Here is a 72089-nt window from a genome sequence, read left to right on the forward strand (position 1 = left end):
TGTTCTTCACAATGGTTGTTGCCACTGCAGTCCTTATTACTGCTGCCCTTTTCCCACAAGTGTTTCTTCTACTTCTGTAATAACAGTTCCAAGGGGGAGAGCAGGGAGTCTAAGTAGATGTTTAAAGATGCTTTTTGAAAGCTGTAACCCACATGAACATGTTTAATCTGTACACAAATAACAAAGTACAGTACTGAAATCTCATGTGGAGGTATGCTGCAACTTTCAAGATTCAATCCATCATTCCGAGACCCAGGGGGCCTAGATTTGATGCTCTGCCTAGAAACCTTCCTTCAGATTGGTTGGAACTATGCCATCTTATGTTCAGGTCAAAGGAACAGCAGCAATTTGTCTGGCTAGCACTTTAACCATGCATTGCATAGCATGAAGACCACTTCTAATAAGAAACTTAAAAGCAAAATTGTAGCCATTCATTTCATTTGCTAATTCAGATTAGATCCTCATCATCTTTAGTGTTTTTAAAGAGCAATCAAATTTCGACAGAGTCTTTCAGATGAATGCAAGGGTTTGTTTTCTGAAGCAGGATTTTTTTTCTGATAATGTCTACTGCATAAGATGTGAAATACATTTCACAGTTGGGTCATTTTTATACGTGATTGCTACAATAAATAGAAATATATCTATTTTGTTCACAACTGATTATAATGTGTCATGTGCAGCAGTTGAAATTCAGCTTTACTAACCTTCCTGGTTTTTCCTAATTGTGTTTATCAACTGGTCTGTGTGCCCATATACCCAGGTAAAGAATTCTATTTATTTATTTAATTATTTAAAACATTGATAGGGTGCTTCTCTGTGTGCCCTAAGTCAGTGTTTTTCAACCTTTTTTGGGCAACGGCACACTTGTTTCATGAAAAAAATCACGAGGCACACCACCATTAGAAAATGTTAAAAATTTTAACTCTGTGCCTATATTGACTATATATAAAGCAATTCTCTTGAATTTTTCAATTTTTCCCACGGCACACCAGGCAACATCTCGCGGCACACTAGTGTGCCGCGGAACAGTGGTTGAAAAACACTGCCCTAAGTGACTTACAAAAAGTATAAAAGTCTAGCACATAAAATGATAAATTCCAAACAAAACAAAGTCAGATTTTTTAAAAAGAAAGAAAACTGGTGTCAGCTAAAAATATAACAGAACACCATCTTTTAATAATTACCAAACAGAAAGACCATAAGATCACTGAAATTTTCAGAAGCCATGTAGGCCTGGCTGCAATTAGCCAAGCAGCCGCAAGATTGTCCAGAAATGTCATGGCTGCTTATGGCAAGGACTGGTCCCAAAGACAGAAAAGGGTTTAAAGATTAATGTCAGCACATTAACTTGTACTCTGTTGTTGTTGTTGTTGTTGTTGGGCAACCAGTGCAACTGGCACAAAACAAGCTGAACAGGTTGGTGCCTCCAAAATTTTGTTAGGAGGCATGCCACAACATATGAACCAACATCTGAGGCCCTTCTTTGTTTGCCCCCTCCGCAAGAGTTCTGGAGGGTGGCAACACAAGCGTGGGCCTTTTCTGCAGCAGTTCTCCATTTGTAGAATATATAACCAGGCCTTTTAGAAGTGAGTGGGATATTTTTAACATATTTTTATTTCCTCTTGGTTTTAATGTACACCTGGGGGTTATTTTCTGTTAGTTTGGTTGTAAATTGCTTTGAGATCCTGAAGCTGAGGCTCCAATACTTTGGCCACCTCATGAGAAGAGAAGACTCCCTGGAAAAAGACCCTGATGGGAAAGATTGAGGGCACAAGGAGAAGATATTTGTGCCTATGTTAATTTCTTTTCAGTTTTGCAGTTGTCATCCCTTGGAAATGAATGTAAACCAAGCAAAAATAATTGTAAATCTTTTCCTAAAGAAAGAATTATGTGATGATAAATTTGGCAGACAAAGCTACAGATCATATCAGGATAATTCCTTTTAAGATAAATTTTGGAATCACTGGATTGCTTTGGGTAAAGTTGTTTATCTTGTATCCTCAGAAAATATTCCACCTCCCTTACCCCACCTCATGATAGTTAAAAGCTATCATGGGTTCTAGATTTTTTTGGGGGGGAATCTATTTTTTTTTGTTCTTTATCCTTTTACTCTATTTCAGTTCCAGAAAATGACAGTGTATTGTTCAATATTTACATTCTCTTAGTCTTTAAATGCATCTAGACGCAATGCAAAGCTAGTACATATAATCCTTGTCATAGTGAACTCACCAAGTGGGTGCCAACAGATTTGTAGCCATAATGGACCCACTAAGAACCAAGAGGGAGGTATTGGCATGCTTGTGGGGGAAGCCTGAGTTTTTCAAAAGTACAAAACAAGATGCAAAATGTTGACTCTAATTTGGAAAAGAAAGACAAAAGATGGGGAAAAGAAAATGGAAGGTCCTGCTGGAGGAGGGTATAGCAGGCTGACTTGAATCCTGAAGAGGACTAATCCTATTCAGAGGTAAGACTGAGACTACATTGCAACATTTTATTGGAGGTTCCTCTTCTTTTGTCTTGAATTAGACCTTTTAAAGCAACCTTATACTTTGGGTTGGATCCAGATGTACCTTTCTGCAAGTGGCCTGTGTTGCATGAAGTCTTCAACTAGCTCTTGTCCAATAATGTGTGGAACAGGGCTACTACCAAAATTTCTTGTCCTTGTGCATCTCTAGATCAGTTCCATTGTTTCAGGTTTAAATGAAAAGCATTACATGGAGCCATGGTAGATGCATGTTTTCCATAGTGTTTCTGATATAGATGTGCACCTATCAAGGGAGCTAGGGTGTGCAGTGAATGCCTTGGGTTGTACGTACTTCAGTGAACATGTTACTGAGCAAAGAGTAAAATTGCCCATAGTGTAGCAATGTGAGCTTTATACCAGATGCAAAGGCAGCCCACAGAGGCAACAATTATGCTGCCCAGATTAATGTATTCTGAACTATTCTGAATCTAGGCTATGATTCCCTATATATAATTGTATGTTTGTGAGTGCTACTAGTCTTGCAAGCCTGTACCTGTGTCTTCTATGTAGAACTTGTCAACTTGTAGTTTACTAGTCAGCATGCTACCTGTCCTCCTTGCTTATTCATTTTGGACATTTTAAATGCAATATTACTGTCAAATTAAAAATGGACTAACTGTGTAAGATCTGACTGAATACATTGTCTCTAAAACATGACATTGCAAACGGATTGCATTTCTACCTTGATGAGATCCTCAAGTAAGGTGATGTATGTGTGCTCAAAGTTTTAAATGTCAGTACATTGAATCCTCAGCTTCATCTGTTTCTGCACAGAGACCCATTCGGTTCAGCTGAGGTATGGAAAGAAAATACCTACTGACTGCAGGATGAGACACTTTTATCATACATGGCAGTTATTCATTTCTATGTACAAAGTGATTTAGCAGCCAACAACCGTCAGCCACAGCCATGTCTCCCTGCTATGCGATTTGTGGCTCCACAGAATACAAAATGTGCTCAATTCTGAAATTTGCTTGGTACAACTCCCTTTCCGTACAGCTTTGGCAAGATAAGATCTGGGCCAGATGTGAAGAACCCATACTGCAGCTCTTCCTTATCCCAGATCTGTCTTTCCCAGAAAGCTGGTTTGGGGAGCAGCATTGCAGACATCTCCCTTGCCACTTGCACTGTCTTACCTTTCCTTGGTGGTGTGCTGCAATTGCTTCTGTGCTGCCTACATAAAGAAGGGCCCAGCTAAACAGACATAAGTGTTTAGAGTTGTGCTAAATCTCTTTTGTTGCAGAGGCATTCACATAATACATGGCAACAGTACTACGAGGACAAGTATTCCATAGTTTCAGAATAAGAAAGTACCGAGAACTTTTTTCCATAGTTTCATATACCTTGCTACGTAATATATCAAGAATGATTTTTACCCCCAGACCACCCATAGAATAAAACCTGGGCTAGAAATTCAAACCAAGCTCAAAATAATATTCTAGCCAAAAAAATTGTTCACTTGCCTAATAAATATCACAACCGCCAAATCAAAACTGAAATGTAAATCATGAAGAAATGCATTCTTTAATTGGCTTAGGACCTCTTTCAACAATTTATGTTTCCCATTGTAGTACTAAGATTTTTAAAACTTTATGGACATGGGGGGGGAATGCTTTTGTGTGATCAGTTGTATTATAGCTGCTTGAGTAAATCACTTGGGAGGGATATAAAGCATACCTCTGTTAAGGGCAAGGTGGTTAAAATATTTTCCATCTGTTTGTAAAACTCGTTATTTGAAATCACCCACGGCTATAATATGTTTAAGAAACTAAATTACATATCATTGTGTGCCAACTCTCTCTGTTTAGAGACTAAAATGTGTGTATTCAGCCAAAAGATTTATCCACAAAGAATCTCTAATAGCTTTTATCCTGAGAGTTCCTTCAGTTGTTATGTAGGAGAGAGGAAAGTGGGCTTCTGCTTTTTTTCCTCTCTATGGGAATGTGTGAAGTAGGACTTGCAGATCTAGCAAGAGGAGCTGATTGTCTGGGACTAATCCTTCAGCCCCATTTTGCACATCATTGCTGAAGCAGGAAAAACAGAAGCACAACTGAAGTATTTGTCACTGCTCCCTTCATAGTGTGTGTATATGTGTGTGTCACACACACAGAGAGAGTGGTTTGGCTGTCAGTGCTACTGTGTATGTGTGATGGGAGCCCATTGAATGTTTGGTTTTGTTCCAGACCACTTAAGTTCTTCAGATGCCCTATATCAGCAACTGAACCATATTTATGTAACAAAATATGTTTGAGAAATTCATTCTTTGAGAATTCTGGTACAAACTTACCTTCCAAATTCAGTTGCTCCAGAGCTTTCCTCGTGAAAACCTGCTCATTAATACTGAAAACCAGAACTGACATTTGCTCCGATTGGATGATAAAGAGTGCGTTTTCACAAGGAAAGCCCGGGGTGGGGGGTGGGGATTGCTTGGACACAGAGCTTTTAAGTGCGCACCTGTGTCTGGAAAGAGTGGGGCAAAAAACAAATGTGGATAAGCCCTTAATTATGGTTTGTTTGTTTTTTTAAAGTTTGTTTCACTGTTTTGAATTTTTGATCACTAATCTCCTTAGATGTTTCTTAAAGCAGAAAAGCAGGGTAAAACTGGATAGTAGACCACTACATAGTTCCATCATTATAAAGCACATATTATTTTCAGGTGCTTGGGGGATGATTTCTTAGAAGCCCACCTATGCGATTCTGCAGTTCTTTGCGGTTTGCCGATTGATATAATCTGCAAGAGTCCCCATCATGAAGAGCAGCTGCCATTAATTCAAAAGCAAGGGAAGCCAAGGTTGGACCTCATGACCACCCAGTTTTCAGAAAAAAATATATATGAGGAAATATTGCATTTATTTGTTTGAAATAATTCTCACTTTCCATCAAAGAGTTCAGGGTTGCAGGCTGCATGATACCCCTATGAAGTAGATTAGACTTACAGACTAAGACTGTTTGCCCCAAACTCCTTGCTGTATGTTTAATGAACGTGTAGTGAACATTAATGAACTAACATCACATTTCAACTCAAGTAGCACCAATAGCATTCCAAGGTACAGACAAGAAACTATAGAGCTACTAATTCTAATACTGTACCCTATTGCTGAATATTCATGTTCAAATAACCTATTGCTGAATTTTACTACCATTTTTTTGTCTTTCACTTATCACCTCCTGAACACAACCAGTTTTGATGTGGGTTTGTGCACACATGTGTGCATGTGTGAGTAGCAATATCTAGCAAACTGTAGACGAACAGAATTATTAGTAGCTTAAGCAGCATGCAAATGAAAGGCCATCACCAGCTGATATTTGAAGATTCACCTTTGTTCCTAATACAAGATGGAATACTTATTCCATGTAAAAATATTTGTACAAAATTATATTTTTATGGATGAATGCACTGAAAGCATTGAAAAGTGCATATTTTATGTTTTTAACCTTTGTATTTACATAGGCAGTATGTACAAAATTCATACAGTTTAAATGTGAACTTTTCATGTGTATGACGGCTAGTGAGGCTGAAACAGAAATGAACTAGTTGCTCAGTCCATAGGATGAAATGATGAAGGCTGCAGTCCTACACACAATTTAATTCTCATTCATTTCAAGGGTATATGAGCTGCCATGTGCAGACTTTTAGCCCATCCCCCCACCGAAGTCATAAACTTAGGGATTGCTTTGTCTTTATTGGAAATTAAACTTAGATATTTCTGTATGATGCAATGTTTTGCATAAAGTTTTAAGAAAATTTAGAAACATATGTCTTATATTAAGGCTATCAAATGGCAAATATAACATTCCAAATAAAAACTTCCCATATTGGAAAATTATGCTTCTTTCTTTGGCAGAGAGATTGCTTTGCATTTGTTTAATTCCCTTATACTATTCAGGTTCTTTGCTGTAATCTGCCTCTTCAATAAAAATAAACTCCTGTGTTAAATATGCAATTAGTTATTGCGTATATAAGAAACAAAGCCTCTGCACACATCTTTTTCAAACCTGTGTTTATGGTAGCTGTGAGTCATTCACCTTGGCAAATAGAGAGCAAGTTTTCATAGCCTTTCAGAATGTGGTAATTATTCTGCATCTACTTAATATTTAGAGTTAATTACATTTTGAACAATGATTTTTCTTCTTTTTAATCCAGCCATTGGAATCTTACCAAAATGTTCTAATGCTTTACTTCTAAAAATATTGGCTCAGTAATTTTCAAAGAAATACTTCTTATCACAAAAAGGGTTATTAAATCAAATATGGACTTTAAATACTTAACAGATTTACAGGATGCCCTGTTTGTGGAATACACGTGAAATTCATATGAGTTGAAAGAATTAATATTCTGCACCTCCGAACTTTTGATGTAGCTCAGTAGAAGCTGAATGTTTGGAGATATAGAGCAATACTTCCTCATGCAGTACTTAGTCAAACTATGGAACTTGCTCCCCCAGGAGAAACTTGGGTGGCTTAAGACAAATTCATGTAGTAGAGGGTATCAATAGCTTGTAGCCATGATGCCTAGGCTCTGCCTCCACAGTTGAAGGCAGCAGTGCTTCTGAGTGCCAGTTGCTGGAAACCGAGGAGGGGAGAATGCTCTTGTACTCATGTTCTAGTCCCTGGTTTTCCACAGGCATCTGGTTGACCACTGGGGAAACTGGATTCTGAACTAGATGGGCCCTTGGCCTGAGCCAGCAGGATAATCTTACGTTCTTGTCTTCCCAGCTAACCCAATGGGACACTATTCCTTAGGGATTTAAAGGAAGTGGTTTCTGTTCCAACCTGTGTTTGTATCGTGCATCGCTGTTTCCATTCTGCTGCAATTCTGCATCCGACAAGAGCAATGTTATTTGCCTCTCTGTCAACTGTGGTGGAATTCTAGGAAACTGATTTTATTATCATTACATTGTTCCAACGCAAAGAAAACACTATCCACAGTGAGTGGGGGAAACATCAATTATGTATTGTTTGCAGACTGAAAACAACAAGAGCAACAAATACCAGTCACGGGATTGATTTCTGTTCCAGACCTGGGAAGAATAAGCAAACAATGGCAATTCTGGTTCTATTTTAATTTCTGTCAGAATTGGAAGAGAAATGAGACAATTTCTGTGGAACCCTTCCACCCTGTGCCTTATGCTCTATAACTGGTGTTGGGTTGTGGAACAGTGTGAGATGCAATGGACCACTGCAAGAAAAGGGGTCATTGAAATTTGCCCTTTGCTCATGGAAGCTTCCACCATATCAAAGCCAATATTAGAAAGAAAGAAAAAGAAAGAAAGAAAATGCTTTAATTAGAATAAATATTGTTCAATAGCATTTCTGAGATGCATTTTTCCATGGAAAAATAAAACAAATTTCAGCCATAGTTGGTGAAGCTTTGGCACACATGTCACAAGCAGCAGGGATTAGATGCACTCTAGAGAGAAGGACATGAGCCAGACACGGCTAAGACATAGAGTAGGGAGTGCCAATGTGGTGCTCTTTATGTTGTTGAACTACAACTGCCTTTATTCCTGACCATCAACCATGCTGGCTGGGGTTTATGGGAATTGGAGTTCAACAACATCTGCCAGGCACCATTTTGGCTTTCCGTGTCATAGTGCTAGACCATGCTGTGCTGCTCCCATCCTCAGCAGGCCACACAGGCACTACGGACTGTGTTTAGCATGCTCAGTAGTAGATGGTGTGTTTTATTCTGGACTAGTAACAACAAGAAGGCAGGCTATCTGCGGTTGCAGACTGACTGGAGGTGGGCAGGGAACAGCCAGCTTTTCCGCTTCTAGACCAATATTTATTTATTTTAAAAATACGTGTAAAGGGGGGAAATTTGAGAGTGCTTGCCAGAATATGGCCAGTTTACCACTTTAGGGAAAGAAGGATCAGTGCACCCTAACAGTTTTAAAAGAAACTCTCCCAAAGGACAAAATATGGACAGTGATTTCCTAGGGACAGGTATCCCTGCTTACTTACCCCTACTTTCTACTAGCTTTCATCCTTGCACATGCCTCTGGGTGGTGTTGAGTTGGTACAAATAAAATAACCATGCCAAAAGTACAATGAAAATAAAGGCAGCATAAATTTTTTGTTTACAATGCATGTCTGAGCTTGTATCACACGCCTGCATACAAAGGAGCCAGGTTGTTGAACTCAGCCCCAGAATGCCATTCCACATTCTTCTGCATGCTTCCTCCACAGCTCATCCTCTTCTTTTTTGCTAGGGGAAGTCAAGTGGGTGATATTAGCCAGTGGATTGGCTGGTTTTAAAAATAAAATAAAATACTCCCATTGAATGGAACTTCCAGTATGACTTACAAAGCAAGAGAAAGGACAACAGAAAACATAGCAACAAAAATCTCAGATGGTGGGGAGCCCATCAAGAGAGCCCCCCAAAATCACCTCAGTGCTTTGGTGGGTTAGTATGATGGCAGGCTTTCTTTCAGGTACCTGTGCCCTAAACTATATACCCACATTCCCCTCACAGAGCTACAGCTCTGAGAGTGCTGTGACAACCAGACAACCAATCCTCCTTGAGAATTGTAGTTCTGTGAGGGTAATAGGGGTCTCCCAACAACTCTCAGCACACTTAAGAAACTACAGCTCCCAGAATTATTTGGAGGAAGCCATGCCTTTTCCAAGTGGTATAGCCTTGTTGTGCTTCATTTGTTGTAATTAGTTAATTACCAAGTGAGGGCCTACAGAACTTTCTGCAACTGCCACACAACACTATGGAGAGATGTAGGAGAGGACAGTGTTGAAATATCTGCCTTTTGCATTGCTGAAATGTAGCAGTGCACAAAGTTAAGAGCCACATCCATTGCTCTGGCCACTTTTGTCTTTGGCCACCTTTGGCATGTGGCCCCTGAAAGGTTTTCCATGACAAAATACACCCTTGGGCTGAAAAAACTTTTCCATCTCTGGATATTTGTAAGCAATGCATGAGAATGCCCTGTTATCTCTCACCCCCTACTTCCTTTATCCTTTAGCCCCTGAATCTTTGCAACTGCTGGCAAATAAAAAGCAACCATATATTTTACTGCTGAGAGATACTCAATAAACTACTTTTCAGAATTAAGCCACTTCAAGTACTGATGGGGAAAAGCTTCATTTTGTATAAGCAATAAGCTGATAGCTTTGATATATAAACAATCTGCGGACTGAGAAGCCACTAAAAATAATCAGACACAAGTTGGATAGATAAGTATGTTTTTCTTTCTTAAGAGCATGCTGAAGAGGCCATTTTAACAAAGAATAAAAACGTTATTCTGCTAGTTTTAGGATTTACAGTATTACTAATTTGGAACAGGAAAGAATAACTTAACATCATGACAGTTTTAAACATCTGAGGACAACTGGGAATATTGCTATTGAAAACGCAAACAGAATGAGAGAGAACATGAGAACGCCTCTTGTGTATGTACAAACTTACAGAGGAAGTAATTGTGGCTTCGTAGCTAAGATGGAGTCTGAAACTGGCTCGTCTCATGTTCCATAAAGACATAATTCAGTCACATCCTTTGCAGGATTTATAGTCAATGTGAGCTTTTTGGAAAATGTGTATAAAACTTGTTCACAGCAAACAGTCAGATAAAGGCATGGAGAACCTGCACATAAACAAGGAATCATGTACAATCCATAGTTTCCAAGTAGCAAATATGCACAACTTCAAAATATGCACAAAGTATTGTATATATTTCCCATGAAATGTAAAGTTGTCTTGAAACTTTGCATGTTGCCTGGCCAGTATATGAAATCAAGTGGATAGTTTGTATTTTTAATGTATGTATGTGACCAATAGCCAACACAACTCTCATCAGTTCACATCTACAATAATGACCTGTCAGCCTGTACTCATTTACTACGATTTATGAACATTCAGCTGCCAAATCATACCAACATAATTTCCTCTGTTTACAGTGTCCTGGTGGGGTGGGGGTGGAATGCCATCACTTTTGTAGCTAAACGGCACCATCCATACACAAAACAGAGGGGTCAGCAGATTCAGAAAAATGCATGCATATTTTATTTTAAAAAGAAAGGAAAGGGACCTCAAAAGTCCAGAGAATAGGTGAATTCAGGCTGTGCATGCATGCTTTCTCACATGCAGATGGGGAAAGGGAGAAGGAGCATTCCAAGGTCATTAAGCTGCCCCCCAGCCAGCATGCCCCCCGCTTCCCCCCAGTGCCCCAGTATTCCCGTCATAGCTCTCAGCTGAGACACCATACAGCCCTTGAAAATGAGGATCAGGCCACACACCAGAGTCAGTTGAGTCCATGCCTTCAAAACATGTGTTTTCATGTGATGAGTCTTTCTTCTTCTGGGAAGCCTTCCCACCAGAGAAAAGGGAGCCCCTCCCACACCCCCATGTAACATTTCGTTGTAGGGCCCAACTGCATATTTTGTGTTTCTCATTTTTGTTTTATAGTGCATACTCTGGTCTTTGACAGCATGTACTTCAAAGCACATTTAGAACTTAGTAAAGTGCGTGAACGTTCAGTAAAGTGGGGTGGGGTGGGGTGGACCTATGTGCATGTCTGCGTGCCTAAAATGGACTGGTTGGGGCAACTATATACAGCCATTATAGTTGAAATTTGCTGAATATTTTCTGCAACCACACACACCTTCACAGGGCAGCTCACTCAAAGTCTTAGGGAAAGGCATGATCAAGAAAAAGCTCTATGGGAACCAAGGGACTTGCACATGGAAGTAAACAGAAATCCATGCACATGCAAATTATTCCATTTACTTGAATAAGTTGGTTCCTTAAAATGAAATAGAAAACCAATTGAAGCAAACACAATTTTTGCTAAAAAAAAACAAAACCATTGCTTTGAGAGAATAAGTTTTCCATAATAAAGAAATACAGTGTAACATTTTTATTGATTTTAGGTGAGTTGAATATAAGTTACATATACAGTGGTGCCTCGCAAGATGAAATTAATTCGTTCTGCGAGTGCTGTCGTATAGCGAATTTTTCGTCTTGCAAAGCACCAACGGGGGAATAGCGGTTTGACGGGGGGGGGAACGGAATTTTTTTTGTCTTGCGAGGCAAGCCCATTGAAAAATTCGTCTTGCGAGACAGCTTTTCGCTAGCGAATGCCTTTCGTCTAGCGAGTTTTTCGTCTAGCGAGGCATTCGTCTAGTGGGGTACCACTGTACTGCCAAATAGAACTTTTATTATTACTTGCATGCAATGGATAAAATGCATACAAGATATTGTAGCTGTTTAGCTATATAAGGCAGTGCAACCATGGCCACATTTACCAGTATGGGAACAATGACAATATTGGTATAAAAGGACCTCCATTCCTCCTGTCACTAGGCCCTGACCTTGATCATTTATTCCTGGTCAGCTGGGTTGATAGCATGAAGAAAAGCATCAGGAACCATTGTTGAGCATCCTACATACCTCTCATGGTCCTCCATAGTTTTTAATCACACATTCTAATTACAGCGTTACATTATATGTCATACTTTGTCCAGATCTTGGTGTCAAATATGAAGTGAAATCATCTCAAGCGCAAAAGAATTGCCTAGTAATTTCTCAGTGGCACTTATAGAATTCCTCAGTAATGTAAATTGTTTATCATATTAAAACATATTTCATATTAAGACCATGCACCGATTATATGAGAGGGAGAGAAAGAGAAAGAGTGTGGTGAGATTGTGCCTAAGGCTATAAACTTATTTAAAATTCCATCCCTAATTTTGTTTTACGGTACTTGGGACCAAGATCAATTGATTTCAGTAGTATTTCCAAATGGTATTTTTAATATTATAGCTTTACTTTACAATTTTACTTTTCCCACAATTTAAGCTTATCATTAAGCTATCACGATGTGCTTATTTCACATTTCTTTGGGGCTTGTACACTTGCACATATTTAGACAAATGCCTACACTCACGCTTCTTTTCTATGAAGAGGAGCAGCTATCACAGTGCCATTGTCACAAGCGTTTTACAATAGGTTGGATCTAAAGGTTTCCTTCTTCCAATGGAAGGAGCTTCTTATGAAATAAGGCTCCTTTCATGAGAGGAAACTCCTCTGTCAGAGGAAGGATACCTATGCCTCCAGCCCAATAAAGACCCGACCATTTTAGAACATCAAAGTTTCCATGGTGGTTTATGATATTGGAGCTATTATAAACTCCAAACAGGCTTCAGTGTACTCACTGAGTTGGTTCACATGTAATTCCCAACCATGGTTTGGTATTGCATGAATGAGACTCACGTTCATCCACTCCCTTCTCTTCCCATCTCCTCTTCCTTCTACTATTGCATGTTTTGCTTACCACCCTGGCTTCTTAACTTGCAGCAAATGATAGTTTGTGATTATATCCAGTTGAGTGAACTGTGGTTTTTACATAGCTAGCCTGTAGACCAGAACTAGAAGCCATATTTGAATGTACTAGAGTACAAGATAAAAGTTAAGAATCAGGTTTGTGGGATTTCAGTGGTGGGAGGGTGAAAGCCGCTCTGCCCCACATAAACACACAAACACTCCCAGCCATCCTTGGGACCCTGTGGTGACCACCTCTGAAAGATAAATTTTCCACTTAAGGGAGAGACACATGATTAGCATCAAGGGTAGTTTGGCCCTGAGTCCTATTGGTAGGGTTTATGATAACTGTCTTGAGTACTGCATGTGAATTTTTGAAAATATGTTAACTTTTTTAATCTCACAGAAATTGCATTAGGGCATAATAATTATCTCTTTAGAATTCTTCAAATTTTGAACGCAAAACCAAAAGTTATTGATTGGCCCCCAGTGCTCACACCAGATTCAACCAGCTGGCCTTGCAAGTGGAAGACCAAATAAGGACTTCTGCTAGCACAGTGGGGCTCTCCTCTCCTTGTATGCCCTCCACAACCCAAATTGGCTGAGGGTTGGGGCGGAAGAACCCCCCAGCACAGTTCACAGAGGGAGAAGAGGGGAGATGGTTCTGCTGGGCAAGCAGGTTGAACGTTTGTAACAGTGTGACACTGAATTCCTCCCACGGTGTCCAATTTTTTGATAGGAAAAAGGCAGAGCACCTTCCAGTGGAGTGTACAGAGTATAGAAAGGAATAGTGGGGATTTTATACACTACCAGTTTTTACATGCTGGACTGGATACTACTGTTTAGAATGTGGGCAGTCGCCCACAGACTAGGGAGATTAAAAAATAATAATACACAGGTATTTAGGTTAAATGTAATCCAGAAAGCATCATACATCTTAATTTGGGTGGGAAGAAATTCTGCATTTCAGTGGTGTGGTGGGGGAAAGCACTTTAAAAACAGTAGATAAATGGATGTTAATACTTAAACCATTATTCTGCATGGTGCAGGAGTGGGGAACGTGTGACTCCCCACATGTTGCTGAATTACAAGTTTCATCATCACTGAAACCATTGGTCATGCTTGCTGTGGCTGATGGGAGGCCAACAACTTCTGGAAGTGTACCCCTGAACATGATTCTAAATATATATATATATTTACAAAATGCCTGTTTGTAAATAGCAACAAGTTGTGTGGTTTCAGAGTAAGAATAAGTACCCGGTTTTCAATGCATTTGTTGACACGTAGTTTGAGTGTGGCTTAGGAATTGGAAAACAGGGCTAAGATGAAGCCATTCATACTGTGGAAACACAAGTGGCTTTTTTGGCAGACTGCTTTGAAGACGATTACAGCGATATTGCAATCTCAGTGTTGATTGTGGCATGGTCGTGCACATCTATAATTTTTGCCTAGATCTAATCAGAAGCTAATAAAGAAAGTGGGGAGGAGGGAGTAGCTAGAATAAATATGCAGTATACCAGGAAGGAAAATATTTAGGGAATGTTGCATTCAGGAAAACAAAACAAGCAAGCACTGCATTAAATTAGGAAATGTGCATTAAGGGGGAAAATATTTCAGTTCTGGGTGTATTTGGGTGTGCTACAGAATACATTTTCAGAGTAAGCATGTCTATCAGGGCTTTAATTGCTACACTTAGAAGAATGTCCTCTCTTCTCTACCCGCCCCCCCTCCTCAACCCGACAAGAAGCCAGAGTTAGCTGCGCAAATGAACAGGCTTCACAAGAATCAGATTCTCTTTGGACGACTCTTCACATTCCCAGTCATCATTACATTTAGGCAGCACAATTCCGCCTCTGGTTGATGGGCAGAGAAAGTGGGCAGCTTGCCAGGTAGACGTTACCATGACTCCCAACCCCCAAAGGTGATGCATTTTTCAGCTAATTCAATGAAGAGTGGGCTGAACTTTGGGTATAAACTAGACAATAGCTGCCTTCGCAGTATCAGCAGAATGGTTTATGGGAATGCACTCCACATTTGGCTGAAAAAAAATCATGTGACCTTACGGCTGAGATTTTGCAATGGTGCCAACGGAGACTTGGAAAGATGCAACCCCTGGCTTCTCTTCCCTCGTTCCTTATGTGCCTCAGAAAATGGTGGATCTTAATACTTGACTTTAACCAGACTCAGCAAGCAATAGAGCCTTGAAGCACAACTTTGCCTTTCTTCTTCTTTTCCCTTTTTTGGCAGGCCACCAAGAGGCTGCCCCTTTCACGCCTGATACAGTCTGTTGCTTATCTGTCTCCTGATAGATGTGAGGGAAAGAGGAGGAAATCCTAAACAGAGTATTTTGGGTTAAAAAGAGAAAGAGAGCTGCATTTGAAAAGGACAAATTCAAGAGACAGTCATCGTTTTGTTTGAAAGGTGGCATGGCAGCATTTTTGGGGTAGTTTACGACAAGCCTTTTGGGCGTCTGGAGAATAAAAGTTTCAAGTGTTTGGATGTGCTGGCGTTGGAGCTGGGCAAACCCGACAACAGCATTGAACATGAGATCATTGCAAGTATAGTGTAAGCCACTGGCACTCTGCCGCTCTGCCCCTTGGCTTCGGCAGATTTATGCAAGCATCATTTATGAAATCAGCACAGGAGTTCAGTGGATTTTTTTCCTCCTCTCCCCCCTGGCTTGCCCTGCTTCTGGTCCTGCACAGGCGGCCGTCGCAAGGATTGGTGCAGATTTTGCGCAGTGCCGTGTGCCTGGAATTCTGAGAAGAACGAAAAAGACGGCAGACACCCCGTTCCTCACTCCTGGATCTAGACGGTGCCAAGGAAGCTACAAAGTCTGAGTTTGGAAAGAAAGTCAACTGACCTGTTCACAAAAAATAATAAACACTGGCATGTTTAACTACAGGAGCTTCAAGATGTCTTAGGGCTTCTTAGGACATAACTAAATCAGCTGATATGTTCGATTCATTTAAAAATGTGTTTTTGCTGCATAAATAGGTTGCAATGAGTGATAAAGCACCTTTTGAAACAGGTATAGCAGATATTGTTAATTTGTTTTCCTTTCCTTTTGAAGCTAAAATCCTTGTCTTATTCACTTTAACGTTCTTGACCAATCACACTGCTGAAAAGATCTTTTTGTTTCAGTCATGTCTGAGTACTGTACTGCTAAAAATACAAAAGTAAACAGAGGCTCGAGAATGTTATGATTAACTTTGGGCCATGTTTAATCTTAGCTAAGTGCTGAAGTAGTGCAAAGTCATCTTGTCTTATGGCTATTCAGGATAAATGTTGACTATAATCTCTATATGCCTTCAGGTATATAGACTGCTGCTACTAAAGAACGCAGGCTAATTTTTTTATTCCTGCTTCACAAAACTGGTAGAATGGGTCAGCCCTCTCGTCAGTGCTTTGAAACAATAATGTAATTTTTCTAATGCCTATGAAAATTTATCACTATTTCTGTCTAACTGCATTATGAAGAATTCAGTGTCATAAGGACAGAAATGAAAAACGTGTTATTATAACTTTCATGTTACTAGTCTGGTCTTCAGTTAGTAACAATGTCTATTTTTGGATGTTTGGTAATGGAGCACTTGTCCAAAAATAGTTAGGTGGACTAAAATGCGAGGCCACACATTCAATATTTGTTTACAAAGAAGCTATGCACAGTTACTCATGGTATTAAAGGATAATGCCGCCTCAGCAAATCAGTTTCCTTTAAACTGTTCCGTTGCTGTACAGCTTTCATGTTTCTAATCAGAAATAATTTAAGTTGGAACACTGGAAAATAATTGTGCACATCAGTGGGCAATGTTTGTAACCCTTTCCATGCTTCTAAGTTTTGTTTTGTGTCTTTAAAAAAAGCAGCTCCAACTATCAATTATAACTTAGATTAAATATTTTGAAATTATTTGTGTAAAAGTGGTTGTTGTCTGTTGTGCAGGTTACACATGCTAGGGACATGAAGGGTAAATATTTCTATCAGTTTGTGGCATGATGTCAAATGTGGATTCTAACATCGTGTTTTGAACTTTGGAAAGAGTAGAAACAAAACAAAGAACAGTGAGAAACTGCCAAGGGAGGATAATTCACATTTGACAAATATAAGTCCTTAACTAGGATTTACACAGAAGCATTAATTAGCTAGATTATATATTTTCCCCCTAGCTGTTAAAGTAGAAGAATTGCATATTGGAATTAAAATAAATATGCCAATAGATCTCTGTGCTGTAATGGAAAAGTAATTCTTGTGTAGACTAAGAAGTTATTGCTTATATGAACAGATAAATCACTGTATTTAAAAGTTTTATAGTTTTAAGCTGCAATCCTATGCAACTTTCATGAAAGTAAGAGTAAACATGCTTAGGGTTGCACTTTTATCTTCCTACTCAAGTAGCACTTTTTCATTTTATTAAACATGCAAATCTATTTTGTCCCTCTTTGCTTGTTTGTATCAGACAAGCCACTATATATTTATATATTTTAAATAAGAGTTTTTTTCTTACTTTTGTCTAATAAATTAACTTTATATGGTCTCAACAGGAGCACACATTTCTTTGTGCATAGTATCATGATCAAGAGACCTTCTAAAATGGATCGTATTGTAGAACATTTTAATGTTGTGTTTCTTCATTTTGTTATAGTGCTGCGAAAAATTAAAATGGAAAAGAAAACCGAAGAACTGGATCATGAAAGAACTGAATGAAGGTAATGCAATGTTAAACACATATGTGAATATTTTCATATTTGAATAATGTTCTTAAAGCATTTTTAACAATTAGCATTTCATTTTAATTGAATAGTACCTCTTAAAATATTGATATGATTATTGAAAAAGTGCAGTTCAACTGGCTTTACTGTTCCTTAACGTTTTCCTTTCAAATATCTTGGTTTCATTTACCACAGAGACAGTATTATCAGTGAAGGGAAACAAGTCAGAATTGAAGAATTAATGTAACTAAACTAACAACAGGTGTGATATAGAATGGACTTTGGGGGATCCAGCATATATTCCACACTCATCTGTATGGTATTGTAAATGTCTGGTCAAACTTTTCCATGGCACTCCCCTAAAATAAATGTATAACTGCAAAGCTGATCTCCATATTCATAATTATGCTGTTTAAAATACAATTTTAAGTATTTAAGGATAAACATTTCTGGGAAGATGAATTAATTATTTGGATTAAGTTACAAATATTTTAAAAGCAGCATTGTTGCTAGATGCTCATTTCTGAAGTGGGAAATACGAATAGAATTTCTGTTGAATAATGACTAAAATGCTAAATAACTTCAGTTACTGGCCTGCAATGTCAGAAACTTTGATGCAAGTTACTTGCCCCCAAACGACAACATATCCAACCACTGACATTTGGGTCATTCTAAACATTTAGTGCTAGAACATTTTTCTTATTAAATTACCAATGAATAAAAACATTTTGAAACTGATTCGTAAGCATTAATGCTAAAAAGAACAACATTTTGATTGATTAATACCCATACAGCTAGTATTTGGATTAATCAATGAAAGACATTGACTTAAAGCTATGTGTTTAGTGTAGATGGTATTTATATTTATTTATTGATTGATTTAAAAAAGGATAAAGCACCTCTGTCCTAAAATATATCTATGCTATATAGGTTTTTTAGTTAAAATAATGGTATTTATGTTTATGCAAGACACTTAGGATAATTCCTTCAGGATGCAATCTATTTACCAAGGATTGAACCCCATTAATTCAGTGGAACTTACTTCAAAGTAGACATGGATAGGATTGAATTGTCAGAGAACCTGTTGATACTTCAGAAAGGCTGTTTCTAGATGTTGCAGAAGGCCTCATAACTTGATTCAATAAAAACTAGGATAATTTATTAATAACCACAAGAGGAGATTTTTTTACATTTGTCATTGTTGTTCAGGTAAACATTTATGAAATTTTGAATAAATATACTCTACTGTAACACAAATAATACAAAGTTTGGAGTATGCTGGTACTTTCACTTGGAGCAGATATGTTTTGATTCTTGGACATGATGTCTTTTCAGATCCAGTAGCTGGATTTTCATTGTTTGTAACATATCGTTCATTCATCAGGAATCATATTAAATCTTCATAGTTTCCCTCCCTCCCCCTATTTGGTAAGAAATTTGAGATGCTATTATTTTGATAGCTCAAAACCCACTTGAATTTGCTACCATATAACTGTGTATCTGTAGTTACATTTGTGTAGTTTTTGAACATTCAAACTGTTTCCTATCTTTCTCTTAATGTGCATTTGGAAGTTGTTGTTTGTCAACATAAATGCTTAGCTATGATTTGTTCTGACTTGCTCCCACACTGCTTAATCTGAAAGATGATGCCAGTTGGCATAAACCCGTAGATCCGATCTTGTGGTGAAGTGTACTGCACAAGCTCGCTTCTATGGGTCTGTGTCAGTCTGGTGATCTGACCCAAATATATATATAGCAAGTCACAACTTGGGGTAAAAAAAGACTGATTTTTGAGCAACTATTGTCAAACAGAATGGATGTTCTTTTTTCAAATTTATATTTTGGTTTTAGCATTGTCATCATTGAACATATGAGGAAGAAATTTTCTATCTTACTATTTTTCTGTTTTGTGTTTTTATCTCTTCAAAGCAAAATACATTTAAATTCACAATACATTTCCGGAAAAGAGTATGGAAAATGGGCAACGATTAAAAGCAGTGGCTGTGATCTGCCAAGGGAGAACTCAAAAGACCATTTGGCTTTCTGATTTTCACCTATGGAAGTTGAAGTTGTCCAGGAATATTGGATTGACTATTCCATAGCTCAGGCATGGCCAACATGTCCATGTTTAATCTGGCCCCCATGGCAGTATGTCTTGGGGTAAAATCCTAAAAACAGCTCAACAACTTTGGGGTGAAATTGTAAAAAGGCTCAACAACCTTGGTCGGCCCTCACGCATGTTCACTTCATCAAATCTGGTCCTCTTTGAAAAACGTTTGGCCACCCCTGCCATAGCTGGTAACAAGAAACCATTTGTGTACAGGGCTGCGGGTTGTGGCAGTTGGCCTCAATCCTGCAAATACTTCCAAGTGCTTAAATCCCAATAGGATTTATAAACTCAGAAAATAAGGGTCGTTTTGCACAATATAGAAAAGAGATGTTCACAGTATATCCCAGTAAAGTGTGAGAACTCTCCCAGTAAAGTGTGAGAACCATAAAGTTTGAATTGTTAGCTCACACATAAATACTGAGGGAAGTAATTGGCTAATAGACATGCTTCTTATTCCTTTTTAAGAAAGCACAAGGAAATACCAGGAATACCATCTGGAATCTTCAGCATGCCAAACATGTGCTCTAGTGGTATGGTATGGTTTAGCTATTACCCTCACTATAATGGTGTTCACCATGGGATACTTGTGGCAAGCACCACTTTTCTCTGTAACGTGAATGGCCTCAAAAACATTACATGCAGGGTGAAACAATTTAAATGCATTTGCTTGATATGTGTGTACTAGGGGAAACTCACATGGATGTTCAGTATGCCCTCATGATTTGAAAGAGGGTTGCTTATTCTGTGGAAGCACACACAATATCAACAGGACAGAAGCAAACTCCCCAGTGATCCTTCCATGTTCATATTAAACATGATGGAAACTGATTAATGGTAAGTGTCTGACATTTTTGGAAGAGATGCAGAAGATCAGAAGAAGACATTGGAAGCTGTGTGCATCCGGGTTGAGGTAGTAGGTTGTATGGTTTAGAGTTACACCCTGGGAGTTAACTGTACAACCTTCTAGCTTTCCTTGGAGCACACTTGAACCATCGAGGAATTCATCATCTTTTTAATCTAATAAAGTGAACTCTGTGTAGTAAATGTATATGGAGTAATCACTCTGAAGCTTTATTGATGCTCACATACTCCTTATTACATGGTTATTTCATTTACAGCATATTAGGAACTATGCTAACATGTTCTCCTAATGGACTGTGACTGCACATCACAGATATTTGAGAAAGAATGATGGCTACTTTAATTATATCAGCAGCAAAGCTGGAAAAGCTGACTTAATCGCTACATACAGAAACTGACAAATATTTATCTCTGCCGTTTTTCCTCTTAAGACTTATCTGAAATAGTTTAAATTTGATGTAACTAACTCTAGAGCAATACTTAACAAAAAATAATGATTTAATATGAAACCAGATCATGTGTATGTCTGCTTACACAAGTTACAGCTTCTCTGATGAATTAGTGTGACAGGTGCCTTTTAGATATTCTCACAGATGTGTCGGAACCATTTTTCCACATGGATGGGAGTAGGAATGGACGGATCAGCCATTGCTGGTCTGCATTTATTTTGTATATGTTTATTTATATTAATCTGGGGGGGGGGGGGTTAAAAAAAGAAACAGTGCAAGAAATGCAATTAAATGTCTATTTTATCTCAAAACATATATTTAGATATGCAGTTTATCTCAGTGTATGCATTTCCAAACACATCTTTTTATACATATTGATACAATTTTAAAAGTCAAGAACTGTGGCAGAAAATTCTGAGAAGCGTGAAATCTAGGGGATAATTAAGTTCCAATCCATGTATTCACCCTGAAATTGCAAACTAGGTCAGTTTGCTGGGAAATGTGGACCAAATGAAATTTTCCTCCACCCCTAACTGGGAGATTATTTAAATGACTCAACTATGTGATCTGTAGTAACAGTCAACTGGGTTTCCCAATGCCTGTTCTATTTTTATATATATATATAAGAATTTTATTGGCTTTTTTTCAACACAAAAAACGACAGAACACATACAACACACAAACATAACAATCAAACCATAATGAAAAGACAATATAACCCCAGTAAAACACCAATAATTCTTTTTCTTATTTAAAACAAAAAAATAATAATTCTTGTTCGAATCAATACTGGGTGACTTCCCCCGTTTTCTCTCCTTTGGTTCCAGTTCCCATTTACTTTAATAACTTCTCATATCTAAAATTCAAATCATCAAAAAAAAAAGTCTAAACATACTTCTCAATATTTAATTCTAGTTCAGATTAATCTATTACTTCTTAACTAACATCATACATCTTATTTCACTTAAACTGCTGCTAATAAAAAAAATTTCAAATATCTCTTTTCTAGTTCAGAAACTTAAAATCTTAACACTTCAGGGTACCATAATAAACCATCCTAATTATATTTTAGATAATTCACCCTATCCCTTTTCTGACCATTTTCTTTCGTCATCTCGGGGTCTCCCCCCAGACATTCCTCCATCTTACACCAAAACCATTTTTCAGAATGTCCTCTTTTCTTATAAGTCCACAGTTCCAGACGCAGTCTATAACAGTCCTTACAGGGAGCATCAGGGTACACAAATCATCACCTTCCAGCATCTCCGCTTCAAAATTCCGTTCATCTTCTAATCGTAGATATAGAAATCTTTTCCCCATCATTCCTGGGCTCTCACCCCAGAAATTGAATATAAATTGTCTTCTGATCCTGGGTCTCTCATCCCAACAGGATTTTTCATCTTCTCGGAGTTGCATAAGCATTGTACTTTGTACTTCAATAATTCCCTTAAGTTCCCTGCCAAGGTTTTCTTCAATTTTAACAAAATTCTCAAGAGTCTTTCCTGTGGGATATAAATTGTCATCCTGATTCAGCAAAATTAATTTCTGGTTTAGCAATTCTAAGTTCAAAAAAATAATCCTTTGTTCGTGAGTCAGTCCAGAGTCTAAAGCCAGCTTGAAAGCGAAACCCAACATGGTAGAAGTGGGCATAGGGTATCAGGTTTCAGTATTTTTCCATCTTAGTCACAGTACTTTTCCATCTTAGTCATAGGTCTCCGCAGCCATTTTCCCTGGAGTCAGGGTGAAAAGATTACATTCTATCCACTTCAGGAAGAAATATTTCCATCAACCTCACTCCCCTAAAAGGGGTTTAACCAGTCTCACTCGTCAAATTTAAAACATTGTATCCATCACTGCAGCAGCAGTCACCATCCAAAGCAGTTATTTTCTCTTCACACAAAGGGGGAAAAAAACGGGCTTCCTTTCCAACGTAACTCCCGGAGCGCCAAATGTCAAAATTAAGTCCAGTTGTTAGCGTACTCACGGCCAACGGGTTTCTTCTGTTTTCCTTCTGACAGGTAGAACGATCTCGCTCATCGCGAGCGGCGGCCGCCGCTTCGCCGGTCCGGTTGGGGCATACCTCCACAGCCCGGCGCCCTAGTCCCTTCACCCCCACTCCCCCTTTACAGGGGGAATGGGAGAAGGGTTCGGCGCCATAGCAGGCTCGCTGGAGAGCCCATGCCGCGGGACGCTCGACCCGCGGTTTAGCGGAGCCCCGCTTTGCGGTAGCGGGGCTCCTACCCCCGGGCCGGCCTGAGTCGCTTCGCTGCCGAAGCGACCCACGACCACCCACGATAGCGTCCTCGCCGGAAGTCTCCCAATGCCAGTTCTATGGCATATGGGCCGGAGTGATTATTCTTTGTCTTTCCTACAAAATTGGCATTGAGGAAACCATGTGATCTTAGTACCTCAGCCCACATAGTTGCATAATTTAAACTGTCTCTGAACCACATGGGTATTGCTCAAGGGGGTCCCACGTGGCTGGAAGAACATCTGAACACTGCAAATTATTCTTTAACTAGTCAACAGTCTTGGAGCCAAGCTAAGATCACCCACGTGATGTATCTGTTGTTAGATTGTACCAATTCCAACTGCAGTTTAAATCCTTTCTCCTTCTGTAGGGGGCCATGGCTAAAATGTTAGTTTTTAGTTTAGAATTTGAAAGACATTGCAGGTTTTCTTGAGGGAACCTGATGTATTCAATCCCTCACCTGGAGTCTCAGCTGGCACAGCCCAGCTATGAATGACATCATATGAGACTTCTTTTTGTGTAAGAAGCTGCTGGGGAGTTGAAGGACAGAATAACTGAGTGAATGGGGATCTGAATGCTGAATGTTGTAATCCTTTGTCCTCACTGGTTTAAGAGAGCATGTATTACCTGATTTTCAAAAATATTTTCACATTGCTGCTTTTCATGCTGGTCCCTGTTTGGGCTAAATATAAAAAGATATCGCACAATTATAAAAGATACAAAAATAGAAAAGGTGGCATCTTGGACTTAATTTGACCTCTGCTCTTGCTGACTTTTGGCAAAATTAAACAGAAGATAGCTCACCAATCCAAGCTATAATATGTTGCCTTTCTGTTTTGTCTTTTCTAGTCTCTTCAACTAATGCGATAACAGATGTCAAAATTCCCATTGTATCAGCTGAGAATAGTCCATACTCCTGAGTTCCTTCACTTCACAAAGTGGTCCCTGTGCAGATGTTCTAAATGTGAAGGCTGCATAAATGGGTGTGGGTGTGATCATGCTCACTCGCCATACTTCTTTCCTGCACCAAACCATCATATGGTTAAGGGTCTGTCTGCAAAGGGGCCTAAGCATGTTCATACATGAGCTCAAATCCATGACCTACACCCTGGGCATGGACCACATGTTTGAGTGTACACACATATGTCGGGCAGGATGTCAACATGGATGTAGGGCATGGCATGGGATCAGGACCAATGGGCACAATCCTGACCTACCTACACACCTAGAATGTCTGCACAGGGCTCTGCTGTATTCTAAACTAAAGCTCCCTTGTAGATTACTTGGCTGTCATTTAATAATAATAATAATAATAATAATAATAATAATAATAATAATAATTTTGTATTTATACCCTGCCCTCCCTGGCCAGAACAGGGCTCAGGGTGGCTAACACCAATAAAATTACAATAAAATGTAAAAGAAAAAACAGTTAATTAAAATACAGGTTAAAATACGGGTTAAAATACAATTTAAAATGGAACCTCATTTTAGTAGTAGCCCATAAATCAAAACCATAAGGGGAGGGAAACATAAGGGTCAGACTGAGTCCAAACCAAAGGCCAGGCAGAACAGCTCCGTCTTGCAGGCCCAGCGAAAGGATGTCAAATCCTGCAGGACCCTGGTCCCTTGTGACAGAACGTTCCACCAAGTCGGGGCCAGTAATGAAAAAAGGCCCTGGCCCTAGTTGAGACCAATCTAACCACCTTGTTGCTCAGAAGCTCCAAAGTGTTGGTATTTGTGGACCTTAAGGTCCTCCACAGGGCATACCAGGAGAGGCAGTCCCATAGGTACCATGTAGAGGAAGCTCTTCTTCCTCATTCTCTTCTCATTTTTTTCACACTCCTCCTAAGATCCATTTCAAATGTTTAGAAAATTATATGGTGAGAGCTTTCCCATGAATGTAGGTGGAGGGGGGGTGTTGGTGCTTGAATGCTTCTGTGCCTTGAAACTTCCTGCATATGGAAAACTAGCACATGAGGGAGAATAATGGTCAATAATTTTTGTTCTTGACACACCTGCTTTTTACATGCATGGGTTTTGAGTTGTTTTCACAATGCTTCCACAATGGCATTTATTGTGAAATTGCCACTTTTCATTTGCTTGCATCACGAGCAAAAGGTCTTTCTCCCATATCTTTTCCCTTCCCTTCCCTTCCCTTCCCTTCCCTTCCCTTCCCTTCCCTTCCCTTCCCTTTCCTTTTTAGAGTTTAAAGAGCCAACTTAAAACAAAAACAAACCATGGAACAACTACACAGATGAAGATACTACTTACAGTATACTACAGCCTAGCTGCCCCATAGCTTTTTGTGCGGAGGTTGTGCTGAATAGCATTAGCTGTATGGCTTATATATGTTCTAGCCATTTCCAGACACTATTGTACTGTTTCTCTTCTTTTCTAGGAATTGATTCCTTTTCTTAAACTGTTCCCATTGAGTATGATGGTCTTTCTTTACATCTTTTTAAGACAGTCCTGGGGAGAGGTGGTCAGAATTTGATCTAAAGGATTGTCCTCATTAAAAATCATCCAACTTTCATGGCTGGGAAAGAAGGTCCGACAATTCAGCTATAGGTGTGGAAGCAGCTTGAAGCAGAAAAGCAATGATTAAATGGCACTGAACCACACAAGTCTGGAAGCACCTAACTGCAGCTTCTTCTAAATTGCCCTATAATATGTATGAGTGCCTAGAATGTGCATTCTCTTCCACATTAGCAACAGTCACACATGCCACAAAAGTCTATAAGCAGGTCGATTATTTTTAATATACGTATTGTGTGCCCAAGCTCCATGAGCCTGCCATGTGAAAAATCTTATTTAAATTCAAAAATTTCCAGCCACCAGGAAAGGCTGCTGTATCTCCCGCTGGCTGGCAAACCCAGCTGTAGGAACAGCTGGGGAAGCAGGGGGCTACCATGCCTTGCTACCATGGAAGGTAAGCGGAATGGTCAGAAAATTTTATTAGACATGAGATCCCCTGCCTACATCCCCAAATCATACATTCCTAGGAAGACTCCTCAACCTCGGCCCTCCAGATGTTTTTGGCCTACCACTCCCATGATCCCTAGTTAGCAGGTCATGGATGATGGGAATTGTAGTCTCAAAACATCTGGAGGGCCAAGGTTGAGGAAGCCTGCTCTTTTCTTTTCTTGAAAGTTTGAAGTTGCTCTTTGATGTTGTCCGGATTGCTGTAAACTTGATATTCTCAATATTGTCTGTATTGTACATGGTCAAACATGTTTGCTAGTGAACAGTGATAGCACTAAGCAATGTGAATTTATACAAATCAGCATTCACTTACCCATAGGCTAATCTAGAATCCATGAACCAATGTTCTCATTTGAAACAGGCTTCAGCAAAGCTGTTTACAAGCCCCTGTGATATTCTTCTTGCCAAGCTGCAAAATGTAGGCTAGACAATGCTACTGTTAGGTGGGGTTATAGCTGCCTGATGGAGGGTACACAGAATGCTCATCGATAGCCTGGAGAAAAGTGACAAGTGGAGTGCTGCGAGGTTCTGCCCTTGGTTGGGATTGTTCAACATCTATACAAAGGAGTTAGATGAAAGGGTAGAGTGTGTGTTCCTAAAATTTGAAGATGACAGCAAATAGCATGGGCTAGCTAATACCTTAGAAGACAGAAACGGGATTCAGCATGAACTTGATAGGATGGGGAATTGGACCAAAACTAACGAAATGAATTTCAACAGAGATAAAAGTGAGATTCTGCATTTAGGGAGGAACAATCAGTGGCACAAATACAGGGCAGGTGACACCTGTGCATGTGAAAAGGATCCAGGGGTTTTAGTATGCCACAAGCCAAACAAGAGTCAAGAATGGGATGCAACAGTTTAGAAGACTTGCCATTCTAGATTGCATACTGCATCAACATGCTACACTTTTCTGCTTTAGTCAGACTTTACCTGGAATTTAAGTACCATGTTGTGGGCAATGCAGTTTAAGAAGGATACTGATAAATTGAAATGTCTCCAGAAGAGGGCAACAAATATCATGAGCAGTTGGGAAACAAAGGCCATTGAGGAAAAATTGAAGAAGTTGGGATATGTTTAGCCTGGAGAAATGATGATTAAGCAGCAAAACGGTATTTCTCTAGATATTTTAGAAGTTTGAAGAAATCTGTTTTCTTTTGTTCTAACATTAGAAAGAATTTCCTGATGGTATAAGCTGCTCAACTGTGGAACAGACTACTCAGAAGGTGTGGGGTTCTCATTCATTAGATAGGTGCTTGGATGGTCACATATCAGGGTTGCTATAGTAGTGTGTTTTGGCATCAGCAAGAGATTGATTTGTTGTTGTTCAGTCGTTCAGTCGTGTCCGACTCTTCGTGACCCCATGGACCAGAGCACGCCAGGCATGCCTATCCTTCACTGCCTCTCGCAGTTTAGCCAAACTCATGTTAGTAGCTTCAAGAACACTGTCCAACCATCTCATCCTCTGTCGTCCCCTTCTCCTTGTGCCCTCCATCTTTCCCAACATCAGGGTCTTTTCTAGGGAGTCTTCTCTTCTCATGAGGTGGCCAAAGTACTGGAGCCTCAACTTCAGGATCTGTCCTTCTAGTGAGTACTCAGGGCTGATTTCTTTGAGAATGGATAGGTTTGATCTTCTTGCAGTCCACGGGACTCTCAAGAGTCTCCTCCAGCACCATAATTCAAAAGCATCAATTCTACGGCGATCAGCCTTCTTTATGGTCCAGCTCTCACTTCCGTACATTACTACTGGGAAAACCATAGCTTTAACTATACGGACTTTTGTCGGCAAGGTGATGTCTTTGCTTTTTAAGATGCTGTCTAGGTTTGTCATTGCTTTTCTCCCAAGAAGCAGGCGTCTTCTGATTTCGTGACTGCTGTCACCATCTGCAGTGATCATGGAACCCAAGAAAGTGAAATCTCTCACTGCCTCCATTTCTTCCCCTTCTATTTGCCAGGAGGTGATGGGACCAGTGGCCATGATCTTAGTTTTTTTGATGTTGAGCTTCAGACCATATTTTGCGCTCTCTTCTTTCACCCTCATTAAAAGGTTCTTCAATTCTTCCTCACTTTCTGCCATCAAGGTAGTATCATCAGCATATCTGAGGTTGTTGATATTTTTTCCGGCAATCTTAATTCCAGTTGGGGATTCATCCAGTCCAGCCTTTCGCATGATGTATTCTGCATATAAGTTAAATAAGCAGGGAGACAATATACAGCCTTGTCGTACTCCTTTCCCAATTTTGAACCAATCAGTTGTTCCATATCCAGTTCTAACTGTAGCTTCTTGTCCCACATAGAGATTTCTCAGGAGGCAAATGAGGTGATCCGGCACTCCCATTTCTTTAAGAACTTGCCATAGTTTGCTGTGGTCGACACAGTCAAATGCTTTTGCATAATCAATGAAGCAGAAGTAGATGTTTTTCTGGAACTCTCTGGCTTTCTCCATAATCCAGCGCATGTTTGCAATTTGGTCTCTGGTTCCTCTGCCTCTTCGAAATCCAGCTTGCACTTCTGGGAGTTCTCGGTCCACATACTGCTTAAGCCTGCCTTGTAGAATTTTAAGCATAACCTTGCTAGCGTGTGAAATGAGTGCAATTGTGCGGTAGTTGGAGCATTCTTTGGCACTGCCCTTCTTTGGGATTGGGATGTAGACTGATCTTCTCCAATCCTCTGGCCACTGCTGAGTTTTCCAAACTTGCTGGCATATTGAGTGCAGCACCTTAACAGCATCCTCTTTTAAAATTTTAAATAGTTCAGCTGGAATATCATCACTTCCACTGGCCTTGTTGTTAGCAAGGCTTTCTAAGGCCCATTTGACTTCACTCTCCAGGATGTCTGGCTCAAGGTCAGCAACCACATTTCCTGGGGTGTATGAGACCTCCATATCTTTCTGGTATAATTCCTCTGTGTATTCTTGCCACCTCTTCTTGATGTCTTCTGCTTCTGTTAGGTCCTTTCCACTTTTGTCCTTGATTGTGGTAATCTTTGTACGAAATGTTCCTTTCATATCTCCAATTTTCTTGAATAAATCTCTGGTTTTTCCCATTCTGTTATTTTCCTCTATTTCTTTGCATTGCTCGTTTAGAAAGGCCCTCTTGTCTCTCCTTGCTATTCTTTGGAAATCTGCATTCAATTTCCTGTATCTTTCACGATCTCCTTCGCATTTTGCTTGTCTTCTCTCCCCCGCTATTTGTAAGGCCTCATTGGTCAGCCACTTTGCTTTCTTGCATTTCTTTTTCATTGGGATAGTTTTCGTTGCTGTCTCCTGTATAATGTTACGAGCCTCCATCCACAGTTCTTCAAGTACTCTATCCACCAAATCTAAATCCTTGAACCTGTTCTTCACTTCAACTGCAAGAGATTGAAGTAGATGACATTTCAGGTGTCTCCCAATTCTTATATTCTGATCTTATGTTGGAAGCTCACTTACAAATGCATCTGAATAAGAAACCCAAAATGCATTTCTGAAAGTATTCAGGAGCATAGAATGAAGTGATCCATCTAGTTCACTAGTTCAAACTTCACTTCTTTCAATATAGCTGCAGTGCTGTGAACTGAGTTATTTGATCAAAAATTAGTTCCCATTAAAACTCAAGTCTATGTGGGTTGCTTTGGATTCCCCTCTCTCCTTGCATTCATAAATGCTGCTATTTGGTTAAAAGTCTTGGGTCAATTTTGCTAGCGCGGCTTAGTTACCATTAGCCGCCTGCTCTAGTGACACAGATCAGTCATAAACACTTTTAGAATAGCTACATAAACAGTTTTATAGATAATTTGAATCACTGAAACAGTGCAAAGCAGCTGGGGCACACTATTGAGCATGGTTCTTTGTTGTTTCAGTATAAGAGTGTTTACAGTCCCTTTTGTTATAAAAATAGAATGATGTATCATCTTAAAAGGAGTGCAGTCCAATCTATCACATATCCACAATTTACCCTCTTTAAAAGCTAGGGGATATATTGTCTGTTGCAGTTTTATGTTTAAAGCAGGGCAGGCATAAGGAATATGTGGTCCTCCAGATGTTGCTGGACTACAACTCCCATCATCCATTACTCTGGATCATGCAGGTTGGGGCTGATGAGAGTTGAAATCCAGGAGGCCATAGATTCCCCATCTCTGGTTTAAGGTATTTTCAAGGGCAGGTTATTATCTGATGATACTTTTATCTGCGGCCAAACAATCCCGGGATTGCCTGAATCTATGGAACAGCTCTAACTGCTGCAGTATAAGGCAAGGCAGGACTTGTTTTATCACACCAAAGAACATTCTGCAAAAGGAAAGGTAAGTGGAATAGAGGTATCAGGGGTGTTGGAATGCTGAAACAGTAGAGAGGGCTGCACCAGTATTAACCACCAGCAATGGGATGCCATTTTTCAATTTCCCCTTATGTGATAAATTCCCAGCAAATTGAAAACAAGCAGAATAGGCTAAGGGCCAGACTTCAGTCTTTCTCTCTAATGTACTTGAATTATCCCCACTCTTCTGTTTTCAGGGAATTTTGGATGTGTGGGAATATTCAAAGTGGTATCCATATTTTGTCACCTTATTCTGCCTCAGAATTGTAATGCCAGGTGTATTATTTTAAGATGTTTTGGATGCCAATATTTATTTTATATAGTTTGTCAGGAAATATATCTGAACAGTAAATGTGTTTAATCATAAGCTGCTTTGGCTTTTTTTTAAGAGCACAAAACTTCATGTAAAAATAAAGTTCAGTCAACAGGTGTCATGTTATGGTTAAGTGACAACTGTAGTAAGTTCCACATAGTTCCCTGTATTTTGAAAAAAAAATGCATATTTTATCACAATATACATATCTAAATGGTATGTTATCTCGATGTACATATTTCTAAATGTAATCTATCCTAAAATATGCATTCTTAAATGTTTACCTGAAAACTGCATTGTAAAATAGTGTGAAATCTGACTGATAATTATGTTCGGATCCAAACATTAGTCCAGAAGATGCAGTTCAAGTCAGTTCCCACTGGAGTTCACATAAATCAAATTCCTCAAGCATCCCCACTCAAGAGAGCACAGTTTCCCCTTCCTTACCCAGCGCTAGGAATGATAGGCAATGATGGGAGTGGGGGGTTTGTGTATGTTTCCCATATGTCTGCCCAGCCCGCCCGCCCGCCCACCCTCTCTGTGCAATGCAAGCTACTCATGCTTGCACCAAACAGAGAAGGTCTGGGTTGGGATTTGGGAGGGCCACACAAACCTCCCATTATCCATCATGGCCTATTATATTGCCCACATGTGCACCTGGGGGCAGAGAGAGTCTGTTGAACCAATGAGAATTACTCAGGCACAGGCACTACCTCATCTTATTTGGACTTGAACCAAAGCATTGATGAAACAGGCCATCAGTGTAAGATAGTGGTCATCTTATTGTCAAATTTGAGCCATTCATTGTGGCAGAGAAAAATTTGAGAGGGCTGTTTCCCCACACACTCTCTATTGATAATACTGTACAGTGTTGCCAAAACCTTTATATTGCCTGAGGTGCCATTGGTTAGAGAGTATGAATTATAAATTTGTGGGTTTGGGGGGGGAGGGGATGAATAAGTTGCACTTTCTAAAAATATAATGGTTATGTACTATATTTTCCCATACAATTAACTTAATTAAGTCCTGTCTTTCCTTAATATTTATATCCAAGAAGTCTGCTTTTAGCAGGGAGTTTTATTGTAGTGGGCGGCTTTTTATTTCAGCTGCATTTTATAACAAATTATTTAATTTTCATTTATGAGGGAGCATGTTTTCTTTTATTATATTTTCTACTGTTTCTGTTACCATAGCCACAACTAAAATACAAATTAGGTTTCTGAAGAAAATGAGGCAACAATTTTTTAAAAAAGAAACTAGTATTTTATAGAATAATACAGAAATGCCTGGTGGGGGAAACACGACTGTAGACCTTCTTATAAACTAAAGTATAGAAAAGCCTATGTCCTGCTCAACCTGGGTGGTCAAAATTATCAATTTGCAGTTGCCTTTGATTATACAAGAAAATGATTTGGCTAAGTGTCATATTTGACTGCAGTCAGCTTTTTGATTGTCTTTGGCTTGTGTGCCAATTACAAGAAGATGTGGCAGCCATCCAAAGGATCACCAAAGGGTGATCGAAATATACATGTTGTTTTGTTGTTGCTGCTGCTGCTACTATTTAAAGCCTGTAGTTGCACTGTTCTCTTTTTGACAGCAGTAGAGAATTGTATATGGTGGGGCTGGAACTGTTCACAAAAAAGCCAGCGAAACGCAATAGTTTTGGAGTAGAATAGGGAAAGTATGAAAGGCTGAAAGGGAAGATGTGGTACAGATGGAGCAGAGGTGTGAAGAATTTTCAAAACAAAGAGTTTGAAGTGGAATAGTGGAATGCCTCAGAGAACCATTGTAAGGAATACAATGAAGAAAGGTGTTTGTAATAGAGACTAGAGGTGACCACTCCACAAAAACATAGAAGAGGCTTGGCGTTTTCCCTGCGAGAAAGGGAAAAGCTGCAGTATTTGTCCTCCAATATGATGTGGGAAGCAATTAGAAAGGTAAACAAATTAATGCCAAGGCTACACATTTCTGTATGGGTATGACAATGGCCAAGGATCCAAAGGGCTTCTTGGGCTTGTGCAAGCAGCTTGTGCTGGCCTGGGGAAATTTTTAACAGCAAATCCACATCTCAGATCCCGATTACTTTTAAAATTCTCTTCAATTTCAACATTGTACATTTTATTACCTTTAAAAAAAAAAAAAACTTCCTTCAGTTTTACCCATCCACATTACACATCTGAAGCACCCCCCCCCAAAAAAAAAACACTGGAAGCTGTAGTTTATTAAGGGTACTGGGAATTTTAGCTCTATGGTGTAAACTACAATTCCCTGGAGAAGCAATGTACTTTAAATGTATGGTTTGGATGTGAGTGGTTCGGGGGGGGATTTTGCTAAAGAAAAACTAGCCTAAGATCTTCAGTGAAAGGAGGAATGAGGGGAAGGAGGGAGGGAGGGAGAGTTTGTGTACAAATATAAGGAGCTTTGGTCTTCATAATGCTTAACTTTAGCTGGTGGCAGAATGTTCTGTCAGGATTTTCTGCAATGTCAGGAAATCAGGCAGAGATACAGGATTGACTAGAAAAAGAGACTTCACATGTCAATAACTGGATTTGAGAGTAATCAACAAGGAGATAGCAGACCTGAGCAGAGATCTTGGTTCTTTATTCAAAGCACTGTGCAGGATGCCTGCATGTAGTTCAGAGCATTGTGGGAAAGCTCCCACCATTAACAACAATGGATATCCTGATCTGTGTATTCTGAGGCATGGCATACTTACTTTTAAAGCACATGACAAATAATCATTGGAACTATAGTTTACCCCTTGCAGAATTACAATTCCCAGCACCCTTAACAGCAGTTACCAGAATTCTTTAGAAGGACATTATAGGCTTTAAATGTACAATGTGTTTGCGTCCTGATTCCATGCACAAACTAGGTTTGGTGGCAGTTTGTGAGATGAGTGTGGTGTGTTTTGAAAAGGAAATATGCATTGTTTAGAGCTATTTCATTTTTCAAACACTGTCATTAGAGATTGCATGTCATTGTGAGGAATGTGCCATTTTCAACTGCATGATTGATAAATTCTACTTACAGAATTGGCTTGACCATAATTTTTCCCTTCTACCTGTGTATTTTAATCAAATTACCTGCATCAATAAATCTAGAACTTAGAATTTTGTATGTTTTAAATGTGTTTATTAACTCAGTGAAATAAAAAAAATACCAGCATTTGGCTTATATTTCATAGAATTAATTCTAAATCATTTCAGTTTTTTTCATAAACAAAAGTTCCATTAACTTTTCTTCCTCCTCTTTCCCATTTTGTTCTCTTTCCATTCACACCAATCACCCATTGTCCAGATTTACCCTGATATTAACAAATTCTACTTTAAATCCTTTGACTCAGACAATGCATGGTTACATGCAATATTGCTGCTGCAACAACATTATCATTCCCAAGCAATTATTCCCGAACAATCAGCACAATTCTGTTTCTTTGACTCTTTGATCCATCGTCTTCATGTCCCCTACCCCTGAACTGGCCACTCCCTTTCTGCTCAGTAATCCATAGAGACCTTCTGTCTCCAGGCCCTAGCAGTCTCACTCTACCCACTTTTTCTCACTAACCCTTTGTCTCTTGATAATAAATTCCAACTCTGATTCTATTTCTGTAAAGAAGTACAGCAAGCACATGATAGGCAAAGTAACTTGCAGTTGTTGACATATTATGTGTATGATATACAGTATAAATGCTCATTATCCCCAAACCATTCTACATTGATGCAATCAAGTAGTTACTTAAAAAATGTCATGAACAAAAAATTCATTTAATTCTTACTTTTTAAAAACCAATACAGTCACTAATAATGTTCATTGATATAAAAGAGGTAAAGAAGAGTGTTAGGGTGCAGTTGGCTTAACCAGGGTCCGATTTCTGTGTCTATGCCAGCCTTCCTGACCCTCCCGGATGTTGTTGGACTCCATCAGCTCCAGTCAGCATGGCCAAAAGTCAGGTATGTTGGCAGTTGTGGCCCAAAACATCTGGAGGGCACCAGGTTGGGGAAGGCTTAAGCACTCATATGCATGTGCTCACGATTCCATGAGTTTCTCTTCAGACTTTCTCTTCTGCAATTCCTGGGGTTGTCTTGTATAGAGTTCCCTGACTTTGGGGATGTCTACCACTATTTATGATGCCCATTCTCATGCCCATTGTGCACAGTCACTCAGAGGAAATCACAAGGCAAGAGGACACTTTGTTCTTCTCTTGCCGCTGCTTGCTCGAAGACGCCAGGCGATTGAGCAGCAACACCACCAAGGAGCACCAGCAGGGCCAGGAGATTCTGAGGGCCAGCTGCAATCTCCTTGCAGACCAGTGCCACAGATCTTTGGGTTGTTTTTTTTTTTAATGGTCTTTTCATATAAGGAAATAAATGTCACCACTGTAGCTGTAGCTGTGTTAATACTGAGTGAAATGAAAGCTAGTGGATAGGACAGTGAGTTAAAGGACTAGATTTTGTTTTCAAGAAGAATAATGGCATTTATTACTGTTAACTAGCTAGTAGTTTGAGTCTGACCAAACTGCGGAAGGCAGTGGAAGACAGGAGTGCCTGGCGTGCTCTGGTCCATGGGTCATGAAGAGTCGGACATGACTAAACGACTAAACAACAACAACAGCTGGTAGATAAAAGCTGTATGTTTAGGGTCAAAACATGTGTCCCTGATTTAATCCACCACTCAGAGCTGCTGTTAGCTTGAAATGGCTGGGGGCCTAAAGAAACGCATAGAAGTGGTTGCAAAAAAGGCCAACAGCCCCCCCCCCCGTACTGCTGCTGCAAGGAAAAGCCCCCGGTGATTGCTTTAAAGTTAAAAATCTTGCATTGTGGCACTTTTGGACCTTAGAATGGCCATAAATCTATGATGACTAGGATAAAAGGTGATGCTTGCTAATTCCTGCAATTGTCCTAGTATTTCCTCTGAACCTTCTAAAACTATGAGTTAGATCCAAAGATCTTTGAGTGGATGGAAAGCAGCCAGTAGCATTATTCCCCACAGATATGTCCATTAAATCTTGTGGAAGTGTTCATGCAGTGCTATAACGTGTGGGCTCTCTGAAAGTTCTTGCTTCTCCATTGCATGACTTCGATATTATTTCAGATTTACTTTCGCTTTCTTGTATAATTCTCTATTGCAGCAGTTCCCGCACTGTACTGGTGGACCAATTAAAACTTGCTGGGGATCTTGGGAGATCACTTGAGAAGCTGTTTTGGTTCCATGTACCAAAACACAGACTTAACCTCTGTCTTATCCTTGCCTTTCTGCCCACTGGCCCAAAAGCATGGCAGCCCCTTCCTTTTATGCAACCCAGAAAATTTTGACATTTTGAAAAAAGATTTGAAGTAAGAATACAAATGTTTAGGGTTCATCTGAATGTATACTATGCAGATGGACATAAATGAGGGGAAAGATGGAGTGTTCAAATTGTCCATTCTGTAATATGGAAACCCGTGATGGTGGTGATGATTTTATATGCTCTCCATCTGACTAAGTTTTTCCTTGCATAATATTCTTTGTGAACTTTACTATATCGACTAAGTGGTTTGTCAGAGAAGTTTGTCAGGTTTCATATAGTTCTGTCAATGAGCACACATTGTGATCACTGTGTGAAAGAAATGTAGAGCTACAAGTGTAAGAGGTTCTAATAGATAGTAAAATATTGTGATTCTGGATGGAACTGCAGTTATGACATTTCAAAGGAACCTCCCAATATAAGTGTATACAGCTAGAAGCTTGAATTGGAAAAGTGTTGTTGAAAGACTGTTCTCAACTAATTCATAAATAAATGTGTCCTTCTTGAAGAAAAATCTCTTGGGATTTGATTTGGCATTAAAAATACAGGTGACCTTAAGGCCCTGGAGGAGGGAAATATTATTTAGCTAAGTTTCTTTTGGTGGTGGGCAGGGGAGGGGCAGGGTGATGCATTTGGAAGCCAATGTCATTAGAAAAAGTGTTTGAAAGTTTTACAGAGTAAGCTTCGAACCTGAGATAACTGAACCTGAGAAAACTTACAGAAGGGATGTATATACCCTGTTTCTCCTAAAATAAGACATAGCCATAAAATAAGCCATAGCAGGATTTCTATGCATTTGCGAAATATAAGCCGTTCCCCAAAAATAAGCCATACCCTGAAAATAAGCCATAGTGACGTGGTACATCCCATTAAAAAAGCCTGGGGAGGCGTGGCTATGCAGCGTACCGATGTGACGCGGTTAAAATAAGACATCCCCTGAAAATAAGCCATACTGTGTTTTGTTGAGCAAAAAAATATATAAGACGGTGTCTTATTTTAGGAGAAACACGGTATACTTTGTCCCAGGTCATAGTGAAAACTTTGACCTGTTCTCAGAAATAGGCTAGTAGCCATTGAAGCTCTTGTAAGAGAGGAATCACATATTCCTGGTCAATAATCTGGCTGCAGATTCCTGAAGCAGCTATACTTTCTAAGCACTCATTGAAAGCAGCCTCATACAGAGGGTGCTACAGAAGTCCAAGTGTGATGTAACTATCACTTGTGACTTGTGGTCAGCTCCCCCAAGTACAGTTTTATATGTTATCAGGATCGTGTAAAGCTGGATAGCAGGATTTGTTCTACAAAAAATGTATAACCTCATTCCAGTTTTAATGCATTTAAATTCTTTGTTGTGAGCATAGAGTGGCCATTGTGTGAAACTTGAGGCAGAGCTAAATGCTCTGAATGGAACATAATGGGCTTCAAATGGGAGCTGAAGCTTTCATGAAGGGACAGAAGCTCTCCTTTGCTATGTAATACCATATAGCCAATGAGATTTGAATACATGATTATGTCTGAAGCTAAATCAGAGTGAGGGTGATTCTTTCTGCCCTCACTCTCATGTCTTTTGGGTAAAAATAAAAGAGTGGTATTCAGCTGGAAAGAATATGGTGGTGTCCTGTTCAGAATATTAGGTCCATCACAGAGAAGCATTTTAGGTTGTTGCAAATGCTAGTTCTATATTTAATTTTTTAATCTTTTTTTATTGTCACTTTCTACCACATTCCAGTTGCACACCACCCTGGAATTCAAAAAAGATTTGAGGCTGTTGTTAAATGCCATATCTGCCTAGAATTAAACATGTATCATTCACAACCAGCAGTATGTCTGATTTCAAGGGATTTTGGGGGAAGAGCATGGTGCATCACTTAGACAGAATAGGAATGCTGTTAGTATACCATATTCACCAGGCTGCACTACAGTCTTCCTAAATGAGCAAGTGAGGGTAGTCTAGATAACTTCACCACAGTGGTGTTGGTGGACTTCAATACCCATTCTGAGACTACATGAAAAGGGCTGGCTTGGGACTTCATGATCCCCACGGGTCTGTCTTAGTTTATCGATCCAACAGATCAATAAGCTTGATCTGGCCTTTGCCTTAGTTTGGATTGATAATACTCTCCACTGTGAGTCTGTTGTCATGAGTGGATCAACAACAACAAATATTTATTATGGTCGTAGACCAGCATAAGAAGGGAGGGGCAGGTGCGGTGCGGGTGGGTCGCCCCAGGTGTCACAACTGAGGGGGTGACAAAATGCCGGGCGGCACTTCCCGCAGGGCCTGCAGTGTGCCCAAGCAATGCATCTCTCCTGGGAGTGGTGTGGTGGCTTGGGCGCCTGCAGGCTACACACTGCCCCCAAACTGTTCGCCCGCTGTTTCCCCCTCAGCTGTAGGGCAGCTGAGTGGGTGGAGGCAGGCAGACTCCTCAGAGGCCCTATGGAGCATCCTGCCCTGGCTCAACCCCCCCCCCTCATGGACAGCTGGTCCCGCCCCTGGGCACAGGGCACACACGCCGCCCCAGGCGCACAATCCATTTGCTCCGCTGCTGGGTAGGGGTACATTTAAAATCTAAAAACTTTTTTTAAAAAAACACTAAAAGGAGTTAAAACAAAAAGTATCTATAAAAGTCTATAAGAATCCAAAAGAAGCTAAGAGAGTCTAAAAGAAGGGTTAAGAACATCCAGTTCTGGGCACCACAGTTCAAGAAGGATACTGACAAGCTGGAACGTGTCCAGAGGAGGGCAACCAAAATGGTCAAAGGCCTGGAAACGATGCCTTATGAGGAACAGCTTAGGGAGCTGGGTATGTTTAGCCTGGAGAAGAGAAGGTTAAGGGGTGATATGATAGCCATGTTCAAATATATCAAAGGATGTCATATAGAGGAGGGTGAAAGGTTGTTTTCTGCTGCTCCAGAGAAGCGGACACGGGGCAATGGATTCAAACTACAAGAAAGAAGATTCCACCTAAACATTAGGAAGAACTTCCTGACAGTAAGAGCTGTCCGACAGTGGAATTTGCTGCCAAGGAGTGTGGTGGAGTCTCCTTCTTTGGAGGTCTTTAAGCGGAGGCTTGACAGCCATCTGTCAGGAATGCTTTGATGGTGTTTCCTGCTTGGCAGGGGGTTGGACTGGATGGCCCTTGTGGTCTCTTCCAACTCTATGATTCTATGATTAGACAAGAGTGAAAAAGCGTAAAAGATTTGTATATATAAGACTATAGCTATCACTCTACAGAGCGCTCTAATATGAGTGATCATTATATTTAGTTTGTGAATCGTTTCCTGGTGAGGTTTGGGCTGAATATGGTACTCCGCTCTGCAGGGGTGGAGGATCCATGTAGATGGTCCACCCACAGCGACTTCTGTCATCTGATGGATAACTGAATGCTGAGGGCTTTTCTGACTGATAAGACTGGAGCTCCTTTCAAGGCTTTCATCACACTGTGGAATTGTGAAATGCCTAGAGTCATTGATATGATCACTCCTGAGTGCCCTCGCCACTGCTGTGGAAGACATAGCTCACCTTGGTACTCTGGTGACCTGTATGTTTTCAAATGGGGTCAATGGCTAGAGCACAGGTAGTGTAAATTGTGGTACTGAACATGATCCAACACAGGTGAGGGTGCATTACTTTGCCTACAACTTGTCAATGACTGTGGTGAAGAAAAATGACTTTTCTACCACTCTTGTGTCTTCAAATAGCCATCTGACAGAGCACTGTCTGTTCTATCACTGGATCAGTTTCAATTATTGCAGCCTGAGGTTGTGGGCAAGCTGCTATGAGAAGTGTGTCTAACCACCTGCCTCCTTGGCCCTTGACCATCTTGGTTACTTAGAGTTAGCTGGTGGGTATTGACTGGGTGATGAGGTGGAGGCATCACCCCTTTTTAGTATTACTACTACTACTACTACTACTACTATTACAATTAATTTATTAATTGCCTTCTAAACTGCCATCTCTAGATAGGATAGTTATCACATATAGCCACACATAGGATAGTTAACCCCCCCCCCAAAAAAAAACATTTTAAACAAGACTAAAATCCTAAAAGTGGACACTCATTGTAGAGACACATTTATCCAGCTGGGAAAGTCTGCAGAAACAAAAAAGTCTTTTATCGCTTCTGGAAATTGCAGATAGTGGGCGCCTGTTGTATTTCAACAGGAATGCTATTCCACAGAATTGTGGCAGCCACACTAAAAGCTCTGTTCTAAGCAACTGCAGAGTGGGCTTCTGAGATCTTTGGGAATTGCAGGAGAAACTCTCCCGCAGACTGTGGTGATCTGCTGGTTGTATAAGAGATAAGGCGGTCTCTAGAGTAACCTGATCATGAGATGTGTAGGGCCTAACTGAACTTGCCTGGTAGCAAACTGGCAGCCAGTGCAAAACCCACAAGCAATGTGTTATATGCTGGCAGTAGTTCGATTATCAGGGACCATGCAGGCCCTGGATTGGTCAGCCTTAATGTTGATGGGAACTGGAGTCCAACAACATCTGGGTGGCCACAGTTTTGCCACCCTGCTTTAGACAGAGGGCTGTCCCCTGTAAAATTGGGTACACAGCTTCCCTATTTTACTTCCTTCGAATTTAACTTTGCATGTCAATTTTAAATACTGTATACTGTAACTAGTATTGGGATAAAAACTCCAACAGTGAATACAGCCATATCCTGAATAAAAATACTCAGAAGAATTGTTTAGGAACATTATTTCTGGTGCATAATGCCTCTTGTTAGAATAAATCTTTATATTCTTCTATTTCCCACACTTAATTTAATTTATTGTATATGTCATTTCCTAAAACAACTATACAAGAATGATAACACAAAACATTATAAATTGCATTTATACATTTATTCATAAAATATTTTCTATTGCATTTAAAAGCTGTATTTTCCCCATCCATATCTTAAGAATTTAGCAGTTCACTTACTATTATCAGGTTTAAGCTGCATTAATTCTGTTGAAATCAGTAGAGCTAATTGGATTTATGTGGCTGCGGGTAAACATGCCTGAACACACACCCAGGTGTATCAACTTAACTGCATCGTAGCATGGGCTTCAGGCTGTTTGTTTTGTCTGGCCAGTTTTAGTCATTTGTATTTTTAGAGTGAGTCCAATATATACATGAAACCACTCAAAGGGAATCAAACATTCCAACTCTGTTATTTGGGGGTGGGGTGGGAATTAAACTACAGGTTGTGTGCCTTCACCATTTGTTTTTATTTACACCCCAAAGAAGCTGCTAATTTCCTTTTGTGGTTTCCTTTGTAAAAAATAAATAAATGGTGCATTTTAATAAATTTATTGTGTGAAATTTAAGACTGTTGTTGTTGTTGTTTAGTCGTGCCCGACTCTTTGTGACCCCATGGACCAGAGCACGCCATGCACTCCTGTAAGATAGAATTGTAGAGTTGGGTGGGACCGCAAGGGTTATCTAGTCTACCCCCTGCAATGCAGCAATGTTTTGCCCAGCATGGAGCTCAAACCCATGACCCTGAGATTAAGAGCCTCATGCTCTACAAAATGAGCTATCTGCAGAGCTGCTTTTATAGCGATCAGCATGCTTGCTCTGTGGCAAGGATAGGTAACATGTGGAATGTAGTGTGGTATCTGGAGGCCACTATGTTGGCGACAGTTGCCATATGGGATTCTTCTTTAATGTCGTTTCACTAATTATTTAAAACTCTACATTAAGTACTTGCTTTCAGTGTTTTATATTCTAGCAGTCAATTTATTATGATACATACTTTGTTCTTATCTAGAAAGCGCCAAGTCCCAACTTCCTACAGGAAAACAGTGGCGTAATGGCCACCTTAAATGTAACTATGTGCAAGCCAATCATGTAAAGCAGCTTGCAACATGGTTACATATAAGGTGGCCATTATGCCTCTGTTTTCCTCCGTCCCCTGTGTGCCCCGGTGCCCCCTAAACACATTATTGTTATTCCACCCCTCCAGAGCAGATTGTAGGGGCATGGGGAGAGGAGAAAAGAAAATGTCTGACACACAGCAACTTAGCCAAATGCTGCCCATAATGTTTTTTTTTAAATTACATTCATTGCCTCACCCCCCAAGCAGGGCCGGCGTGTCCATTTAGGCGAAATAGGCAATTGCCTAGGGCGCCAAAATGGAGGGGGCGCTGGCCAGGCTTGGGCGGGACGGGCTAGCAGCAGCTTCTGCGCTCTAGTGGAGAGGTGCTGCTTGCCCCCTACACCACCCCCGGCTCCCGCTAAAGCAGGCTTTGGCGGGGGGTGAGATGGGCGAGCAGCAGCTTCTCTGCTACAGTGGAGAAACTGCTGCTTGCCTCTCCACCACCCCCACCTCCCGCCAAAGCAGGCTTTGGCGGGGGGCGGGGGTGCCAGAAGGTGGTTTGCCTAGGGCACAAGAAGCCCTAGCACCGGTCCTGCCCCCAAGTACTCAAATTTTGATTTCAAAAAGCAGATTATTTATTTATTTGAAGGATTTTTACCCCGCTCTTCAGTCAAAAAAGGTCTCCCAGGTTGACTCTAAAAGATCAGTTAAACAATTTGTTCAAATTAGGACATGAAACAGCAAAAATTTTGTATTTTGCAAATTTGGCTTCAGCTCAGTTTATACCCAAATTATTTTCTCCTCTTATCGGACCCTGAGCTGCCCCTCATTTGCGGCAGTTAATGGATTGGTGCCTCCTTCTTTCACACAATTCACCACCAAAGAGTTCAATCACATGAAAGAACTGTACCACACAAGTGTCTGCCTGTTTGAACTACTTTTTAAAAATGGCTTGGCTTGGGGTCCCAATCCATAGTAAAGTGGCCGCCCCTAGTCTGCCGTTGTATGAAAGCGACTTGGGAAAATAAAATTTATCTCCAACCCAGAAATGCTGATATTGGTAGCCAGAATTCATTTTAAGGATTTTCTACCAAGATAAAAATATCAGAAAATACTCAACTGTGAGTAATTTGCAAAACTTGAATGTGGAGGAAACTAAAACTCTCAGGAAACAGCAGCTTGAACTAGAAGTGACAGCTGCATTTTCACCCTTTTAAAAGTATAACTATAAATTTCAGATTATTTCAGTTTCCAGAGGGAGAGATTCTGATTTTGACAAAACAAGGGGTTATTCGTGCCATTATATGTAGATTCTGCAGGCATTGAAGCTGATCTTCACTGTTGGTTGAGTTTATTTAAAGAGCTTTTCTAGTCACCTTTGATCCTTAGTGATTTCTCCAGATGCACAGAAGTGAACAATGTAAAAATCTTGCTGCTTCAGCAGAACAAAATCCAGCTGGCAGGGAAGTGAATCTGCAAGTCATTGGTTACAGCTGTGTTTCGATTTATGTGATGGTTGAAAAAATAAATTACCAGATTAAATGGCTAAAAGAAGACTCTTTGTTTAGCCCTTGTGTAGGGAATGAAAGTGTTTATAGTGCTGTTTTATACACAGCCATTGGAAAGTAAGCTGGACAAATAGGCGTATTCAAAACTTCGCTAAAATGCTGTACGTTCAGTATTATTTCTTCACAAGAAAGTGCATGCTTTAGAATACTGCTGTCAGCCTGCAAAAGTTTAAAAGGTCTTCTGCCTTTGAGAGTGTCAGCAGACTTTCTGTCTTTTTCGGACTCTGTAGTTTATCAGTGGGAGACCATTTCTGTCAATTTAACTCTTAAGTGTGCTCGATGCATCTTTGACATACCTAGAATTATAGGCAGAAGCTATGTCAAACTGATACCCTTCTAATGGCTTTATGTTCAAGATTTGTGTTCCATTTGTTCTTTTTTTATATACAAGTATTGTGGCAGCTGTAGATCTGATACATGCCAGTGTGTTCACTAATGTGCACCTTGTGCCAGGAAATAATGTTGAATGCCATGTTTTTATATTACAAGTTATATGTGTCTATGGCTATGTAAAGGCACCATCCCAAAAGAAAACTACAATGCAAGGCTGAAGCTAGTGGGAACATTATAGGGTGCGGCTTTGTAATTTGGCTATGAAATCTTGGCTCTGATTAACTTGGGGTCATCATGCCATTTACTGAGCTAGAATCTCATCCATTATTATATATATACAGTTATACTAACTGCTTATATTCTTTTGAAAACTAATTACCCAGCTATAAGCAGCATATTAAGGGACACGGGTGGCGCTGTGGTCTAAACCACTCAGCCTAGGGCATGCCAATCGAAAGGTCGGTGGTTCGAATCCCCATGGCGGGGTGAGCTCCCGTTGCTTGGTCCCTGCTCCTGCCAACCTAGCAGTTCAAAAGCACATCAAAGTGAAAGTAGATAAATAGGTACCACTCCGGTGGGAAGGTAAACGGCGTTTCCATGCGCTGCTCTGGTTCGCCAGAAGCGGCTTAGTCATGCTGGCCACATGACCCGGAAGCTGTACGCTGGCTCCCTCGTCCAATAAAGCGAGATGAGCGCCGCAACCCCAGAGTTGTCCGCGACTGGACCTAACGGTCAGGGTTCCCTTTACCTTTACCTTAAGCAGCATATTGAGAAAGCAGTATATGTATCCTCCTGGAACACCCTTCCTACCTCCAAAACTGTTACCTTTAAACGTGTACTGTCTCACAAATTAAAACATTTCATAATGCTGTAAATATGCATTTAACTTAATTATGAGTGTGGAAAAAATGCACTGAAAGGGGTGTGCATAATTTGAAGCCTTGTAGTTCTTCCTGCAACAGATGTGGAATACAGCAGATTTTGTTTCCTCTAATAATCTGTTTGGTGCTATTTTATAACAATTATTACACGGAGACAATTAGTTTCATTTCACAGCGATAAAACTGTCAGTGGCTGGGGGTTGATTTGATTTACATTTTAACCAATAAGGCATATTTCAAAAATAAGTGCCCAAATAAATATTGGAAACAATGATTGTAATTGTATGTTGCAACTGTTATTCCATCAAATCAAAATACATTTTACACAGCTCTTTTCCAAAGGTTATCTTTTATCCTTCACTAACTCCTGCAAAATGCTGATGTTAAATACCAGCACAAGAGCTCTGTTCCAAGTCAAAAATGAAATGCAGCGTGCTGGCCAGGTTCCATTGTAAACCACCCTAAGAAAGACCAGAGAAGCGGTTACAATATTGTTAATGGAATATTTCCCCTTTTATTTTCCTCAGTAGCATTATTGCATTAAGAACCGTGTGACAGAAAACCATGGAGATGCAGAATAAATAACCATAATGTATCAAAAGCAGACAAAGGTGTGATTGATCTGTCTGGAATTGGCAGACTCTTTCGCTGTGTCAGGCTGTTTCTTTGATCAATGAAGGTATAGCCTCTGACCCTTAAAATCAATGGAATTGATTGAAAGGGAAAAGAGAGTAAACCATGAGAATGCAGGATGGGCTTTAACCTTCACTGTGCATAAAGGTTTGAAATATTAATTTTATGCATGTACTTAATACCTAAAACATTATATATATGATTGTTTAAAGCATTCCCTTGGTCTTAGTAAAGGAACTAGCCTTCTAACAAAGCCATAGATTGTGATTACAATCTTGAGTATTTCCGCCCTTACAGAGCATTGTTTGTAAAATATTTGTGCATACCCTCACAAATAAGATGGCATTTTGCTGCTTTTGGAGAGGGATCATGCAGATGTTTCTGAATACAGAAACACCATAATCTCTCACCCTTCCTTTGTAAGCTTCTTGTGAGCATACCTGTCTTCACTGCAGCACCAGCAATACCAAATAGTACCTATACAACCTCATGCTTATGAATTTTGTAAGGAAGTGGAAACAAATAAAAAATATATACAAAGGTTAGAGAAACCTTTGTTCAAAACATGCAAAAGAAGGAACCGTCTTTGCCTGACAACTTGCTGTACTACATTCTCAGGAAAAACTGTACCAGATATCTTTTAGTACATGAAAGTTAGAGCTGTTAAAGAGACAAAGGAATAATAAGGCATTTTATAAATATATTCTACTGCTGAAATTTATGCAATAGCATTATGATCAGCAATAATTCATTTCCAGCACAAAGTAAACACTGATGTTTTCCATCCTCATTAAACAATCAATTTCTTTATTATTGATATATTGTATCATGTTTCTGTATCATGCCATTTTTTCAGACGAGATTTAAAATTATCAAAGAATATATATATATATATATATATATATATATATATATATATATATATATACACTGAACAATGAAAAGAGAATACATAAAAACATTCAAAATTAGCACACCATTTCACCTCAATAGAATGTTCTATTGTAGAACAAAAGCATTCAAGGTTGTCTTTTGGTTGGTTGGGAGATTAAGATGGTCACAAATAATGATGGATCCTGTAATTTGCATATGTTTGTATTAATCAAGAATTAACACAGTGATGTTTAAAGTAAATTAGACTACATTTATTTGAGCTGTGATAATTGAAAGAAAACAAAAGGAAAAATGAAGTAAAACAGCTTCCTCTTGTGTGAAGAATTTTCTTCCACACATGTACAGGAGTTGTTAGAACACTGATATACCTGTTTGAGCAATTGTTTTCTGTTATGTTTCATCTCCACAATTTCACATACTGGAGTGTGTTGTGTGCACGTTTAACCTACAATGGTAAAGATAGAAAAATCAGAGAACACAAGAGAAGAATAGGAGTAGGACAAAAGTGCCATCATGGGTTGAACAAATTCCCCCCTTCAGTCATCTCAAGACATGATTCTTTCAAAGCATGTATTACCTTGTTCTGCAGAATAATGATGCATTTTAAGAACAGTTAGGCAACCAATTAGCATGCATACACATTCAATGACTCACTCTTTCTAAATTATAAATCTCTATTTGATCCTCATAAAGGTAAGACACTTAGCCGTCTTTTTAAATTAATATTTGTTTCTACATAGCTTCTTAAAAGCAGACTACAAAAGTAAAATACTATATGTACTCAGTGTCTCTTGCCATCAGTTTATTTGTACTGGCCCTGCATAAATTCCACTATAGAAGTCTTTCAAAGCATACATATTCTCAAAAGCCAAAGATCTCACATTTATAATTTCCTTTCTTTAAAAACAAAAACAAAAAACAGTCTTCAGCTCCAAGAAAATGCATCTTTCTCATGCTTTACTTTCTTTGCTATAGTATTTATTTCTTCAAAACCGGGAAAGAAAGAAAAAAGATAATTGCACATAACCTTCAAATTTAAAGCCTATCCCACCGTTTCATGTATTCTGGCACTTGACAGCCTTCTATCTCGAGGTCTTTGTCACTCCTTCTTTCTAGACCCCCCATTTCAAAGAAGAGATGGAATATCACCTCTGTTTTGGTAGCTGCAGCAATGGCTGCTCTCATTTTGCCTCTTCATGTGGAAACTGTGTGTTTCTAGTCTGGCAGCCAGTGCTGTCCCCTTGTGGATGATGAGAACAATTTTGAGGCTTGCATATGTCATGCTGTTCGACAAGCTGAATGGTGTGCCTGTTAAGTTTTTCATCATCTTTATGAAATTCATACTCCTCTCATTGAAATGCTATCCCCCCCCCCTCCTTAACCTCTAAAGGACAGGACCATAGATTCATTCTCTGTCTCCTACCACTCTCAGTAGAACTCTTGCGATCAAGGATGTGAAACTGAACTCATTTGCTAGTAGTCATATGCTAGCAGTCATGTTGTCAGTCTAGACTAATTTCTAACTGTGAAACTGAATGCGCTACTAGGTAAATGAATATTTTCTAAATACACAGTTTTCTTATTACCTTACATCAACTGACCCCCCCCCCCCCCCGCATGGAATAATTACCACAGACATTTGCACTTACGTAATCCTATTTGCTGTCAATAGAGCAATAAAACAGTTTTCCAGCCATGTTCCTAACCATGTTTATTTGTAAATAAGTGGCATTGAAACCATGAATTTAATCCCAATAACTGTACATAGGTTTGCAGCTTATTTCAGGCAGTATTGTCTGTATATAAGCCACAGGTCAAGAACACCAAGTCTAAGAATATGTATGTATGTACACAGGGGACGCGGGTGGCACTGTGGGTTAAACCACAGAGCCTAGGGCTCGCCAATTGGAAGGTCGGCGGTTCAAATCCCTGTGACGGGGTGAGCTCCCGTTGCTCAGTCTCAGCTCCTGCTCACCTAGCAGTTTGAAAGCACGTCAAAGTGCAAGTAGATAAATAGGTACCGCTCCGGTGGGAAGGTAAACGGCATTTCCGTGCGCTGCTCTGGTTCGCCAGAAGCGGCTTAGTCATGCCGGCCACATGACCCAGAAGCTGTCTGCAGACAAACGCCAGCTCCCTTGGCCTATAGAGCAAGATGAGCGCGCAACCCCAGAGTCGTCCGTGACTGGACCTAACAGTCAGGGGTACCTTTACCTTTACCTTTACCTTTATAGACACACACACACACACAGTATCTTTAAATCCTGTCACTTTGGTGCAATTTATTTCAATTAGGCTGCAATCCTATCCATACTTTCCTGAGCCTTAGCCCTTCATGATATTAGCCACAATCAAGAGAAAGGTAAGTGCATTGAAACCCATTGAGACAACCATACAATGGAAGGCTTCCAGTGCTATTTTTCTATTCATTTCAGTGCCCACTGGCCATTGCTACCCCATTAGCCCAGTGCTTACACGTGAAAGACCCGAATCCAGGCTTATATATGGTCATTCATGACTGACTATTGATTCCAGTGTGTCCCCACTAAGCATGTCTTAGTCTGGAGCTAACCCATTGTCTTATATAGCCTGGATCCAACCCATTGTACCAGCATCCTAGTGTAGGTATGGTCTTAAAATCAGTTCCATTGCTTCGTGGATTTATAAGGGGAGTTTAATTAAGAGGCTTGTGATGATGGAGGAAGCTGAGTTAATAGAAATAATTTGTTCAATGTACTGCATATACACCACGATCCCATTTGAGATTTGTTTTTCTCACTAAGAATATGGCAGCATTTATATAGCAAAGGTAGAAATGTATGCGAGGAATTTATTTTTATTTATGTCCAATAATAATACCCACAATTACTTCCCACAATATTAAATGTGATCATGAAATATGTCCATAATGTGCTGAATCTTCTGTAATATCTAAATCTTCATCTTCCCCCCTAGGGGTTCATAACATAAAATAGACTTGCCATGTATGTATGTATGTATGTATGTATGTATGTATGTATGTACAAAGTGAACTGTAGGGTTTATTTAGTTATTTTCTTCTGAAAGGAATATTCAGTGAAAAACAAATGCTGCTGTTATTTACTAAAGTCTTTAAGCAGAGATGCTGTGACTTATGACCTGAACAGATCCCCAAATGGTCAGTGGTTGGAAATATATTTTTCAACTAAGTTGCTCAGTCAAACATTCTTGGGTAGAACATGTGGATGTCCTTGTTTCAAAGTCCTGCACAAAGTGGATGAAAGTTAGAGGGAAATATTATTTTATACATGTTCAATAGAGAGCAGTGACTGGCTCCAGTCTAATTCTGCAAGTCCCTTCACATTTGTAATCTTCAAAGATATTGCTGTTTAATGTTAGCAACATTCTTTGATCCACCCTGGCTTTTTCACAGGCATAATCACAGGCATATCTATATAAATGAAGACACATATGGGAATGAAGGTGTCTTAACTCAACATTACTAGTTCACCATAGTTTCATTGCAGCAACTATTTTACTTTTAAAAGACAACTGAAGGCAGCCCTTTTTAGGGAAGTTTTTAATGTTTGATCCTGAATTGTTTTTAATATTTGGTTGAAAGCCACCCAGAGCGGCTGGGGAAACCCAGCCAGATGGGCGGGGTATAAATAAATTATTATTATTATTATTATTAACAAAACTTAAAAAAGAAGAACGCCTGCTTATGCTCCGCTTTATAAAGTAAGGTGACTGAGCACTTAGGGATGACCAAGGGTTAATTATTAGAAAACTGGAATCGGGAAGAACCTTAAACCTGGGTCTGTGACAGCTGTAATTGAGCTGATTGATTACGACATCTCAGCTATTGATTTAATCTAGTCTGCATTTCCCACTGGCTCTAAAGGTGCCCCCAGATGAAGTCCTGAGCACTTGAACCTGGATATTCTCCCTGGTCACAGCCTGGGTATAAAATTACAAAATGTTTAGCCATTTTCTTCCTTGTTTGCTTCATGCTTTTTATTCAAGTGCTTCTAAATACTCTGTAGATGAATATTTTTAACCACTGATGAGTTGAGATATCCTGTAGTTTGCAGGACACACCACTCACTTGTAAACATAGTAACCTGCCCCTCCCCCCACTTGACAGCAATACAGCAATTTACCAGGGTAAGAAAAGGAGCAGACCAACGATGCTGGAAGGAGCAACCAAAAAAGAAAGTAGTAATAAAAGTAAAGTAAAAAAATAATGATGATGATGAATTCTAGCAAAAGTAGACCCACAAGCTCAATTCAATGCATATTACTCCAAGGAAGTCTCACTGTGTTCAGTGGGGATTATTTCTACCAATGTGCCTAGGAATAAACTCCACGGTCACACTAAGGCTTAATTCTGAGTAAGCATCTATAGGTTTGCAATGGAATTAAATGGCCAATCTAATATACACGCAGCTCTAGGAACTCAGTATAAGTCACAGACATTTAATAGCAGTACATAGTCACACTGTATGTGTTGTCATTTAAAAATAAAATAAAAAGTAAACCAGTTAACGCAGAATTGAATGCCATAATCCTGTAATTTTTATCAGTTTTCCAAATATGATTTCAGTCCTTCATTTGTTGGGCTATGCCTGGTGTTGTTTCATGCCTTGCAAATTTTTGTGCTCTTGCCTGACTTTTTGTCAGTTGTTGTTGTTCTTGTTGTTGTTTTATTTTACCCCGCCCATCTGGCTGGGTTTTCTCAGCCACTCTGGGGAACTGCTTGTTAACAATCTTACCGAGGGGTGGGGGTTAAAAGTTTTGATGGTATTAATTGATGCACAATCTTCTTTGGGGTCATTTACTAACACTTGCTTCTTTTCTCTGTTGTAGTTTTTCGTATTTTAATATGAATGTTGCGCAGATTGAGGCCCTTCATGCTGCCTGTCCACTTAGGTTGCCCAGTCGCTACTTTAGTTGGGTCTGTGATGTTGGCACTGCATGCTGGGTTCTGCCTGTTTGCTGAAAGCTGAGAGACTTTTTTCCTCTTGGGGACAGAGTAGGCTACTGTACTCTGTTTCTTACATGAATTCTGTACTTTAAATCATATTGACATAGTGTTCCTTTTTCACAGAAATAAGTGCACAACACATATTTAAAACTTACCAAGTGTTAAGGCAGAGCAAGTTAAAGCACATTAAATAACTGCATTATGAAACCAGCATGGCACACATTTTCTGCATCTCAGCTAGTTAAGCTTTTGCTGAGATTTACATGGTGCACAGAGTATCTGTGGTCAAATAGCTCCATATGTATGTGGATAGATATACAATGATAAATAATTCTCGAATAAAAAAAGCCTGCACCATTGTACTGCTTTTGTGCAATACAGTATAGCTGTTATTCTTTTGTTCTCTTTCTCCCTCGCTCCCTCCCTCTCTCACACATACACACACAGAGACAGACACTCAGTCACTTTGTGTTTCAAGTCTAGAACTGCCCCTTCCTATTATAGGCCCTATATTTTAAACTCAGAAGCTTTCTGCTTTATCATCATATTAGTGACTCTGAATCAGGCGGTAATTTGGCAAAAGAAATCACCATTCCTATTAGGTGGCAGCCTGACTCGTTTTTTCTATTTTTTTTTAATGCAGAGATTCTCATCAGGATGAAATTTATTAATTTTCATTAGTTTTGTTTAAAATACCGAGGTGAAACGTTGCAACCTTGTAGCTTGGGAGAGAGGTGATGTGCACACTGGAAGAATCGTTTCCACTCACGAATTCAGCACAGGGGAAAGGCGGAGGGTGGGGGTGGGGTGGGGAATGAAGAAGGCGTAGAATAAATTCTAAGTCTGTTAAAGAATTGCTGGCATTATTTCTCCTTACATCACGTGTGTGTGTGTGAGCCGAACTTGTCTGCTTTTCCTGAGGCAGAAGACCGAGGATGAACGTCTGTGCACAGTCTGTTTCCACAACTGCATTTGGAGATCTGTCTTATTGATTAGGGGGGGAGAAAGGGGTGGGAATAGGACGGGGAGGGGAGGGGAGGACCGTCAGGCTCCTGGCTTATTGCAGCTCAAGACATTTTCTTCCGGAAAGATGTCAAACAACTGAGATACAGCTACAGATGAAGTAGAAAGATGGGGAAAATAAGAAGAGGGACCTGTTTAGAAGAAATGAAGGCATTTCTTATGAGTGTACTGGGGCTGCTTCTTTTCCCCCCCTTCTCCTTCCTTCCTTCCTTCCTTCCTTCCTTCCTTCCTTCCTCTTGCAACATCTGACCCGCAACAAGGCTGGAGTCACAGCGTCATGCAAATGTTGCAGCCCAGCAGGTCTGGCAGAGGGCGGATGCTGGAGAGAGAGTTAATGTTAATGACGAGTGCAGTGAAAAATCCAGCCGATGCCACCCCCTCCACATGCAGCCGCTCTGAGTCAGCATCCGACGTTTCGCCTTGCCTTTGTGTGCGCGCGCGTGTGTGTGCGTGTTTTGTCTGTGCAGATGCGTGTGCATGTCTGTCTGACTGTATGTAAGTTAGCATGTCCGTCTGAGTGTGTGTGTGTGTGTGCGCGCGCGCGCGCATATTCATGGGAGGTAAAACCCAGTCAGTCAGTGAGAAGCAAAGGTACGTTGGAGAGCAGCTGAAAGCTGACTGATTTCCATCTACTGAGCATCAGATGTATTCCCTAAGGAGGATGGGTCTATGTGATTGGGGGGGGGGTGTAATTATGTTAATGTCATATTTACAGAGGGGTTAGATTTTTCTTCCTAATTTCTTGGTTTGGAAGCTATGGTCAAAAATTGCTTTGGAAAATCATCTTACAGTTCTAACAAAAAGCATGATAATTAATTTTTCCCCAAATGTCTAAAAATTACGGGGCTGCTGGTGATTTGTTTTAACTCTTTCGTGCCTGAGGCATAACAGTTCGAAGTCTACTGCAGAGCAAATGACAAAGAAAGGGTTTGATTGTGACATGATATTCTTTCCTCGATCAAAATATTTAAAGTACTTCAACATGTACTGAATCTAGAAGTGACATTCCGTTAAATGGGGTGAGGGGCAAGGGATAATGAAACTACCTAGGAAGGAGGGGGTGTCAATTAATAAGTATTTTCTTCCAGTTATTTGTGTGTGTGTGTGTGTGTAGTTTATCAGCTTGTTCTGCAACTTGAGATTCTAATTATTTTGATTACTGTTGTTTTCTCTCTCCACTTTCTTTTTCCCTTTAAAGCTGAGCTGCATCATGAAGAAAGACAGGAATGAGTTATATACACCAGTCTCTGCCTCAGTGGCCAGGATCTTTATGGCTGCTGATTCTTTGGCTCTGGGTTCATCTGCCGAACATCATGGATCTGTTGCTAAAAGTAGACATTTTCTTTTCCATTCTACAATTGAGACTCAGATGCCGAAGGAGAGAGAGAGAGAGAATCTTTTCAGCACTGTTGTTGTGCCATTAAAAGTCTTGGACTTTAAATGCAAAAAGTGATTGGGGAAAATATCTTCTTTCCCACCTGCTAACTGTACAGTATGAAGAATATTTTTTGAAAGTTCAAATGTGGTTCAACCGACTCGGGACCAAGAATGACAAGTTAGCTCAAAGTCAATGTGTTCTGCAGTTTAGGATGTGGAAAGTAAATCTGCATTCAAAAGTCAGGTGTTTTTTCATATTAGTCGAGAGATACATATTCAATAAAGGAAAGAGGGGAAGAACATAAATGATACCCAAAGGGCATTCTTGGTCTAGAATAGCTTTAAAGTGCAGAAGGTTTTAGGGCCCACTGTAAATATGGTAGTGAAGATATAATGCTGAACTGTTTAATCTTTGTCTAAGCCACTGGGAAAAATAGGAGAGTGTTTAAAAGTCTGTTTGAAACAGATGTAACCTGTTTTTAGCTTCCTGATCTTACTTCTTTTGCATGCACAACTTTGATAGCCTTTATAAATGGGAGGGTTTATTAAATAAATAAATAAATTTCAAAAGTATCTTGCTCATGCAACTGAAGGTCTGTTTTGTAAGTGTTAGTGGTGCCTCTTTTTGTTATATCTTCCGAAATTACTGAAAGAGATGCTTTCTAAAACAACAACAAAGCCCAATCTGATTAATTGAAGAAGAATTCGACTGGATCTTATCGGACTTTTCCTAGTCCCTGAGACCCTAACTTGTGAGGTTTTTTAGTAACAATCACAAGTCAGGCTCTTGGGACCTAGGCGGAGGGGAACCAGCAACTTTGGACTTTATTGATTAACTTTCTACGATATTAGCAGCATAAAAAAGATATATTTGTCGCTGGGGGAGAAATGTGATGTTTTGGCCCACAGAGAAATGCATTGTGCAGAATAGAGATGGTAACGTGCTGTGTTACAGGTTCATATATTCAAACAGCTGTACTGTACTCTTTAATGTTTTGAATTAATGTTGGGCCTTCATTCAAGTGCTGGAGAATAAAGCATCCCTGTGTTTAGATAATGAAACTGTGCTTGACTCGTTTGCCATTTCCACACTGAGGCCTAGCAAACCAGTATCTTCCCGAACCCACCTATAAAGTTTTGATGCAAGTGGATAGATAGGTATTTGCCTGCCCTGACATTTTGTTCCAATGTTTTAAATGCTTTAATCTCAGTTTCTCTAATTGTAACTAGCATTGCAGCATTCTATAGCACTTCCATAGTTTTACTATAACATAAAGCTAATATCAAATATATTGTTTTCCCTTGTGATTATTTTGCTCAAACTAGTTAACACAATTTTGTTCTGCAGAGACATAGATGCTTCATAAGTTGTTATCATAGCACTGAAAAGAGCTAAAATATGCTGGGATTGATTTCTTCAAATACAGCTTTCATTTCCATATAGTCCTTGAGGCTTTTTTCAATTTCCTGTATTATCTTTCCCATCCTCTACTGTGAAAAATTCAAACTTTGCAGTCTGAAACAAAGGCATTGCACACCACAAGCATTCAAACAATTCCCCATTTTGGGTTATATTCCAGCTACAGCTGATTTCCCACCCCCCACCCCCACCCCCAGTGTGTGGGAGGAACTGTTGTACTGTCAGCATCAACACTGTTATTACAATACATTGTTCTTATACTGGGGAATAATTGTATAGTCATTTTTTTTAAATGTCACCGCCCCAAATGTTATAAATAAATAGGGTCTTGTCCCCCCCCCCATGGAAACACATTTTTGGCAAAGGCGTGGCACATTCATTTTTTGGCAACAATAAGTTTTTGCAAATTCTTTTTTAATCACATGTTTATCTACTTGATCCAGCTGTGATCTAGCAGTATTAAACTAAAGGACTATGTATGTAATCAGAAAGATGTCTCCAAATAAATAGTATTGCAGGCAAAACCAGTTCATCATAATGAAAGTGTGGTGCTCATTTTGACAAACACTAATTAAAGCTGAAATAATGTAAATATTTCACTTGAATGAAGATTTTCCAGTTACAATAAGATAAATGGAAGGGCAGAAATCTTTATAATCTATCATTGCTCCCATGCAACCTCTGCTGGTTTGATTTCGGCCCAGTAAAATCCATAATAATACTATATGAATCCAGTTGATGTTACATTTGCACAAACAGTTGCTCTACCCTCCTTTGAAGGAATACAGGAGCATAAATTCAATATGGTGCGCATAGGTTGATTGAGAATAACCATTGTTTCAGGCTAAAATAAGTCTAGCTGAATTGTCCTCCAGTGTGAGCCGAAGAGTGAAGTTCATTAAGAAGGGGCTCTGTGGAGAGCACATGTATGTGCAAAAGGTTTTGGGTTTAGCCCCTGGCATCTAGGTAGGTTTGGAAAAGACTGGAGAGCTACCAGTCATTGCAGTGCTAACCAATGTTCTGACCTGGCGTAAGGCAATTCTCTATGTTCCTACATAATAATAAATAAGTTGCAGCATATGATGTCCAGTGGTGTAAAAGAGGGGAAATTGGAGATGAGTGGGTGGTAGGAATGGACATCCCGGACACTTTTTTCCAAGAAGCTATAATTATTTGCCAAAGTTATTGAGTCTTTTATGGACCTCCCTTGCTCTGGCATGTGAAGGAGGTGATAATGAGGCTTCCAAGTTTTCTTGTGACAGATTAGCAGAGAGGAGGTTAAGACATGGGAAAGGGCTATAGCTCAGTGATAGAACATCTGCTTTGCATGCAGAAACCCCCAGGTTCCAATTCCTAAAGTCTCTAGATAGGGCTAGAAACCACTCCAGTCTGAAATGCTGCAAAGCTGCTACTGGTCAGTGTATTGTAGATGATACTAAGATAGCTGGACCAATTTTCTGACACTATATTTCCTATGTTCCTGGAGAATGAAGGAATAGATCAAACAGAGTTTGGATACTTCTGATCTTTTCTTTGACAGGGTTCCTACTTCACACCGGCCGTTTAAACACTTGCACATGTTTGCAAGTTTGCACTTGTAATTAAAGGCTAAAATTTCCATTTCAGACAATCCTTTGTTAAAGCTCATTGTGTTTTACAAGTTGGACCTAGGTCATAAGTAAGCACTGCTGAGTTCAGTGGAGTCTACTTCCAAGTAACCATGTCCTGGGTTGCAGTCATAATCCTAGTCAATGAATGTGCGAGATTCCCTAATAAACTGGATATAGTACTATGTACTGCTGCTATTTGGGGGCGCATGTGTCAAGATATTTGTCCTTCCAGGATAGTTCTCCAGTATTGCAGGCAGTGGGATTTTTATTTTATTTTATTTTATTTTATTTTGCATTGTTTACTCACTGATTCTTTCAACTGCAGATGCCAGGAATGAATATCAGAACTCAATGCTCAATGCTTTTGCACACATGCTTTTGCACTCAAAGCATGTGTTCTATCACTGAGTAATAAATGGATGGAACTCTGGCTGATCCTTTCAATAAGAGCCAAAGTAGATACTGAGTAGATACTGCATCTCACAACAGATTTTTTTAAAAATACAACACAAGAACTTTATAATAACTTGCTTTCCGTGGATACAGTATTCAATGGCCACAAAAGGAATTCCCACAGGAGTTGCCCCCCCTCTCTTTTCCAATAGAGAAGCAGGTCCATATATATTTGCATGTGTGTGGATATGGTGGTGTGGTGTGGTGATCCCCACAATCTCTGGCAAGGGAATGTGACAAAATGCTCTGAGGATGAGTGAGTAGCACTTGTCTCACTGGGAAGATGGGTCCAGACTAGGGGGAAGGGCCTTTCACATTTGTGGTTGTAGACTCTGGTGATTGTTGAGCACATTAATACACATGATCCTACATTAGAATGGTTACATACAAACAATCCCTAAGGATCTTTCTAGATATGCACAGGAATGATATTGTTATGAGCAGGAGTTTTTTTCAATCAGAACTTGCCAGAACTCAGTTCCAGCACCTCTCAGGTGAGCACTGTTTATACAACACACAGCAAAGGAAAGGAACATTGGGGTTTCTTGCCATTTGGCATTGTCAGAAATGGAAAGATACCTACATCTTCTTTTCCCATCACACCAAAGTACAACTCAAGACTAGAAGGACATGTGACATTGTCATGTATTTACTGAATCCATCATATGGTCCAGCATGAAGGTTTTTTTTGTTTGTTTTGGTAATTCAAAGATTTGGCTGATCAGCAGCAAATTAGCATTTTTGTTGATGAATTATAGGTAAACATGAATAGTTATGTGTAAGTCTATGTGTCTTTTTCAATGCTTTTTTCTATCCGTGTAATAGTATACTGTACAATATGGTATAATCAGCTCCTGCTACAGCTAGTGACTCTATAATAAAGCAGCCTCTTGCAACACCAAGAGACACAATGATGTGTGATGCATACAAAAAAGGAGTGATATTAACAATTTGATGAATTCCTAGTTGGGAGACCAGATTAAGCCAGACGCATACATTAATGGCTGTCTTCTGCTAGTGTGAGCTGTGCTCAGTGCGGTGGAAATGAAAGATCACCTAGTCTCCCTGACACCAGCTTATTTGTACATTTTAATTTTAAAAAGGAAAACCATTGTTTTACATACATCTCTTAACCCTTCCATGACTTTCTCTTCCCTCCTAGATTGTGTTCTAATCAACTGTCAGCTTTGAATGCTATTTAGCAATTTCCCAACAAACACCAGTCGAAACAATAAAAATAAAAATGAGAGGCATAGCAAGTGATCTCGTGTCTGTCATGTTCAGTTGGATTATCATTATCATGACAATCATGTGCTTTATGTTTGAATTGTCATACGGATGCACCCATTCCCCCAAATGTCATTTTAAGTCATAACAACACGTTTCATATATTTCACAATACAAAATGCATTTACAGCACTTGCCTAGGATAACCTTATTGAAGGTTTTTAATTAAACTCAAAGGCATTAACACTGTACAACTCAATCCTAACCATGTTTACTCAGAAGTAAGTTTTATTGCATTCAGTAGGACTTACTCCGAAATCAGAGGGGTTGGGATTGTAGGCTGCAGTAAGACCCACTGAAGTCCCTAAGAGTCACTTCTCAGTAGACATGGTTAGAATTCCACTGTTAGTGCAATAGCATGTCATTATTTGATTCCTTTTTGACTTAGAAAACAAAAGGATCATATAAAGTTGCTTATTATGACACTGCAAAAGCCAGATACTTTAAGAATAAACAAGTATTAAATATAATCCAACCAGAGTTAAGCACCTCTAAGTCCTAGTAATTTTAGTATGACAGTTTTAAGTATATGTTTAATTTTTATTTATTTATTTACAGGCTCTGTACTGTGCTTTTAAACAAAAAACCCCAAAACATATAAACAACATATCCATTCCTTGAAACCTTTTAAAACACATAGCAATGAAAAACAAGGACATATAAATTTCCTCATAAGGGGTTTAGAAATAGGGGTGAACACTAAAATGGGCAAATTTGCTGATCAACCAAATTGTTCAAGGTGGATTGTGAAGAGCTCCAAAAAGGGCATTAAAATGGCAAATATGATTCAGTGTAAGCAAGTGTGAAGTGATGCATTTGGGAGGGGGGGAAATCTTGACTTTGCATATATGCTTATGAGGTCAGAAATGATGATAACTGACCAGGAAAGAGATATTGGGGGCATGGTGGATAGCTCAATAAAAATGTCAACCCAGTGTGCATCAGCTGTGGAAAAGCTGAATTTCATGTTAGGGATCATTAGCACAAATAAAACAGTCAATATAATATTGCTGTTATGCAAATACATAGTGCAACTGCATTTGGAATGCTGTTCAGCTTCTGGTTGCTGTACTACAGAAAGGGCACCATAGAGCTGGAAAACATTCAGAAAAGGGCCAATAAACTACATGGGGACTGGAACGGCTTCCCAGTGTGGAAACTTAAAACACTTGAGGGTTTTTCATTTAGAGAAAAGGGTGATTAAGGGGGTACAAGAAAGAGGTGTATACAAGTAGCTCATACCAAGAAGAAACTTTGTTGTTCTCTAAGGTGCTACTGGAAGGAATTTTTTATTTTATTTTGTTTTGACTATGGCAGACCAACATGGCTACCTACCTGTATTTCATGAAGGGTAAGGCTATAAGTGGTTACTAGCCATGGTAGCTGTATACTAGCTCCAGTATGCCTCTGAATACCAGTTACTGGGGACCACAAGTGGGTAGAGCGCTGGTGTGCTCATGTCCTGCTTGTAACAGGCATCTCATTGGCCACTGTGAGAACAGCATGCTGGACTAGATGGGCCTTCGGGCTGATACAGTGGGGCTCTTCCTATGCTCTTATGCCACTTTGTTAATTACGGCATCCTGGTTGGATGTGCTTTTATATACAAATGGATACAGCACTTCACAACAGACCTTCATGGATTCCAGATTCTGTTTGCTTGAGTTCACATCCAGGAAACCTCTTGGCACATGAAACAACTATGCTGAATGACATTGTGTAGATGTGATGGTGCAGTAAGATTCCTTCAACAACATCACAAGCACAGAGTATGACTGCAGATGTGCTTTTTTACCTGTGTTAGGTCACATTCATTGTGAGTCTTGTGATCCCTGTACTCCAGAGGTTGGTCCTGTTGCTTCATCACCCTCAGTTCCTCTGAGACATCTCTGCAGCTCAGTTGGGGCCTTGAGCTCATCCCCTCTTTGTGGGCAGTGAGGTCCAAGAGGATTACTGGCCCAAGTTGTTAAGTTGTTAGAAATTCCCTTAACATCCTCAGGTTGCATTAGCCATTGAGGACAGACCATCAACGTTTGTGCCCAGACAGCCATAATGTCAAACTTAACCAAGTAATGATCAGAGTAACATATGTGTCCTCCATCCAAAGATCATTATTCCCTATTTGAGAATGCAAAACCATGCCATGACGGTTGGTAACATTAACCCTGCCATAGTGCAACCCCTTGCAGATGATTGCAGTCAGTAAGTGTACTGGGACAAGAGAGGCAAGCAACTTTCAGTGTGCTAAATGCCAGAAATAAATTATAAGTAAAAGTGAGGATCCAAAAGCAATGTCTTCTTTCACTGTATAATTTTAGGATGGACTCTGCTGAAACTTTTTAAATTTATTATCTATGCACATCAAGACATTTATTCAGTAACAGTTTTCCTGATGTGCCTTCTTCAGTGGCCATGATGCCATTGCTCTGAATCAGTGCATGGCTTAACATTCAGCATCATTAGCATGACACTTTTTGCTTATCTTAATAGGCTGAATATAAAAATAAGTGAAATTAAATAAATATTAAGATGATGATTTCACCTTTCTCTTTCAACCCTCATACCCAGCTTAAAACTCATGGAATCAATCTTGTGGATTCTGTTTAAGTTTAAATCTTATCTCATGAGCCTTCAGAATTGGACAAAGCTGTATTGGAACTTTTGAATGAATGTTTGTTTGTTTAAAAAAAGAATTGGCTTCCTTGCTTTTGTTGCTGTTTGTTGGGAATTAAACATTGCTGACTAATAATAGTCAATAAGGACACAATGCAGGCTTCAACAGCATATCCATCCTATTGTGCATGAAATAAATCACTTTTGTTTTCCTCTTCCACTTGTAATAAATGTGATGTTTTATAACAATTTATTTGAAAGCAACAGATTGGTTTGCAGCTCAGTCTAAAGATAATTAAAAAAAAACCAAATGAATTAGGTTGAATCAAAATTAGTCCCATTGACATAAGTGAGAGTAAATTGCATTGACTTCCCCAGAACTTGCATCCTTATTCAATATATCATTGTGTCTGCCTACAGTGTCAATATAATATTGTCACAATGCTGCTGTTGTTTGTTCACAAAATGATGGTGCAGCATCAAGCCACAAGATATGGCTTTAAAATGTGATGAAACTCAAGTGTCTTGGTACAAGTTGTTGACTCAGGGCTAGTTTTGTTGGGTACTATACTTTCACATCTGTTGTATTCTGAGTGATGGGACCAGGAGACAAAACTTCTGTTCTTCAGAAAGAATTCAACTGCTTTAAAATAATCTTGGACTATGAAAAAGCACTAACAATGTGCAAATCTCATTTGTTTAGTAACTTTAATAGATTCCCCATCATAATACATTGCTTTGACAAAGTATATAACAAAATAGTGCCTTTAATCAAACACTGGATGCTGAAAGAATTGGATAGTGTTGGTTCAAAGAGTAGACAGGAAAAGAGGTTCTATTATTATTATTTAATTCAATTTGCCTAGTGGGATCCCTACTGTTAGTCAAAACCCAGTATGTGTCAAAGTACATTGACTGTAGTCTTCCTCACAGAAAAAGTAGGCTTAGCATTCGTAAATTTTCTTCAGGGAGGTTTCTGATCTAGACAAGCATTTTGTTGGGGGATTACACTGCAATCTGTTCCCCATCCCCTCCTCCCTCACTTGTAGCCTTTTCAACTTCTTCAAAGAACTGGAAGAAAGTGGATTCTTTTATTAATGGCAGAAAACAAACCGACTGCTGGACTTCCGTGCCAGCACTCACATAATGCAGCAGGGTGGGAACTGTAACAAAGAAATTCTGAATGCACTAAAACATATAGTGAAACCCTATTTAAATTCACTGGTGGAGCTTAGAGTATACAATGAGAGGAAAGTTTAAAGTAGGATTTAAACAGGGACATAAAAGGAAAATATACTTCATTTAAGGGAAGCATTTCCTTTAAAAAGTCAGTTCAGGGGCTGGATTTCAAATATCGACAGTATCCCCTACCTGAATGTATTTTTAAATAGAATAATCAATAAGAATATATATATATATATATATATATATATATATATATATATATATCACAAACTCTTAACTGACAAGAAACTAGATGGTAGATATTTGAATCATAACTAGCTGGGTTGATGTTCATATCACTTGTGTAACTAGCTTGTATACTTCTGGAACTAGTTTGTGGCAAGATGTTTCTCATATTCAAAATCCTTGTGAGATGTGTACATAGGTGCAGTTTTATGGTGTTATTTGCCCATCCTTCCTTCTTTCCTTCCTGCCTGGTTAGTTCCCCCCCCCCTTTTGCCTTTTGAAAGTTTCTTGGTGGGTGGCAATTATTTATTAATACAAGATTATATAAATGGAGAATTGATCATTTCCCCCAGCATAGTCAGAATAGAATCCTACAATATAATAACACCAACTTATTACACTAGTAAACTATTTGTGTCTGGCTTCTCCTCTTTTGTCCTCTCCTCAAAACAATGACTCTTCCACACCACAATGGATTTTTCCATTGGTGGTGGCAGGTCTTGCACCTCCTGTTTGTGGGAAGCCTTCATTGCAATGAATGAAAAAGTGGCCAAAGATTTCAAATCATAATTTTATAGAACAAAACAAAAAACCTTGAGGGATTATAGGTTTTCATGGTGGTCACAGAAAAATCAAGATAGTTTGAGGGTATGCCATTCTTCCACTGCCACCTTCTGAACTGTCAATCAGACACACAGGGAAGGTCCTCTGATTACAAGCATGGAGTCCAGGTTGGCTCATGTGAGACGAGGCAGTCCTTGAGGTATGGGGGTCCTCAGCTGCATAAAGCTGGATAAGTCAAAACCAGCATTTTTTAATTGAGCCTGGAAACAAATCGGTAACCAGTGCAATCATGCCTTAATTGGTGTTCCATGCTTGATCGGTTCTGCCCCAGTCAATAATCTGACCACCAAATTCTGCACCAGCTGCAGTTTTTCAACCGAATAAGATCTCCAGTTTACATATATGTGCTGTCATTTTTATCCATTTTTCTTTCTGTTTGCACTTATGTCAAAATTTGTAGTGCATCAACTGAATACATATATTTCAACATAATTAACATTAGCTTGTGTTTTCTTCTTTTTTAATTGAGAGACCTGAAACAAAAAAGAAATACGTAAAATGTCTTCTCCATAAACAGATTTCTCCGGAAACAGTGATAACTTTTTATTAGCAGCCCAATCCTGTGCATGTTTCCTGTGCACAAAGTAAGTCCCATTGAGTTCACTGGGATTTGCTCTTTAGTAAACATGCAAGTAGATAACACCTTTCTGGCGGAAAGGTAAACGGCGTTTCTGTGCACTGCTCTGGTTTCACCAGAAGTGGCTTAGTCATGCTGGCCACATGACCTGGAAAAACTGTCTGCGGACAAACGTTGGCTCCCTTGGCCAGTAAAGCGAGATGAGCACCGCAACCCCAGAGTCGTTCGCGACTGGACTTAACTGTCAGGGGTCCTTTACCTTTACCTTTTTTAAACATGCATAGAGGATTGTATTTTTGCTTTGGCTTTCAAATGTCATCCACAGTCAACATTTTTATTGGCATTTTAGAGGTGGCTTTGGTTATTATTGTATTTTGTATTGTTAAATTATAGATTTGCTATCCACCTTGGGTTCCCTTTGAGTGTAAAGATGAGATATAAACCCATTGAAATAAATAAATCTACAAATCAATTCATTGTAATGTATTTTGCGCAGTTACTTTTACTTTTTATTTTGTGCAGTTACTCATAAACTTTCAGTTACTTTTTACAATACTTTGAACCATTTTCAGTTATTTAACCATTCTGAACATATTAAATAGCTGTATACATATAGTGGATGAGCTAATAATTTTCATTCTTTTTTGGTTCTTTTAAAAATCCAAATAAACAGAACACTGATTTATAGAGAACGTACTGGGGAAAACTGTGAAATCATAATGTACTGGAGTTACAAATACAGAGTATTTTAAAGCATATTGTATTCTCTCTTATAATAACTGTTAATTCAATTATTTCACAATGAAAGGATGTAAAATATTAACACAAAACTAGACTAAAACATATGGAGAAGAAGAAAAATTATTTTGCTCAGTCTTCACAACTCAGCATGGACAGGATAATTTTTTTTTAAAAAAAAACAACCACCCACAAATGGAATTCTAGCTCATGAACTCATAAGCAGAGTGTCCAAAAGCTGAGCCAACTCACCAATGTCAACCATATTATGAGAGAAAATACATTGTACCACTCTTCAGTGAGAGTGAGCCATGAAGAGAAACTAATTTCTTGGTGGTATTCAACTAAGCTTTACTCACAGTTAGAGCCATTGAAATTAATGATCTGAATTTAGTTCATTTTATTGGGTATACTCTGAGTAATGCTTAGCTGTATACCACACACTGCTTCCGGGTCTCCACTGGGAATTCAAAACAGCTGCTGTGAGGAAGGGGCAGTGTGGGAAGGGGAGAGCATATCTGTAGTGCTCTGCTACCTCATCGCAAAATTGTTCCCTGCACATGCCACGTCCTTTTATAATTGTATTTTATATTGTTGCTCCGTGTTATCTTCACAACAACCCGTTATGGTTAGACTACAAGATAGATTTGCTGAAGATTATTCAATTGACTTGATGACTGTTCAGGAATTACATTCCTCCTCAAAAGGTGTCTCAGATTTTGGTTAGATGTTATTTGAACTAGTTATAAATGTTAACATCTTTAATTCAATGTGGACCCATAAGCCACATAAGTTAAAATTATGTGGATACAATCAGATTCAATCATGTTGAAGTCAATGGATACAAATGCACTTAGATCCTTATTTTTCTGCCCAATTGGGTTACGGTTATGCAGTAGGCTAGGAATGTTTGAAACCTGATTTCTGGCATAATACAAGTGAAAAGGGATTCTCAAATTGTACTGCTTTTCTGCTTAGTCTGGTGTAAGGGTGTTTTTTTTTAACATATAAAAAATATTTCCCTCAGAAGTGCCGAACCCTTTTCCTCCTGGTGCTTGTTTCTTTTCTCTGTTGCTAAGTAAATATCAAGGCCTGCATGTCATCATCTTCTTATCAAGGATGAAAACAAAGTGCCCTCCACCCCAAATCTAAGATAAGCAATTGAAGTTGGTTAAGAAAAGAGATGGCTGCCATCTGCAGACTTTCCAGACACTGCAGCACAGCTCCAGACAGTCACCTGAGTATTATTGCTTTGTCTCAACTATAAATCACAGTCTGGTAATGGCCAAGGCCGACACCTTGACATTTTCAAGAAGAGTAAAAGACCTGATTGGAATGGAAATCAATTTCATTTCACAAATCTTCTGATGCTACTTCAGACCCTTTCTCATTCTTTTTCTGTTTCTTTCGGGATCTTGTGGTTTCGGGAAAAGATTGGTTGCACTCTGGAGCATTTCACTTATTTAAATACATATTACACTGCCAGAAAGCTATACACCATCCAGAGCCTAACTGCACAGACATGTGAGGAAGGCTATCCCAAGCATTCTTTCCTTTGAAACCTTACTGAAGCTCAAGAATTGACAGCTTTTAGCAAATACTTCCTTCACTTCCTTCTTTTGTCCTTAAAGGTAATCCTGGGCTCACACTACCATTAGCCAGAGTGAGGAAATTGCCTCAGGTGCAGGATGAAGGGAGCAAGGAGCAGCAATAATGTGCTGGGGAAAATAGCAGTGCCTGCCAAGCAGCCTCCTCTCTACCCGCTAAGATAGTGTGCTTCTCTTGGGACAGTGGAGGGCACTGTCCCATCACCAGTATTCAGATGCCAACCTTGTCAGCTATATGGAACTGCAAAAGCAAGATGTCTTGGGTCAGCCCTGAAAGGTGTTATTCAGAGCTGTCCAAGACCAGTTGGCGATAATAATGCTGTTGTCCTGTAGGAAGCAGGAGATTGTAGAGTCCTATTTTTGAGATACAGCTTTCCTTCTTCATTGTTCAGGTTGTAGGGATTGTCATGGTAGCTTCCCTCAACTCGGATGAAAATGGAATCAGACCTAGACATACATTTTGTACTATACAGCCATACCTCGGAAGTTGAACAGAATCCGTCCTGGAGGTCCGTTTGACTTCCGAAACGTTTGACTTCCAAAGTGTGGCTTCTGATTGGCTGCAGGAAACAGAAGCCCTTTCGGACGTTCAGCTTCCAAAAGAACATTTGAAAACTGGAACATTCACTTCCGGTTTTTGATTGTTCGGGAGCTGAAATGTTTGACTCCCAAGGCATTCGGGAGCCGAGGTATGACTGTATTGAAATGAAAGTAGATATTATAAATAAACAAACAGCCCCTTCAGCTAGGGATAGGGAAGAAATTCTGTTTGGCTTGCATTTTACTGCGAATCGACGTAATAGGAACTTCATAAAACAATACACAAACGCAGCTATCTTTGAAATTTTCATGTATCCAAATTTTGTGATGCACTTACCCTGCCCAAAATGTACACAAGATTGTGTATTAGGAGGAAGTGTGCACAAAAATGCATTATATTGGGATAAATTGCTTGCTAAAATGTGTATAATAAGGGAAAGTGTGCGTGCAAATTGCTTATATTAGGAAGAATGTGCTTAAAAAGGCTGATAATTTTTGTGAAGGCTCTTTTTAAAAATTGCAAACTGTTGTGGGAATGTGAACTGAGCCTGATAGGAAAATGAGAAACTGAAATTGATAGATTCATCCATTCAACTGATGCCAAACATGGTGACTCACTCCTTAACAAATAGATAAATAAAAAGAAACTTCAGTTGATGCCAAATGCAATGACTCACCTCTTAGCGGATTGCTAGGAGAACATAAAGTTGGAGATGTAGCATCTGTTTTGCCTCCTGGGCACAATTTAACCTGCTAATTTCAACCTATAAATAGCTTGGACTCAGCACACCTTAGAAAGTCCTTCTTTGCAATGTCCCATCACAATATATATTACGATGATTGATTATTTCACCACATTTGGACAGCAAGGGCATGTAGAGCGGCATCTTCAGTGACTGCTTCACAGCTATGGAGAGACCATCCACTTGATTGACATATTACCCAACTAGGTAGGTATCACATTAGAAGGTCCTTTTCCTGCAGCCACTTATTAGTCTTGTTGTTATAGTTGAGAGAGGAGATTCATCGACAGTGAGATTGGGTAATCTGTCAGGCACATACGTTGAGTTTGGAGCTAAGAAAAGAATATGTTAAATATAACAGGTCTCTTGTTATATGGGTCACTATAGCATATGTAGTATTTTAAAGACAAATAACTTATAGGGGCCTTTCATATATTTACTTTAGGAACTGTTTAACTGCAGAGGTTGTGCTATAATAAGATCACATATCTCTGCTACCTTGAAGGATCACTGCGTGCCAGGATAGTTAACATTTCAGGTGCCACAAGGTATAGTTTCTGCTTCACACTTTGTTGCATATATACTGTATATCAAAGGAGAATTAAAATAATGGCTGTTAGCTAAATAATAATATCTGTGCTTCCTATTAACAGACATTGGTTCCTTTTGTTTTGCTTGGGTTGAGACAGAAGAGAGTCCTCCATTTGTTTGGCTCTTTACAGAGCTGTCTGAGTCAGAATTTCTTACACAAACAGAACTGATACCCAGTCAGGAAGTGAATTTTCAAGCCTCTGGCTACTGTTTCTAGCTTTGCACCTCAGGATGGGAGACTAAAGCTGGTGTTACAAGCCCCAGGCAGACAGCAGTCGCTTAAAAAGCATGTGAGGAATTCTCCTTAACAAAATTCAGTATAAATAAATGAAATGTGATAGCATTTCAAAGCAGAAATCCCATCACCGTAAATCTGTCCCAGTTCTAACATGGCAGTTGCTAGTGATATTATGTATGTATGTATGTATGTATGTATGTATGTATGTATGTATGTATTACTCTTGGGCTTGCATTTCCTCCAAGGAGCTTAAGGCAGCACACAAGGTTCTGTTCACCTTACTAATTTCATCTCCACAGCAACCTTGCAAGGTAGGTTGGGCTAAGAGACAGTAACTGTTCCAAGGTCACCTAGCGAGTTTCATGGCAGGAGTGGGGATTCAAACCCTGCCTCGTGAATCCCAGCCTAGTACTCAGTTTAACAACTATGCCACATTGAATTTAAAATGACAGGAAACTGTGAAGATCAGGAAAGACATCAAGAATAATAACACCTCTATAATGAGAAATGTATTAAGACTCAGTGGATTCGGAACATAACAATATCCATTCAGAGCACAAGTAACTTAATAGGGCAAATGTTTAAAAGGATCTGTACTGTGGAGATAGAATCATTGACTGAAAAAATAAAAATAAAACCTCCAGTAAGGGCTAATTTTGTGATTCATATGGCCAACCAGAATTATTTTTATCCCAGAATAAAATGTATTTGTCATTCATGGACAAAAACCACAGTATAGCAGACTGCTACAACAGATATTTCTAGAGTAGTAGGCTGAGCAATAGTGTGACACAGAGTGCTCTATATTTGTGACAAATGGGTCAGACAAGTGGTTTACCAGGGACACAGTTCAAGTTGAGTTTTAAAAAGAAATTGACTGTCCTGGTAGTGCAGCAATAAAATGGCTAGCACATTTGCAAAGCTAAGCAGGGTCTGGTCTAGCTGACCCTTGGGGTACTTTCCAACTCTATAATTCTATGATTTTATGACCGGGTGTGTGTGTGTCATGCATTTTGGTCCTCTCAGTAGAAGTGGTCACCCTTTGGCAGCTCAATCTTCCGATTATTTACTCAAATGTAGGGCTCACTGTGTTTAATGGGGATTTAGTCTTAGGTAAATGTGTTCAGGATTGCAGCCCAATAGAGAATGTAAAGTAATGGGTACTCAAGCCATTTCAAACCTGTAAATCAAAATTTCTTGAGGTAATAGGATTGAGGTAATAGGATTGATGAAGGAATTGTCAGAACTCAATTAACAGCTTGACTTACATCCTAGTTAGCTGGCTAAAGATGGGTGTAGATATAAGCTATCCCCAAATCTGAAATAGTCATGGGTGAAGACAAAGTGGCAGATATCAGTTGCCAGAAATGCTATATAATTGTTGCAGATCATATTCCAATGGCTGACAGTCTGTTCTTTCAAAATTAAAAAGCACCCCTTTCCTCAGTTCCACATGTGTGTTTGTGTGCCCATTACCTCTCTATTTCATGCATTTGACAGTGGGCTATACCCCACTAAACCATACAATGAGTTCTTCTTATTGCATGTCGAGGTCCCAAGACACCCCCCAATAAATTCACACTTCACACAGCAATTTAAGTTTAAGGTTTTTGGCATTATTTTTGGCCACAAATTTATTTAAATACAACCAAAGTGACTGGTTGCTTAGGCATTGGTTCTGACTATCTGTCCCTCACCCTGGGACAGAACTGACATCCGCTAGCCACCTAGTGAAGTCAGCAAGGGTAAACACTTCCTGGGAGAGAATAGAGCTGGGTGCCAGGCCCTCACCTCTCCCCAAATGCTCCTAGGGGCTCTTGCCTGGCCCTAGCCCCTTGCCGGGGGTACGGACAAAAGCATGTTGAGCCCCTGGATTCCTTTAATGGAATACCCTTGCAGCAGCAGCATTTTGAGGGGCAGGCACAGCCGATTCCTTACCCCTCCACCAACCAATTTTAACCAATGCCTAACTGCAACCTTACAAGTTGTGACGATTTGCTATGCATAGGCAAAAACCAAATGGCATCAGACAATCAGCAAAATGGACAAAATTCCTACCGGGCCCCTGCTCCAAAGCAGGTGACCCCATGACAGGCATAGCAATGTCAATTGCAAAAGGCCCTGAAAACAGGGAGGGAGGGTGGGAGATCCGTTGCACGCACTGAAAGAGAAAGCTCCAGGCTGCGTGCAGGGAATATAAATGGCTATGGCTGTCAATCATTAACTTGCAACATCCACATCTCCCCAGCAACATGAGGAGCCCAATCACAACTGTGGCCATCCAGACTAACCCGCCCAGCAACAAGGGAGTTGTCTTGTTAACCCTTCCGCAATACATGGTCTCCCTGAATGGAGAACCCGCTTAACCACAACCAGCCAAGGATTTTTTTTAGCATATTTTGGATATTGTGGCATCTAAAATGTCACAAGACTCTTTAGTGGTGGTCTGCCTTCATGAATGGCAAGATTATGCTTTTCTCTGACTGTATGGATTTAATATCAAGGTGTGACCCTACTGAAAGTTGTGCAGCCTATTCTGAGAAGTGGCAAAAAGGAGATAAAGTGGGTATGCTTATTCCTCTCCCCCCCCCAAAATAAATGTTGATACTATACAATATTATACTATACTATAGTGACATGCTTAGATGTTTCTTTGATCGTCCTTGAACTTTCCCACCAAATTTTCCATCCTCTCCAGTCACACCAGTATGACGTGCCATACCCTTTGATAACCACTGGAATGTACGTTTGTGTGAGGGGAGCTTGAGATGCATCCATTCCAAATGGATATGGAAATACCTTGTTGTAGGAGAGATGCAAAGTGACAAAGCATAATTCTCTTAATCTCAACATGGAAGCATAGTTCTACCCCCTCCTACTGAGGTGCCCAGGAAGACTGGCATGGGCAGCCAACTGAGATTTTCCCCTGGCAGAACTTAGCCCTCACTGGACATACACCTGAGGGAATGTAATTTGTTCCACCTGCTGGGCCAGTCAAGTTCACCTTAGGTGACATCTACTGTCCTATGCCATCCCATGTCATTTCTTCCCCAGTGCTTGTATTTCTCCACAGGTCATTCTGCCACCTTTCTGACAAAATATTTCAAAATCCCAATTTATTAGTCAATAGCAGATTCAACTGTATTGGCATTGAAAAAGTAAATCTGACATGGGAAAAGAAGCACTCCAAGGATGGGTGGTGAAGACGGAGTGAATAAAAGAACAAGAGAATATGCAAGCCCAACAACCAATCAGTACCAAGATAAACAAGATAAACAATTCCATCCCAGACCCTGCCTACCTTGATTGACAGAAATGGGATTTTCAATAGGCAGGCTTACTGCGTCTAACCTGACCATTATCAAGTCTTACAGCCTTGTTTCTGTTACAGGTGGGTAGCCGTGTTGGTCTGCCATAGTCGAAACAAAACAGGAAATTCTTTCCAGTAGCACCTTAGAGACCAACTGAGTTTGTTCTTGGTATGAGCTTTCGTGTGCATGCACACTTCTTCAGATACACTGAAACAGAAGTCACCAGATCCTTAAATATAGTGAGGGAGTGGGGAGGGGTATTACTCAGAAGGGTGGTGGGAATGGGTGATCAGCTGGTAGGTGTGGAAAACCTGTTGATGACTTGTTTCTGCAATCTAGACCCAGGAGCTTCTTCCTTCCATCTTAGTAATTTAGCCTCTCCTTGAAGACTTAGTTGCAGTAGATGCCAAGGGGCACTGACAAGCCAGAGATGCCTTTACCCTATGCAAAAGCGGTCACACCTTGGCTAGAGACAAATTAAGCATTCCAGTCAGTGTGAAGCTGGTTTCAGAAACAACTGCATCAAGCAATAGTATCTTATAACAAAGATCAGGGATATATATGTCTGTGTGAATACAGAGTAAAACCCCAGCACTGGAAATGCACAATAAACAGGAGTCTGAACACAGCCTCTTTACAATAGGTGTGGAATGTACAGCGTGCCCCTTCATCACCTCACATGCCCCCAAATTTTAGCTTTGCAAATTCAGAGTTAGAGTCATCTTTTAACAATTATTTTTACTTTTTAAAAAGAGGATTGCCAAAACAAAATTATATCCTAAGAGATG

General features: G+C 39.7%; 1 long non-coding RNA gene across 1 annotated transcript; it reads left to right on the forward strand.

The window, feature by feature from the left end:
* The first annotated feature begins 17241 nt into the window (after positions 1-17241).
* On the forward strand, positions 17242-54601 carry LOC117045624. Its single transcript, XR_004426447.1, has 2 exons — positions 17242-17501; positions 53361-54601. It is a non-coding gene; the product is annotated as an uncharacterized LOC117045624 (long non-coding RNA).
* The last annotated feature ends 17488 nt before the right edge of the window (positions 54602-72089 follow it).

Source organism: Lacerta agilis, chromosome 4 (assembly GCF_009819535.1).
Source record: "Lacerta agilis isolate rLacAgi1 chromosome 4, rLacAgi1.pri, whole genome shotgun sequence".
NCBI classification, from domain to species: Eukaryota; Metazoa; Chordata; class Lepidosauria; order Squamata; family Lacertidae; genus Lacerta; species Lacerta agilis.